The sequence below is a fragment of the Protopterus annectens genome, chromosome 16.part0 (assembly GCF_019279795.1).
Source record: "Protopterus annectens isolate FY-2018-M chromosome 16.part0, PAN1.0, whole genome shotgun sequence".
Classification (NCBI taxonomy): Eukaryota; Metazoa; Chordata; order Ceratodontiformes; family Protopteridae; genus Protopterus; species Protopterus annectens.
Window position 1 is genome coordinate 777198362 of NC_056750.1, and position 72089 is coordinate 777270450.

Consider the following 72089-nt stretch of genomic DNA (forward strand, 5'->3'; position numbering starts at 1 on the left):
CTCTGACTTTAGGGCAAGCTTTGGAGTCCTCAGATCCGATACTCCCAGTGCCTTTTAGCTCTGATCCAAAAATGTCCTGTTCCTTGGATCAGACTTTTCACTTGGAGCTCTTCAGCCTTTTCGGAGCCGGAGAGTTCCCGAAGCCATAGTGAACCTCGCAAACCTAGAGTGTGCTTGACTCTCAGATCTTCGGAGCAGTCTATGCACCTCGGGGCTTCAACGAAGGCGAGTCCATTCAGAACCAGTCAGCTTTTGGGGCCTTGGAGAGGTCTATACCTGCCACTACAACTAATGTCACCTGCCCCTTCGGATCCATTATCCCAGCAGGATACCCTGCATTCCTCCTCTTACTGCCATCTGGGTACCCCTGACTCTTCCGATACCTCCCCAGAAAACCCCACTGAGGAGGTCCCTAGGATGAGACTTTGCAAGAGAAAGTATTTGGATCCATGAATGAGTCAGCCATGGAAGGCACTGACCTCGAGGGAGAAGGATCTCCATGGTCATCTCCTGAAGTAGTTTCCTTTGGGGGCAGTTCTGAAAAAGACTGGTTGCTGGCAGTCCAGCAATCCTTCACATGAGGAGTCTGTGTACCTTGCTGCCTTTGGTTCCTGCCCATCTACTTCTTGGGGGATGCCGTCCATTGAGGAGCTCATAGGTTTGATCTCACGGCAGTGGTGGGAGACCCCGGACTCCATCGAGCCTGTTCCCTGGAGGCCCAATAAAATTATAACCACGCCCTCTGACAAGGCCTTCTTAACAAAGGTGTTGCAGTAGATTCCATGCTCATGGTGGCAGCGACAAAGAAGGAACTCTTCTAGTATAGTTCAACCATCCATCTTCCTAATAAGGATTTGAGGAAGATGGATAGATGTGGGAAGCGTGTATTCTCTTCAGTGACCTTTGCCTTATATTCACTGAATTATCTTTCGCATTTCACCAGGTTGCAAAAGGATCATCTGATCAAGGGGCTCTCAGATAGATACCCTTGAAGGAGCAGTAGCTGAAGGAGCTAAAGAGAAAGCTTCCCGGTTAGCCACCCTGCATTCAGTAGCCAACTCTTCCATGATGTTCATCACTCATGCAGCCCAAGGAATGAGCAGAGCAGTGAGTCCTGGCATTTCTGTGAGAAGGCATGCCTGGATGCTCCTTTGCAATTCTGGAGAACCTTTTAAGTCTTCTTTCGTCAGTGCTCTGTTTGACTGCACGTCACTTTTTGGTTCCAAAGTCCAAAGATATGCTATCCTGGTGTGAGAAGGAAGATAAGACCCTTTCTGCCATGGGGATATGTTTTTTGGCTCTTCAGAGACCTTATCCCAAGGGTCAGATAGGCAGTGGAAAAATGTGGTTCAGGAAGTCTCAAGAATCCTACCAAGATACACTTGGAAAGTTTTCCCTCAGAGGGGGAAACAATAATGGAAGATGTCACCCTTGCAGCAGAGGAGGTCCACAGAACCATGGTTCCCAAGAGTCTTTCTATGGGAAGCCCTTTCAGCGCTTCTGAAAGGACGCCTGATTGTCCACCTCTGGAGGCAATTGGGGGTCTACTATCCCTGCACTGGAGAGCCTGGCAAAAGATAACTTCCGATATGTAGGTGCAGAGGATAGTATCCAGGGGTTACCAAATTTCCTTTTCTCAACAACCCCCTCCCAACAAAAAAAAAACCCAGACGGTCCCACTCCATCAAAGGGATCAGGCAGTCACTCATATTCAAAAACTGCTGGAAAAAAGTCATCCAAGAGATCCCCCGAGATCAGAGAGGATTTGAAACTTACTCTGGGTTCTTTTTGGTTCCAAAGAAAAGGAACCGGAAACCAATCCTGAATCTCAGCAGATTGAATAAATCAGTTCAATGATGCAAGTTTCAAATGGTCACGGTACAGTCCATAATTCCTTTTTGGAACAGGATGATTGGATGTGCTCTGTAGATCTGGATGCATACTACCATATAAAAATGGAGAGATGCTGCAGAGGATATCTCTGCTTCTGGCTGCGAGCCAGTCATTACCAGTTCAGAGCACTGCCCTTTGGTCTCACTACCGCCCCCAAAGTGTTCAAATGAATGGCAGTGTTTGCGGATCACCTAAGACAAGGATTCCGGGTGTTTCCTTACTTAGAAGACTGGCTCAAATCTGCCCTGACCAGGCATTTAGTTATCTCCACCACAGACTCTGTTCTTCAAGTTAGTTCTGAGCTAGGCTCAACTATAAATTACCAAAAATCTCATCTGGAACCCACTCAAACACTATAGTTCATGGGGCACTGTTAGACCCCAATCAGATGATTGCGAAACTTCCTCCTTCCAGAGTATTAACAATCAGACTGCAACTTCAAAGTCAATCAGAAACAAGAAGGTAGCTGCCCACCATAGTCTACAGACTTTAGGATCTATGACCACGACAATTGTGTTGGTTCCATTGGCCAGGTTTCACATGCAAATTCTGCAATGGATTCTGGATTCTCATTGATCAATAGCTTGCAAACCGATGTTTCACCAAATTCTCATAATGAACATGTGCAAAAAGGATCTTTCATGGTGGATTTGCTCAGAACAGGTGACACAAGGTCGACCATTAATTCCCTCTCAACCATAGACTATGGTGACCACAGATGCTTCTCAGATAGGGTGGAGGGAGGCATTATCTGGGGAAGATGGTCCAAGGAAGCTGGTCTAAAGACTAGGCCAAGCGCCACATAAACATCCTGGAGATGAAGTCAGTGCTTCTTGCGTTGCAGGCATTTCAGACCCCTCTTCCTCTAGGGACAGTAGTGATTCAGTCAGACATGTCAGTGGTATGGTACTTAAACTTGCAAGGAGGAACCAGATCATGCCCTCTGTGTTGAGAAGCACTCAGTGTGTGGCAATGGGTGATCTCATCCAACTGTTTTCTTGTAGCAACGCACATTTCAGAAAGGTCCAAATTATAGCAAACAGGTTAAGCAGAGACATTTTCATGGTCCCTCAACCAGTAGGTAGTGGAGAAATTTTCTGCACATGGGGCCAGCTTTGCTTCAACCCATTTGCCTCCCCCCTTATCAACAAATGCAGCAGATACTTTGCCCTAATTCTTCCACTGTGGCAGTCCTCAAGGGATGCTCTAGTACATGATTGGCCTTCTGGACTATTGTATGGCTTTCCCTCCTATTCCATTGATTCCAAAATTCCTTCATAAAGCCAACAGGTTGAAGAGAGCAATAATTCTCATTTCCCCGTATTGGCCTACTTGGATCTGGTTTCCATTCCTCTGGCCTCATCTGCAGAGGGAGCCGTGGATTCTGGAACTCTTTCCAGACCTACTGTCATATCAGACAGGAATGCTTCATCCCAACCTTCACAACCTCGAGTTGACAGCTTGGTCTCCCCAGTTCTGTTGATTGGCAGACAATCTATGCTGTTCTCTCTGGTCATTTGTATTCTAATGTCCTCCCAAACGTCATCCACTCAAAAACTATATAGGAGTAAATGGAAGCAGTTTGTAATCTGGGCTCAACAGCACAATATGGATCCCCATCACAGCTCCCATTCACTTTATTCTGGAATTTTTAGCCATCTTTTCAGTAAAGGAGCTGCGGCTTCTACTATGAAGGTCCATTTAGCAGCCATTTCAAATTTTCAGACTGGGATAGATGACAGCTCTCATTTCCCACAGACTTTGCAAAGCCTTCTTAAGAGGGACCATGTTGTTAAGAACTCCCCACAAGGATCCTTCTCCCCCTTGGGATCTTAATTTCATTCTATATCTGATCGTTCAACCACCCTTTGAACCTGCAGCTTATTGTGATATTAAGTTCCTGTCTTGGAAAACTATCTTTTTGGTGGCTATCACATCTGCGAGACTGATATCCGAAGTTCAGGCACTATCTTTCAAACCCCCCGTATTTGATCTTTCATAAAGTCAGAGTCTCTTTGCATACCAACCCCTCTTTCTTGCCCAAAGTTGTTTCTCAAACAGATATTTATCAGACTATACATTTGCCTGTTTTCTTCCTTAATTTTAGTAGTATGGCCGAATATGTACTATATTTGTTGACGTTCATTGACAGTTAACGTTTCTATTTACATAGAACTAAAGAGTTTCGAAAAGCAAAGCAATCGTTTATTGCATTTGCAGGCCCTAGGAAAGGCAAACCAGTTGCCAAAGTTACTTTATCAAAATGACTTTCTAGTTGTATTTCCTTTATTTACACCTCGAAAAGGCATGAAACCTCTCAAATCAATTCGAGCACATTCTACCAGGGTGATGGCCACATCTGCAGTCTTCCAGTCAAGTGCTTCCTTGGATGATAATTGTGCAGTAGCTGCATGAGCAAACCATCATAACTTTATCACTCATTTGGTTCTAAGGAATATTCTCCCACGAGTCCACCTGGGGTAAAGTTAGTTGGGGGATTCAATCCCATGTGTGAGGATGAGATGAAAAATTGCCAATATCAGATGAAGTTGTGTACTCACCATAACGTTCAGTCTGTATTGTCGATTTTTCATCTCTCCTCACATCCCCACCCTCCAACCCCCTTCCTTGGGGTTCTTGGTTGAATGGGAAGAGATTCTCAAGGATTAGGTTGTTTTCCTTATACTCCAGAAATGGTCTCCTTTAAGATCCTTTTGGGTGTTAAACACTAACATCCCTTTTTCTACAGATATAATTTTAGCTAACGATCTGATGTAATCAGGAGAGTTGTGGATAAGGAGAGACATCCAAGAGCTTTTTGGTTGCCACAAGCTTAACGGCTGTGTCGGGATCTGGATTCATATGTGAAGAGAGATACAAAATCGACAATACAAATAGAATGTTATGGTGAGTACATAACTATTTTTTTCGTGTTCTTGGTCTGTTGATAATGTTACAGCCACCAGTTTCATTTTCTTCATCCATTACTTTGGTGACCTTTTAAAAAAAAAAAATCCACCAGGTTGAGTAAGCATGGCCTGACTTTGACTAATTCAAACTGAGACAGTTCCAGTGCTTGGAGATTCCCAATGTCCTGAGTGATTAGTTCCATGGTAAGTCTTTCCATGGCTTTGCATATGAGGGTAGTCAGTCTTATGGATCTGTAATTGCCTGGGGCTGTGGAAGGTCCTTTCTTATGCAGCTGTTCTGCATTCACGTGGTTCAAAATCTGTATAGATGTATCACAAAAGCTTACAGCTGGGTCTTTATTTTAAGGCCCCTTTCAGTGAACTCCAGCTGGGATTACCTTTGAGAGTCTACAGTCCTGTTTAAGATTTCTAAGTCTGAGGATTGTACATCTCCTGGCACTGCCACATTGTATTTAACTTTTTATCCTTGTAAAAACAGTAAGGTCTCTTGGCCATGGCACCCCTTTTCAGTGGAGGCCTGAGGAGAAAAGCTCCAAGCACATAATATGACAATAAAATCTCACATATAGTGGTAGATTACAGCTACCACAAAAGCTTACAACAGGGTTTTAAGTAATTACATTCAAAGTTTCAAATAGGTCGGATGGATTACACACTGCTCATTGTACATTATGAGGCTTTGTATGGACATCCTTTTAGGACATCGGCGTTGTAGAACTTCAGAACTGTGAAGAAATATTTGTCTATCAGTCTGTTATGGGAGTATGGTTAGAACACAGTGCCTTAGACTGTCTTTCTGGTTGAGGCACTAGATTGTGTTATTTGTAGCCTGGAGAAAATGAGATAATGGGTCGGTTCTAACCAGTTAGATGCATAAGGGCAGTACAGTGGTAAGTAAAATTTATTGGATGCAAACTTAAAATTGCTTCATTTTTTTTTGGAATATCCTGCAGGTTAGCGAAAATTGGAGAGGTATACAGAAGTGTTTGAAGTAAATTTGTGGAGGCAAAGGTAGTTCTACTTTCACTAGGAAATGATTTGGCTTGTATAAGGTTCCTAGTTTTTTTTTTTATATATATATATATGTAGGTCAAATTTCATATTATTGGTGACACCAAGTAATTTAGTACTTGGGGCTGCTTCAGTTATTGTATTACTTGCAGGGGTAAATTTGAAGTTGATTTTGTCGGTGGTGTATGTCTTAGGATTGAAAGGGAATAGTTTTCCCTGTTTTGCATTTGGACTGAGGTTGGAGCTTGCTGACGAGGTTTCGACAAGGTGAAATACTCATGGATGCGATGTTTGTGTGGATTCTCAATGGGCATGCTCAGCTCCAAATTTCCCAGTTCTTTCATGTTGCGTGAACAGTTTGGATTTCATACCTTAGTTCATAGGAATGTCACCATGCCTGATGCTGAATAAGCATTCATAGCCTTCTAAGTCAGTGAGCAGTCACAAGCCAAAGGCCCCACAGGAGCTGCTGCTTCTACTTGGGAAAGGAACAATAGCTATCTGTAGTGATAGATCTTCAAAACAGCCACTTATCGTAGGCATAGGGAAAAGTGGAAGACCTTTCTTAACAGCAGTAGGGTAGCTGCTATGCAGGAAAGCAAACACAGTGCTCAGCAGTAAGTTCCCATATGAAAACTCGCACAGGACTCTGTAGAGGGACTTGAGGCCAGGCAATGGCCAAAACCTCTTCCCACTTCCAAGTTAAATAACTGGTCTTCATGCAGTAGCTGAGGTCAGACGTGGACCTGAGAAGTTTACTGTTAGTTCCCTCATGGTCAGAGACTCAGTGGTAAGAGCAGTGTGGACTCCTGTAAGCCTTCCCATGCCCCTTTGGTCTTTGATCACATCCTCTCTGCTGGTCCTGCATGAATTATTTTTTGCTTAGAATATGACTAAGTGGGTAAGAGACCACTTTGTCAGGAAATCCTGCTGTCAGTACAGGGCAATGTAGCCCTAAACTATACAGCCTCCTATGTGCGAGTATCGACTACTTCTACTTCACACATTAGGGGTTGATCCCCTATTCCCAAATGCTCATCTGCTGTCCAGCATGCAGTTGTTGCATGATTTGGGTGCATTCCTACCTCCTGAGAGAACTTTTTCTATGAGAATCCATACTTCCATCACTGAAGCAAGGGAGTTGGAGGGGACCAAAATCTCTGAAATTTGGATTTGATAGGCCTGGAATCGGAGTCTGACCACTATACTAAATGAGTTTGTCAGAGTGGTCATTAATGCAAACTCTATCAGTGTGTTTTTATTATCCACAAAGTGTATAACTGGATTGAACTCTTAAAAGACATTCCATTTAATATGCAAATCACAGTAGCTAGAACATTAATACTTGGCCTTGAAAACTGTATGTCTCGTATATTAGATCTTCATTTTGTTCATAAGACATCCGTAATATATGTGTATGTATGTGTGTAAATGTGTGTGTATATATGTGTATGTATGTATGTATATATATATATATATATATATATAAAACAGGCCAGGTTCCAAAGCTTGAGGGCACCTTCCATGTGCCCTAACCTCTGAACAGCTTGACATGCCAAACCTTCAAAATTTTCTTGCGTCGAAGTGCATTGCACTGTGTGGATCTGAATGGATAGACTGTTAGCTAGCATGTCTTCAAGACTGTGCATTGAGTAATACTTTCCACTTTATTAATTTTTGTGAAGAAAAGTTTGTTCTGTAAGAGATTATTGCTAAGGGCTGAGTGGTGTTTTTTTTAGAGGTTATCACTAGAAAATTTACCTTAAAATTGCATTTTAACTCAGGATTCCCTGTGGGAAAATTCCTTTCAAATTAATATATTTGTGTGGAAGACTCTTACTCTTCTGTCAAAAATTATGGCTAGGGGAAAAGACTAGTGTTGGAGGTCATCATTAAAAAAATGTACCTCAAAATGTAAATTCCCCAGTCAGGTAGTGCACAGACTGTCCAAGGCTGCTCTCCCTGCTTGATAAGGCACCTTTTGTGGTAGAGACATAGACCAGGCTTTAGGCACTTTGGATGTTCTTCATCTCACATTGCTGCAGTCCTTACACTTGGGTAGTCCGCTGTCCTCGGTCGGCCCGAATATCAAAGTATAAGGCTGATGTCGGTCAAGGCGCATTAGACTGACATCAGGACGTCAGGGTACAAATGCGCATGACCGACGTCATATCCTGAGTCTTTTTTGCCGCATGGTCCGATGCAGAAGCAGCATTGCAAGTGCCGTTTGGCGTTCTGAAATTTTTCGAATTCGGAGTTTCAGACCGAGTCAAAGTTGGCTAAGTACCCCGTTGGGGAATATTTTAGTTTTTTCTTGCCTCAGTGGTTTACCGGATGTCAGAAAAAGTGAATAACTGTATTTCTTGTGGGAAACAGATACCACATAGAGATTATCATACTTTGTGTATTCCTTGTTTAGGGCCTGAGCACGACGTTGTTGGGTGTCGCTTTTGTGCTAGATTCAATAAGCGCACTATTAAGAGAAGGTTAGATTGTGTCAGGTTAGTCTTCGGGAAGCGGTGCAATTATAATATGCTGTCGGATGCTCCGACGTCCGCTTCTTCGAAGAAGCGCAAGGACAAAGCAGCTAAGCCCAGGCAAGAAGAGCCGTCCGTACCGGATGCCGGTTCTTTAGAGGTGTCGGTGGAGCCGGGGGTTCCGCCGGAGGTTTCTCTGGAGTCCCAGGGGGAGACTTTGTTATTGCAGGATGTGGCCTCTCAGGAGGCAGGTCAGGCTGAAGGGGCTTCTCAGGTTACTGTACTCCCCTCCCTTCCTAGGGTGGTTAGGCCCTCTCCTTCTGTTTCCAAGGCTTCTCCCAGAGGCAGGCCAGGTTTAGCTTCAGTTGGTGTCACTCCTAGTTCTTCAGGATCTGTGCCCAAGAAGCATATGCTTAAAATGGCAGAAGATTTGATTACTTTGATTAGAGGTTCTTTGCCCCCTCCTGATAAGAGACCTAGGGTGGAACCTGAGTTGGGGAGTTTTGAGCAGGCTTCGGATGTTTCAGAGTCTTCGGCTGAAGACTTGCAGGAGTATTCTCCTTATTCTGATTCTGATGTGGATGATTCTACTCCTTCTGCTTCTCCTCCTGAGGATTTTTCTTTTTCAGAGACTCTTCATTCCATGAGGGAGCATTTTAAGTGGGAAGGTCAGGGCTTCTCTGATTCCAGGAAAAGGCTTAGGGAATTTTTGTTTTTACCCCAGCATAGGCCTTTGGCTATACCTCCTGTTCTGGATGTTGTGGAAGATGTGTTTGCAGAGGCTTCTCTTAATCCTGATTCTTTGCCTCCTGCTCCTGTTAAACCGGATAGGTATTACAGGGTGCCTGAGGCTCATAAGTATCTTTTTAAGAGTCCTAGGGCAGACCCAGAAACTGTTAGTCAGGGGCCTAAGGGTGTTAAGGCTTCTGTTGTTAAAATTCCGGTTCCTCCAGATAAAGAGGCTAGAGCTTTGGATAGATGGGGAAAGAAAGTCTATACTTCTTCCACCCTAGCTATGAGGGCTTTGAATTGCCAGTTTCACATGTTGAAATACCAAAACTATCTACTTTCTCAATTGAAGGCTAAGGTAGATGCTCTGGCGGAAGGTATTGAGTGTAAAGAGTTACAAGATTTAGTACATGTTTCTGAACAGGTGGGTAAGCATTCTTTGCAATGTGGTTTTGATGCTGTACAGGCCTTGTCTAGGGTGGCTGCCACTGGGTCAGTTCTTCGCAGGCACACCTGGCTGAGGGATCAGAATTTATCTGACCATGTTAAGACAAGGATTTTAGATGCTCCTTTACAATCTGATGTGTTGTTTGGTTCACCTGTTGAGGCAGTCTTAAAGAAAATGGAAGACAAGGCTAAGTCTATGCAGACTGTTAAAGATTTTTTGCAGGTTCAGCCTCTGAAGTTTAGTAGAAATTGGCCTACCCAAGGGGTGGACGTATCCTTCTTATGATTCCCAGTCTAGGGGTAGATCTAGACATGGTAGGGGCAGAGCTCAGGGCTCTTTCAGGCCTAGAACAGAGAGTTCACCTGCACAGTCTTCGGGTGAGGGCAGGGGTCAGTCCTTTCGTAAACAGACCCAATGGACCTACCTTTTCAGCTGCCAGAGCCTTCTCGTCTGGCAGCACCTTTGGGAGGAAGGTTGGCACTTTTCAAGGAAAATTGGAGTTTAATTACCCAAGACAGATGGGTATTGGATATCATACACCAAGGTTACAGGTTTTATTTCCATACCTTGCCTCCTTTCAAAGGCATGCCAGACGTTCCTCCTCAGCAAAGAATAGAGGCTCACAAACAAATTTCTCTGTTACTTCAAATAGGGGCCATTCAGCCGGTCCCTATGCCAGAAATGGGCCTAGGATTTTATTCTCGCCTGTTCCTAGTACCAAAGAAGGGGAACACGTGGAGACCAATTTTGGATTTATCTATCCTCAACACTTATCTGGACATTCCCAAGTTCAAAATGTTGACGTTACAACAGCTTTTACCTCTGCTGGGCAAAGATCATTGGATGGTAACTTTGGATCTCAAGGAGGCTTACCTTCATGTTTCTATCAGACTGAGTTGCAGGAAGTATGTGCGTTTTCAGGCTGGGACTTCTCATTATCAGTTCTCTGTATTGCCCTTTGGCTTATCTACTGCGCCCAGAGTGTTCACGAAAGTTCTGGCTCCAGTGATAGCTTTCTTCAGGCTAAAAGGAATACAGATCTATTCTTATTTGGACGATTGCCTGATTCTGGCTCAAGGAAGGGACGAGCTTCTTCATCATTTGGAATATGTGATAGCAGTGCTAAGATGCCTGGGGTATTCTGTGAACGAAATAAAGTCCAGTCTAGTACCCTCTCAGGACATGTGCTTTCTGGGTGTAAGACTGAATACAGCATCCCAGATGGCCTTTTTGACCCCGGACAAACAAAAGAATCTTTCCCTTTACTTTCATCAATTGTCTCATCAGTCCAGGCTGACTGCAAGGACAGTCCTTCAAGCCTTGGGGTTCATGGCATCTTGTATTCTGGTGCTTCCCAATGCCAAACTGCATATGAGGAAGCTACAATGGTATCTCAAAAATGTATGGACACAGCACTGCCAGGATCTGGACACTGTCATTCAGATAATACCTTGCATTCAAAAGGAATTTTTGTGGTGGGCTCAGGAATGTCACCTAAACAAGGGACTCTCTGTGACCCGGCCAGAGGCGAGTCAGATTCTAACGACAGATGCCTCAGACAAAGCTTGGGGAGCTCATCTAAATGGAAAGTGGATACAAGACAAGTGGCCTGCCAGACTACAACATCTACATATCAACTTGAAGGAGATGTTAGCAGTCCAGTTTGCATTAATAGCTTTCAGGGATTTACTTCTTCCAGGGCAGGTGTTGATTCTAACAGACAACACAACTGTCATGTGGTACATCAACAAGCAAGGGGGAACACATTCTTATCCTCTATGCAGGCAAGCAATGATTTTGTGGGAGACTGCCCTCAGTTTACAGCTAAATCTTCAGGCAAGGTTTCTGCCGGGAGCACAGAACTCCTTAGCAGATGTGTTGAGCAGACGAATTATGGATCCCCACGAGTGGAAATTGGATCCTCATGTATTTCAGAAATTGACAGTGTCATGGGGAACTCCAGACATAGATCTGTTCGCTTCTCCACTAAACCACCAGCTGCCAAAGTTTTGCACGAAAAGGTTTCATCCCACAGCTTGGAAAGTGGATGCTCTTTCTTTCAATTGGAGCAATCTTCATGTGTATGCCTTTCCACCTCTGCCTCTCCTCCCAAAGGTACTTCTAAAGGTCAGACAGGACAAGCCAAAGATGATTTTAATAGCTCCAGATTGGCCTCGACAGTACTGGTACCCATTACTGAGAAGTCTGGTACGGGAGCCTCCATGGCCTTTGCCTTCGATTCCACACCTGTTGTCTCAGGAGGACAGTCATTTACTCAATGTCAAGCTTCACTCTCTTCACCTAACAGCCTGGCATATTCTGTTTTGAACCATAGAGGGTCTCAACTTCCACAGCAAGTTTTGAATGTTATTTTGGAAGCTAGAAGGCCTAGTACAAGGAAAGTGTACGCAGATAAATGGAAGAGATTTTTATTTTGGAGTGCAGCAAAGGATTTTGATGTTTCTGAGCCTAATTTAAGTGTGGCTCTTCAATATCTTACTGAGTTACTGGACAAAGGTTTGTCCTTCTCTTCTATTAAGGTTCATGCTGCAGCAATTTCGGCTCACTATGACTGTGACCCACCATTGTTTTCTCATCCTTTGTTCAAGCAATTTCTTAGAGGGGCAAAGAATATAAGACCCCCACATAGAGCTCCTACTCCTGCTTGGGATCTCAATTTTGTGTTGGAGAAACTCACTCTACAACCTTTTGAGCCTGCAGCTACTACCGAGTTGAAATATTTATCATGGAAGACTGCTTTTTTGTTGGCTATTACCTCTGCAAGAAGGGTTTCTGAATTGCAGGCCCTTATGGCGGTTGAGCCTTTCTTAATTTTCCATAAGGATAGGGTATCTTTGTACTAATCCTTCCTTTATGCCTAAAGTGGTTTCTAGTGTGGCTTTAAACCAAACTATTCATTTGCCTACTTTTTATGCAAATCCCCAAAATAAAGGGGAAAAGATTTTGCACACTTTAGATGTACACAGGCAGTTGCGATATTATTTGAGCAGAACTAAAGGGTTCAGGCAGTCTCAGCAGTTATTTGTTTCTTTTGCTTTGAGTTCTCAGGGCAAGCCTGTGTCAAAACAAACTATTTCTAAGTGGATTGGGTTTTGCATTGCTTTCTGTTATTCCCATCATGGCAAGGAGATTCCAGCTGGGATTAGGCCTCATTCCACTAGGGCTACTGCCACTTGACAGCTTTTTAAGGGGTGGCAACTAAAGATATTTTGGAGGCAGCTACTTGGAGTTCAGTGCATACTTTCTCTAAGCATTATCACCTTCCACTTTATTCTAAATCTAGGGCTGGTTTTGCCACTGCTATTTTACAGGGCATTTTGGCAGCTCCTGCTTCTTTATAGTTTTGCCATCCTCCCTTACCTCTGCTTTGGGATTCTACCCAAGTGTAAGGACTGCAGCAATGTGAGATGAAGAACATAGTACAGTTTTGTACCTACCATAAATGTAGATGTTCAAGATCCACATTGCTGCAGTCCAATTCCTCCCTCCTTCCCTCTGTAGTTAGAGGCGGTTGTGTGGGTTGGGTTGTAAATATTGTGTATATTGTATATATTGTACATATTATTAGTGCAAGGGTGGTTGGTTGGTTGTTTGCTGTCTTTTGGTTTTGACCTTTCTTTTTAGGGTCTTCTGACATCTGGGGCAAGAAAAGACTGAGGATATGACGTCGGTCATGCGCATTTGTACCCTGATGTCCTGATGTCAGTCTAATGCGCCTTGACCGACGTCAGCCTTATACTTTGATATTCGGGCCGACCGAGGACAGCGGACTACCCAAGTGTAAGGACTGCAGCAATGTGGATCTTCGAACATCTACATTTATGGTAGGTACAAAACTGTACTTTCTTCCTTCCACAATCCATACTAAAAAAAAGTTGTGCGTGAGTCTTTACTCTTGAAGCTGGCTTCCTCTTTGCCATGGCCACCAATGAGTCTGTAATGAGGCCATTTCATGATATAATATCTTAAGTGAGAAAGTTATTGATGTCATTAGATATTATTGGGCCCTATTTAATTAATATGGAAGGGGTAAAAAACTCTGTGTAGAACTGTAAATATTTCTTTTAAGAGAAGTAGAAATATTAAAGGCATGGTGGTACACAATGAATTTGTTTCACCTGGTGAAAAATTAAACCTACAGGTTGTGGAATGTGGCACCTTCCCTTGTGGAAGGTGTTTGGTTTGTCCCAACATTACCAAATGTTTTGAAAAAATGGTGTAAAATTCTGTTCCACTTCTGCTTTTTTGTGTATAACTAAATCAGTGGTATATGCTTTGTCTTGCCCCTGTAACTTGTTTTATATAGGGGAGACTAAAAGAATATTCAAGCTACGGTTGCAAGAACATATTAGAGACCTAAAAAACAATAATGCTATGAGCCCTATAGCTTTGCATTTTTTTGCCTGTCATAGTAGTGACTTTTCATTGTTAAAAGCTTGTATTTTGGAACATATTTCAGAAACAGATGGTGTTAATGAAAAAAAAAATATTGTACAAAGAAACTTTATATATTTTAAAATTTAATACCAGCAGGTCTAAATAGAGAATGTAACTGGAGAGTGTTTCTTTAAAATGTATGTATGACTATTTTAATTGATTAATTAGATGATTATTTAATTGTATTTAAGTGAATATGTGTGTGTGTGTATATATATATATATATATATATATATATATGGTGTGGCATATTTGTAACTCCAGGAAGGCTGTACCGAGGTGCCAGAGTATTATTCAGTGTGAATAAACTATTTAATACAAGATTTTTGGCATCTTTTTCGCTGGCTTTGTATTCTGGTATGCTTCAACACTTGCTTGGTGGTTTTTTTTTATTTAATGACTTATAATTAATATATTTGGTTTTGTGTTTTGTCTTAAGAGCTTGACTGGTGAGACACTGGTGCGTGAGCTGTTATGTGTATTGTTTGTAGAGAAAGTATTGTGTGTAGTTTACTTGTGTTCATGTTTGGGAGGTTTCTGGTGAGGACCTCCGCATATGTAGGTATGTGTGATGTGTTTTGGTGGCGTAGGAGGTGAGGTGTGCATACTGACAACCCACTCATTGTCCTGTATACTGACCAGTGTGCGAGAGAGCATGGATTCGTGGTTCTTAATATAGTTGCATGTCTCGCATGTTGAGTTTGTGTGGACTAAGAGTAGAGGGTTGTCTGTGAGCACAAGGCAGTTGCTACACTGCCTCAGGATGCCCATGTCGACCAAGCCAGCTGGAGAAACTGTGGGAAATTGTCCATCCATAGTGTTAGGTAAATTAATATGGTCAGGAAAAAAGGTCACACACAGGGATGACTAGTAGGTGAAACGTGTGTTGGTACCTCTGTGGCTAGGCTTAGTGTTCCACCTGACAGTAGAAGCAGGGCCACGTAAAATCTCTGGAGGACCACAAGCAAAGTGCTAAGGGGAAAATTTAACAAGCAAAATGGTTGCATCTATACAGTAATTACCACTGTATGGCAGTGTACAATGCTGCGGTACAGGCAATAAAAGTGCAAACGCGGGGCTTAAATAAAGCAAGAAATAACCCTTGAACTTGTAGTCCTTCTTTGTCTGGAAAAATATCCTTAGAGCCTCATAGGTGAATGTTTAAACAGAGGGATGTCAAGACAGAACCATCCTATGTGTGACAGGATATGGGAAGTACATATGGGAAAGGGTGTTTCAGAGGTAAATATATTATATTATAAATAATAAATAATATCAATTCAGCAAGTGTGCTTAGCAGTTTTAAGTGCCTGCATCCTCCCATTTATGCATATTTTTATTTATTTGTTTGTACATTGTTGACTGATTTAGTCCCACTAGGCCACTTGCCCCTTTTCAGGGGAGAACCAAGGTGGTCTTCATACTGACTAGGGTATGTTTGGCCCGAACAATTTCCCTTTTTTTTTTTTTTTTTTTTACTAAGTGCCATATGATATTTTACATCCACTTGAGTTGCCACTAAATCAGGCAGATGTTGCTTCAGTTTAACATCTTATCCAAAGGCTGGCACACCCATCGGTGCAACATCCTCCTTATGCTGCATTGCAGTGTCAGTATTGGAAATTAATCCAACTACCTGGAATTAAACACCAAGCAGAAATATACCAAGGGCATCCAAAGGTAAGTTTGCTTCCTGTTCAGCTACTGAGACTGCTGTGTTATCACATCTCTTCCTCCTCCAGTGTTTCCTTGTATTTCACCAAATGTTTGATGTCACCTCATATGAGAGTGAGGATTTCTTTTTCATCCCTTTTGATTTGCATATTTACATCATTCCTGCTGCTTTTATGACAGCAGTTTTGAAGTATCTCCTTTGTTCACCACCATCTGCATTCTCATTCATTTGGTAGAATTTTCCTTAGGCATTCTCTCGTTTGCCAGATTCAAACCTTCTGAAGTTCCAATTCTTGTCAGACTCATTACTTTACCTGTGGATCACAGTGATGGCTTGTACTCAAATGACAGCCAACTTCTAAAATTGAGAATTACTTTCTCTCTCCCTTTTTGATGACAGAGTCCCAGACTACACTTTCTCAACCATGGTCTAGTGTAGTGACAGTGAGCGTGACAGACCTTTAACTGATGTCCACTACATTGATTCTGACTGAACAGACGTTGCATTGAAGTGATATTTAAATAAAGCTGATGTTAAAGGCACGTAGTGAAAATGAGCTGTCTGTGGAAGTGCACTGTAGTGTTGCCAAGTCTTTGGTGGGTGTACAAGCATGGCGATACGCAAGTAAGGACGTGTGGGTGTGTAATGCTGCCCACTTGGGTTGCAAGGGAATTATAAATGTCCTGTCAATACTGTTTGGTGATAGCAGGCGTTTGCTTTTTACTAGTTTTGCAGCATATTTTAATGCATGATTGTGTATTTGTTGGTGGAAGTGCACTTCATATTGAGTTTTTTTTTTCACATGCCATGCACTTGAGTTGATTTTATTCTACTTGCAAACATACATACAAATATTTCAAGCATGGGCATTAATGCCCTTCTAGCTTGCCAATATACCAAAACACTTGTTCCCATAATGTGTCCATGCTGTTCTTAAAAATATCTAAACTAGTACTGGCTTTAATGTAATTTGGTAGTCTGTTCCATGCATCGGCTACTCTATCAGAGAACCAATTAGTACGCTTCTCATTCCTTTAGAATGTTCTCCATAGGTTGTCTGATGATTCTCTAGTACTTTTTGATAACCCCAAACATTCCCAGAGGCAGTCCTCTCTAAATGCCCTAAATACTTGAATAAGATCTCCTCTTACATAACTGAGACACTGTACAAGTTCAGATATTTTAGTCTTTCATAGTAACTTAAATTTTGCCCTAAATACTTGAATAAGATCTCCTCTTGGATATCTATAAGAGACACTGTACAAGTTCAGATATTTTAGTCTTTCATAGTAACTTAAATTTTGCCCTAAATACTTGAATAAGATCTCCTCTTGGATATCTATAAGAGACACTGTACAAGTTCAGATATTTTAGTCTTTCATAGTAACTTAAATTTTGCCCTAAATACTTGAATAAGATCTCCTCTTGGATATCTATAAGAGACACTGTACAAGTTCAGATATTTTAGTCTTTCATAGTAACTTAAATTTTCACATCCATGGATGCCCTTGGTATATTTCTGCTGTACTCTTTCCAGTTTACTCATGCTTGGTTTCTTATAGGGTTTCCATATTGTTATTCCATACTCAAGGTTTTGTCTATTGTGACTAACAAACGACGACTTACTTTTGATTTCCTAGACTTTATAAATCTTTTTATACAGCCTATAGTTTTGTAAGTATCATTAACCAATTAGTTGACATGATTAGAAAAACTCATAGCTGAATCTACCCATATACCCATAAACATAATGTATATTTTAAATGCTATGTTTTTTACATGTATAATGTAAGTAATACTTAATGTGGAACTTTTCTTCACGGGCCTCTGCTGAAAACGGACCTGTGTCCAGTTGGACTCTCCCAGTCAACAAATGTAAATAAAATAATAAAATAAATACCCAGGTCCTTAAATGAGTCTACAGTTTCAATCACTGTGTGCTGTATTAAATATTCACCTTTCAATTTAGGTCTCCCACATTTCATATGCTTAGTTTTTGATGTATTTATCAGCATATTATTCTCCTGTGCCCAAATGGTCAATTTAGTCAAGTTATTTTGCAGACATGCCTTATTTGTAACGCATATAATCAGTTTACCCAATTTCAGGTTGTCTGCATATAGGCTGTAAAACACCTCAGATGAAAAAGTTAAGTCTGCAAGATGCAATCTAAACAAGTAAGGGCCTAGGACAGAGCCTTGTGGGACACCCTCACTGTAATCAAGGATTTCAGCTGTCCAGTTGCTTGCTTTTTTTAATTTCTCTAAGTCTTTTGGGTTTCTAATACCATGATCGGAATGGGCCCCATTCCTAAGTCAAAGTATGATTAAAGTTCCTGAAATTAGTATTGTTTCAATCTTTGTCAGCCAGTAGTGCTCTTTGCAGCACCCGCAATGTCCCCAGTAATGACTCCTCCTGCAGTTCTCATGGAATTACATGTATTGGTAACATATCTAAATACAACTGTAAATTATTTTTTATAAGACTCATTGCTCCTGCTACTATTGGAACTGTCTGGTTCTCTTTCTTCCACATTGCTGTCGTTTCTGCCTGTAGATCCTGATATTTTATGACTTTGTGTCTCTCTGTACGCAAGACAACTGTAGTCACTGGGTGTGGCAATTTCAGTGATCAATGCTACTTTTATCTTCTTTTCTTGCACCACTATATCCAGTTTGCTAGCATCTGTCTTTTGAACTGATGGCAGTGGGTGATCCCATGTGATATAAACTTAATTATTTTCTTTGATGCTTTATGGTTCGTGTTTCCAGTATTTATCAGCCACTTTGATACCATAATGTCTGCACAATCCCCAGTGCAACAGTCTTGCCTCATTATTATGCCTTTCAGTATATAGTCCTTCTGCCATTAGTGTGTCGCAACCTGCAACAAGTTGTGTGACTGTTTCCAATTCGGTTTTACAAAACCTACATTTGTCTGTTTCTCCCACATGTTCAATGGACTTTGTAAACCAGTGTGTACATAGCCCACTATCTTGGGCTGCCAATATCAACCTTTCATTTCTTGGTTTGAGTTCGCCTCTCCTTAACCATTCCTGCGTTCATTCCTGATCAACATGAGGCTCTTCCAGAAGTTTTCTATACTTGCAACTATATTTGTTTTTTCCACATTTCCTGTCTTCTCATCTGGTCCTTCACTTTATATTCTTTTGTTTTTTTGGCACATTCAGTTGCTGCCTGGTTTTTATCTAGTTCTGGTTTGATTTTCATTCCTGCTTGATGTCAATATGCTTCTGCTAAATTAAGCAGAGAAGTCATCTTAGATTTATTCTCCTCATGTTTCAAAACTTTCACTACATTTGGATCTTGTGAGGTCAGTAGATGTGTGGAGTCCCACAATTGCAAATCTATACGTGTAATCCGTTTCAAGGAGGCCCATCCGTCCTCCAGAATGGGGAATATATAATGTTGGTATACACTGATTTTTATAAATCATTTCGTGAGCATGAAGCATCCTTGTTTTAATATCTAATCATTTCGTGAGCATGAAGCATCCTTGTTTTAATATCTAATCATTTCGTGAGCATGAAGCATCCTTGTTTTAATATCTAATCTGTCCTAACACTTTTTTGGGCCAGTCAATCACTCCAAAACTGTACGTTAGGACAGGAAGAGCAAATTGGTTTATAGCTTGGATTTTATTCCTAGATGGCAGTGCTGTTCTCAGGATTAATTTAAGTCTTCTAAAGTATTCCTTACTGAGTTTTATTCGCATTTGTTCATGTTTTATTGCTGATCCTTCATAATTTCCCAAGTATTTATACACTCCCTCTTGCTCAAGTCATTTTATATCACATTATTGTCCCAAACTGATGTTTTCCTAGTGCTGCAGTTTTCCTGCTTTAAAGGTTGCTTTTGCACATTTATCAAGACATAATGACATTCTAATATCAACTGAAAAAGTTTTGACAGCCTGCAGCTGTTCTCATCTGATGAACTATACAGTTTTACATTATTGACAAAGAGAAAATAAGTCCTTAGACTTTGTTGTTTTTTAGGAGCCAAATTGTAGCCATGGCCTAAGCTGTTAAGTAAACAGTTTAATGGATTAATGGCAAGGCAGAATAGCAACGGTGACAGAGTCACCATGGAATTATCCCCCTTTGAATTTTTATCCCTCGGATAATCTGTCCTTTATCATGGCTTAATTGCAAAGTGGTCTACCATTGTTTCATGGTTACTGTAATGTAGTCAATCAGTGTAGGGTGTATCTTGTACATTTTTAAGCACTCTTTTATCCATGAATGTGGGATACTATCAAATGCTTTTTTTGTTGTCAGTCCATGCCATACTTAGATTCTTCCCCTTTTTAGAGTTCTCCACTATAACTTTAAAAAGAAATGATCCTTTGTTCTATATGACCTTCTTTTATTGCCCTTTTGTTCTACTGCCACAATTGAGTTTTCTTCTAAATAATTATAAACTCTTTCGACGTCAATTCCCATGTATAGTTTATACGTCGTCGGAAGGCAAGTTATTGGTCTATAATTTTTAGGGTAGCTTGCAGGTTCACTCTTAAGAGCATTGTTTTGTCTGTTGTTAGCCAGTGTGGGGTCTCTTTGGGATGCGCATATAAATAGTTCTTATTCATGACTAAATCCTTGTGCAAAGATGTTAATAGTTTTAACCAAAAGTTAAGAAAGCCTCCAACTTGAAAACCCCAGGTCCAGATGCAGTACCAGTTAATGTGTGATGCTTGCCATGTCCTATTTGTAAGCCATGCAGCTATCCATCTTATCAAGAGTACATCATTACCTACTTACGCTGATTTATTGATCAGTGTTTTGTGTATGACCCTGTCAAATGCTGAAGTTAAATCTATATAAATTACACCATAATTTTTCATTCATAGCTGCTGTTATATTGTTATAGAACATCATGTTACAGGTGGTAATGGATCCGTTTTCAACATATGCATGCTGATATGATTTGAAGTCCCACCCTATCCAGTTCTGACAATAACTTTCCCAATATTACCTTCTCCATTATTTTTCCACAACATGAAAGTAGACTTAACGGTCTGGATGACTTTGGGTTTGTCCTGCTCCCCTTTCCCTTAAAGACAGGCTTAATAAGCGCATGTCTCCAATCTTGAGGAATCTTCCCATATTTATATGACCTAGTGAATAATAGATATAATGGTACTGTAAGTTCTTGCTGAAGTGTTCTCCGGTTATTATTACTAATTCCATCTTCTCCCTGTGCTTTGTTTGGATCCAGTTTGCGCAGTGCCTTTTCAATGTAATCTAATTTGATTCCAGTATCTGGAGTTACCTAGATGTCCCTTGGACAACTTATCACCCCTTTTGTGGAGCCAAACTGTTTTGCATAAGATTTTGTAAATATATCTATAATCTGTTGTGTCTGAGAATAAATTTTAGAATTTGCACGCAGTTTATCAATTTGTGTGTCGTCTACTTTCACATTTTGTTTATCTATAAAAAGGTTACCTATTATGCTCAATCTTTATATAAATTTTCTTCAAATTTGTCTTGATCTTGTCTCATACTATGCTTAATCTGTTTGTCATAGGAAATTACTAGGCTATTGGCCCTGAGGCCTTTACAAGTGTAGCCAAGAATTCAGCCAATGTTCCAACAAGTCAGCACCCTATGCCACTGTCCAGCAGGGACACAGTTGGAATTCCAGGGGTGTATTTTCTGTTTCCCATCCAGTTATCCAGGTTGCACTTAAAAAGGGTTAATGAGGTACTGAGATTTATTTTATTTACAATGCGTTTTACTTGTATTCCGCTTTTAACTGCATACTTAAACTAGAAAAATAACAGCTGTTTCTCTTGCGAGTTAAACAGAAATTGATTTCTCCATTCTCCCACCCTGGTGCTGTTGCGTTTTTAAACTAAATTGTCTTTCTGACTGCCTGTCCCTTATGTTAATTTGATAACATATCTCCTTCCCTCTCCTCTTTCATTGTCTATTGTGAGTAAGCACAAAATTATCATTTTGTGAAATCTCACTACCTTTTAGCTATTTAAATTTATCGGCCATTGCACTGTATTCCATAGAACCAGAATACAAAGCACCACCTTCTAATCTATCTTGCTCTTTTAAAATTAGTGGCTTAAGTTACTCCCTCTTTCATATCTAACTGCTTAGTGCACCCTGCAGTTCTTAGGATATTAACCCAGCTTGTTTGTTGCACTTTTTAAAGTTGTAGTTTGACCTCTCTTCCATTTCTTATATTTTTTGTCTATCACCTCAGTCAGATATCTTGTTCTTATGGAAATATATCCCCCTGATGTATGCCCAGATCCTGATGTTAAACATTTTTTTTATTTTTTTGCACTCAGTTTCTCTTTCAAAACTTTCCACATTCCATCTGTAGCTTTTCCACTGAACACCTCACTCCATTTAGTTTTACATAGTGACTATTTTGCTTCCATATAATCTGTAATTAACCTTCTGTGCATTGGCTTAGATTTCAGTTTGGCAGAATTATCTAGCAACAAATTAACCTTTATAACCCCATGATCACTGTACATCAGTGGTGATAAAACTTGACTTGAAGTTACAGTAATTTCTTTGGGAACACAATGTCTAGTATGTTCCGTCCCCTGGTAGGTTTTTTTTTACAATCTTATTGTTCCTGAATATACGCTGTGAATAATTTCCTTACTAACATTGTTGAATCAATACTATTCAAGTCTATTTCTGGTAAATTTAAGTCCCCAGCTAATATTCTTCCCTCCTGTGTTTTATGCAAGAATTATATGAATTCCTCTATCTGCACTTGACTTTGGTGGTTTATACACTCCAACAATTGTTATTTTCCAGGGATGTCTTTATTGTTACAGATACACAGTCTATAGTAGTGGTGTTATCACTGAACCATGTAATAATTAATGGTCTCATAGCTATCTTTAATCCCTACCATTTAACACCTCCATCTGATTTTTTGTTAGAATGTCTGTTACAGTAAAAACATTTATACCCTGACAGAACTGGTTTCCAGTCATTGTTCTTTAACCATCCTTTACAAACAATTACCACATCAATCTTGTGGGAGCATAGCAAATTTTCTCCACGGGCGCTTCTTCCAGCATTAGGACAGCCCCCCAAGCTAATAACACTCCGCGGGCTCCCCAACATACTGCCGCCGACCTGAGAAGACCACTCCAAGTGCGAATGCACTACAAAGATTTAACCATCTGTGATTGACTGTAAAACAAAACACCTAATAGTTGCTCAAGACAGCCCCCCAAGCTAATAACACTCCGCGGGCTCCCCAACATACCGCCGCCGACCTGAGAAGACCACTCCAAGTGCGAATGCACTACAAAGATTTAACCATCTGTGATTGACTGTAAAACAAAACACCTAATAGTTGCTCAAGGTAATGAACCGCCCAACCTAAAAGTGTTTTATACACTTACTTTCTACGAAACAGAACTTACTTTATATTAAAATCATAAATAAAGTATATATAAACCATACGGTCACCTTAAGACCTAAGGAAATCCCTGTGGTGTAATCCCCGCGAGGTTTCATTACACCCTTGTGGTATTTCCGCCTCTACGGTTGCTTAAGGGAAAAGTATTGGGCTAGACCAGTATGCTCCACGGGCGCTTCTTCCAGCATTAGGGTAGGTTGTAAACCAATTCCTACCTTGCTGCATCTCCCATTTTAAACGGAGAAACTAAGAGTATTTGTTTGCATTTTACATTGTACTCATTTAGAGCTCGCTTTGTAGAGCACGCAACTTTACTGTAACTGAGTACTACACTGTATTGATGTCTACTTGAGCTTTTTATTTCTGCTTAAGAACGCTGCTAAACGCGAGCGTGTTGATTGTAGTGCATGCTCATCCTAAGCTGTACACTGCTGCATTTATAACCTTGTTGTTACTGTGATTTTGAACTGCTGCATTTATAACCTTGCTGTTACTGAGATGTTGGACTGAACAAATGTTAAATTGGGCATAGTACTCTGCTTAGTGTACTGCTTAAAGCGTGCGTGTTGTTAACTGAGCACGCTCAACCTAAGTTTGAACCCTGCTGCATCTTTGTTGATAGCCATTACTCTTATGTTGAAAGCCATTACTTTTATCTGAGTACCACTATCTTTTGTTGTAAGTTGAATTAACAGATCTTACAGTTTGTAATTGGCTTGGGAGCACGCTCTCCCTGATAGACTGGCTGCTTTGTAGCGTTGATTTGTACAGCTGCTTTTGCCTTGTAGCGTTTATTTGTACACGTGCTTTTCACTAATGTTAAAGCAGTTTGAAACGTGCAATTTGATGTTTATGCCTTCCTATGTCTCTTACCAAAACTAAGACTATTTTAAACTAACGACAATAACCTTCTTTCATTATCTCTACTTTAGACAGCCCCCCAAGCTAATAACACTCCGCGGGCTCCCCAACATACCGCGACCTGAGAAGACCACTCCAAGTGCGAATGCACTACAAAGATTTAACCATCTGTGATTGACTGTAAAACAAAACACCTAATAGTTGCTCAAGGTAATGAACCGCCCAACCTAAAAGTGTTTTATACACTTACTTTCTACGAAACAGAACTTACTTTATATTAAAATCATAAATAAAGTATATATAAACCATACGGTCACCTTAAGACCTAAGGAAATCCCTGTGGTGTAATCCCCGCTCCGCTTCGCCCTCGCTACGCTTGGGCTCGCTCCGCGCTCCTCCCTGCCCCCTATTCCCACCCGCCCCCACTACCTCTACATTTATTGGTCGTTAAGCCCATCCCCCTTACCACCATCCAATTACAACTGTCCCTCACCCTGTACCACTCCCTTCCACTTCTCCACCAGTCTTCACTACAAAGTCTACTCCTCCAGTCCGCCCACCCCTTTTTCCCCTCCCACTGTCACTCCCTCCTCCCTCCTCCTTGCTCTGTTACACACCAATTTGCAGCAAGGTAGTTCCCCCAGCTAATACCACTTACCAATCCCCCCCCTCACCATGGATAAAAACGCTCTTAGTACCTTCCCCCTCACAATATTACTACTTATCTTATCCTATCTGGTAACTAGGTACCAAACCCTAGACCCAGCAGGCGCCTACTTCCCTAATGGTCAGACCTCCCTGCACTCCCATGACACCTCCAATGTCATTCAACCCTCTCATCACCCTGCTATTAATGCGTGCTCCAACAGTATCCACCCTACTCTCTGGTACCCGAAAATATCCTCAACAAGGGAACATCTTAAACTACTAATGAAACTCCAAAGAATACTTGATTATTTAAAAAAATCCATAACAAAAGATGGTGATATCCACCCTAACCCAGGCCCCACCATTAACATTGACCCAAACCCCCTGAATGCTGCTAGTAGCCTAGCAGGCTCCCTACGTATGCTTCACCTTAACCTAAGAAGTATTAATAACAAAGTACACAACTTGCATGCTCTGCTTGCAACCCACCCTGACATCATGTGTCTCTCAGAAACTTGGCTCAAACCCAGCACTAAGGATGAGGAAGTCATCCCACCTGGGTATAATATCCTCAGAGCCGACAGAACTACTAGAAAGGGTGGTGGAATAGCTGTCATGTTCAAGAACTCCTTGAATATCACTAGGAATCCACCCCAACCTCCAAAAGTCCATAACCAGGAATTGCTTGCTCTAAAGCTATCCCTAAACAACCAAAAAAGTATTAATCTCATAGTCATCTATTTCCCTCCAGGCAACAATGCTGAATACTTAGAACAAACTCTTAGTTGGCTTTCCGCCTTCTATCCCCGGGAAACGATTATTTTAGGAGATGTTAACATCGACTGGTCTCTCCACTCCTCCCAACTAAATCCACTCCCCATTAACTTACATGGATTTTCCCAACTTATTCTTTCCCCCACTAGAATTGGACATGCCCAACAAAAGGAGAGCATCATAGATTGGATCCTTACTAACAAGGATCCTTCAAACTATACCTCAGGGACCCTCCCCAACGACCTTAGCGACCACCTTATCACTTTTATTATTAAACACAAATGCTCAACTACAAACCCCCCCCTCACCAGACTAGTTAGGAACAACAAGAATTTTGTCCCAGATCAATTTCTTGAAGACCTCTATGCATGTAACTGGTCCATCCTAAAAACTCTACCCTTAGATCAGAGCGTGTCATACTTTAATGACACCTTCCTCAAAATACTTGACTCTCACGCTCCTAAGCGACTTATTAGAACTAAGGAACGTATCGCACCTTGGCTATCTAAAGATACTAAAACTAAAATTAAACTCAGAGATCAGGCCTGGAACAAATGGAGAACCACAAAAACCCCTCTAGATCGCATCAAGTTTCTTCAGCTTAGAAACTCAACCAAAGCAGCCGTTATGTCTGACAAAAAACAATATTTCTGTCACCTACAAGACAAACATCAAAATAATCCCAAAAAATTCTGGGCAGGTTTCAATCACCTCCTCCATCCAGGCAAATCCACTACCCCCACCCGAAACACTCATGGATAAAGATCCAAGTGAAATAGCTAACTCTTTTAATTCCTTTTTTACTGAGTCCATCCAGTCCCTCGCTAGTCAGCTTACTTCATCCCCGTGGCTCCAACCCCAACCAACTACCCCACTCAAACTGCCTTCAATTTACAACCCACCTCCACCTACTACATTCGTACCCTCCTGAAGAAACTTAAACCAACCACCCTAGCGGCTGACCTACTCCCAGCCAAATACTTACAAATAGCTTCTGATGCCATAGCCTACCCTGTATCAATCTTAATTAACGGTCAATCGCTTGAGCCTCTATTCCCTCAATCTGGAAAATCTCGTATATCATTCCTCTCCACAAAGGAGGGTCCTCCACTGACACAACAAACTACAGACCCATAGCCATACTCTCCCCCCTATCTAAAATTTTGGAACGCTGCATTCACAAGCAACTCATTACCCACCTCATACAAAACAACCTCCTGTCCAACACCCAACACGGCTTCCGCCCCCATCATAGCACAACCACGGCTCTCCTCTCCTTTGTTGATTCAATTAACCTCAACCGGAATAACAAATCAATCTCCTCCGCGCTTTTTCTAGACCTATCGAAAGCCTTCGATATGGTCAACCACAATCAGCTGCTCCATACACTGGAAACCTTTAATCTTAGCAAAACTACCATAAATTGGTTTAACGATACCTCTCCGGCAGAAAACAGGCGGTACAGTGGCAAAACAGGATTTCAGACCTACTCCCCACTAACATCGGTGTTCCCCAAGGATCTATTCTTGGTCCCCTTCTTTTCTCCCTCTTTATTAATGGTCTACACTCTATCCTCCCTAGAGCCACCTGCATTCAATACGCGGATGACTCCACCCTAATCTGCTCAGACGACTCTCTCACCAAACTCCAAGTCACAACCCAAAACTGCTTTTCTATTGTCGAAAAATGGTTCTCAGATCTAAAACTCCTACTTAATCCAACCAAAACCAAATTGCTTCTATTCTACCCCACCCCAGCGACTTCATACGGAACGGATCCTCCCTATACCCCCACCTCAACCTTCGCTGTGTCCTCTAATAATGGTACCAAAATCTATCCTGTCACCCACACCAAACTACTTGGAGTGACAATAGACCACAAACTGAGATTTGACATCCATGTAAACCAGACCATTAAATCACTTAAGAAACTTGGGTCCATGTATAAAATAAAGAAATTCTTAACCCCCCACACCAAACTAACCATTGCCCGTACCCACCTCCTATCCACACTCCTCTATGCCTCCCCAATATTCTCCTTCCTTCACAAGAAAGAGCTTAATAAACTATCCACTACCTATAACCACATAGCCAGATTCATTACCGGGCTGCCCTACCGCACCCATCACTGCCTAAATCTAAAAACACTGGGATGGCTAGAATTGCCCAACATCCTCAAACTCAACCAACTTACAGAGGCATTCAAAATTATAAAACATCCTGAAAAACTCCCTCACTGAACAATATACTTACCCCTACTCCAATCTAACATCCCTTAGGTCATCCAAAAGTATTCAAGTGTTAACCATTAAATCTACTAACTCGGTGGTGAAGCTCTGTATGCCAATTCCATTGGCAAACCCTGGAATGCCCTCCCAAGCAACCTTAGACTTATACCCACTCTCCACCAATTCAAAAGTCAACTCCGAGCTCTATTAAAATCACAATGGCTATGTCCATGCTCTAATCCAGACTAATAGCTCAGGCTCCCAGCTCAACCTGGCCTACCTAGGCCTCCACCCAGCCCTTAACTTTAAGGGTCCACTATGTAGCCCTAATTATCCATCTTTACTAACTGATATCACTAATTGAATTTTTTATACTATTACCTACTGTTATATTTTGTATTTTAATGTTACCTGTCTCAATTACCTAAGTTATGTCACTATATTTGTTTATGTACCTCTGTTCTTTGGAGCTTTTCTCCCCGGGTCTCCACTGAAAATGGACATGTATCCAGTTGGACCAACCCGGTCAACAAATGTAAAATAAATAAATAAAATAAAAAAAACTTTTTATATTAATGCTCCTAGCATTAACAACCATCAGAGATGCATCAAATTTTGCTATCTGTGAACTGTTAAATTTTCGACCTGGCAAAAATCCTGCCTAGTGTTTGCCAAATACTGCAAAATATCTGCTGCAAAATTTCTGTTCCCTGATCTCGACAAATGTACAACATCCTATCTGAACATGTATGCCCAAAACTAGGCATGAATGCTCTATGCATTTCTATTTTTAAAACAGGACATTTTTTCCATGTAGGTATTTACCCAAAAAATCTTTTCATTCACAGTGAGCTTGACTATCCTTTCTTAGATGATTTGTGAAAAATGCATCCCAACACCAGTGCAAGCTATACTATCTAACCTCCATTCCCTACTAACAGAGAATCCTTTTAGGTGATGTCATTTGTACTAACATGAATAAAAACAGATCCATACTACTTTACATTAAGGCATTCCAAGGCTTGTCTCACATCTTCTATTTTTGCTCCTGGCAAGCATAGCACTATTCAGTATTCATTGTCATCCCTGCAACTGTAAGTATCCGTTCCTGTAATAATTGAATCTGCAATTACAAGAATATTTTTGCTGGCCAGCTCTGAAAAATCTTCAGCTTCTAATATAATAATATCTGCTCTATCTAGCTTGTATTGTAAATCCACAGCTTGAGCCATGTAGTCAGCATCTGTCTCTTTTTTCTTACAATAATGTTTTTCAATCCTTACACGTTCAATTTTGATTTATTCCTTTTCACCTGCCCTTTGCCTCTTTTTTTCCACCTTCTCTGTTGGAAAAATGATGCCTTTTTCTGTAGACTGAAGGTTTTCTGATATAAAAATATCATCATTGCCTGTAACCTGTGTGTTACATATCAAAGCAGTGTCCTTTTCACTACGTACTCTTTCCTTTACAGTCATTAATGAGTTTATTTTCCTTCCTTGTTATTTGTTATGAACTTCTTCCTTTCTTTCTTGTTTCCTTCTAAACAAACTGGATCCACAGATTGCTGAATACTTGCCTCCAGGATTCCAAAGTTGTCAGAGGCATCGTGTTTCATAGGGATTGAATGATCTTTGCAGAAAATAGATGCATCATTTCCTAAATGTGTTTATTTGTTCTATGCCTAACATTATTTAGTTCAGCAGTCCAGTCAATATATAAAACAGCTCTCCAAGCCATGCCAAATGCACAAGTGCAATCAAGTCTAGATTTACTTCTAACAATGGTAAGCAAATCATCCAACTTTTGACACGAGGAACACCGATCACTAGTGTTATCAGATGTTACCTTTAAATATGCATGGTACTGGTGAATAGATTTGTCTTTAAGTTACATGAGTATGACTGAAGTATTGCCACCTGAGTCCTGCCTCTTGTTTGGCATTAAGAATTATCCTAGTCTTAGATGTGGATGATACCAGGAATCATTCAATGTCAGATATATTAAATTTTCCATCCGTAATGCTCGCCTTCTTTTATATGTAGGGCACTAACTTTCTTGTATTTTTCTGTGTCTTGAGGAGAGATTCTTCATATTATTCATATGAAGAATGGATTATGCCATTTCTATTTGTAAGTACCTCCTTTTCTCCTTGTGTACTCATTTTACCTGGTACTTTGAAACTCATCCTTAACATATAGGAGTAAATCCACATTTTTTGTTCCATCTTTCATTTGTATATATGGCACGCATCCTAGTATATTTTCAACATAGCCATTGGCCTCATTTTACTATGTTGTAGTCATATTACCATGTATTAGCATGTGTTATTCTTCCAGTAATCTGACAGCTTTTTGCCTTGACTGTGGACATCAGTGGTCATTTATTTTCATTTTCTACATTGTCTTCGCCATTTTTGGCATCTGCACTAATATTGTACAGGACTTCCCAATTCACTGTATTTGCTACTAATCCTTATTTTGTTCTCACTAGTAGAGTTTACATCACTAAACACACTTAGGATTTGAGGAAACATGCCATGATTTTCATAGTGCCTTTCTATTCCTTCCATTGTTTTGGTTCAGTGCCTACTAAAGGAACAGGTATTTCTGTCTCTCCTGGAGATTACTGTACTAATAGCAAAGCAGGCTTCAGGTGCACGTAGAACTGCACTTCTTTCAGAGAAGGATGGAAATATCAAATCTGACAAAAAAACAGCATCCAAAAGGCCTAAAAACTGATTTATTAAAACCTCTAGTGCCTCAGTAAAAATGCCTTCAGAGGAGTTAAAATCACACACACACAAAATCCTTCTATACATCATTCCTAAATACATAATTGTGCTTCATTAAAGAATTATTCAATTAAATTGTATTAAAACCTTCCAATTAGTCAACATTCATACCAGCAGGGGTCAGGGTACCATACTTAAGGATAAAAGTGGTCTCCTTATATATAAGCTTTTTTCTTTTATGTAATGCCCATTATATTCGAATAATGGAAATTACAGGGTGGAACAGCAACAGCAAATGTACAAAAGAACTAATTTTATGACTGTAGAGACTGTTGCTAATATTACTGCCACTCTTAATGATTGTCTGCCAAATTGTGTAAATGATGAATGTGTAAATTTATCAGGATATGCTCTGAGTGACTGCGAAACAGCAGTACTTGTGGCTTAACGTTTATTCCCACAGTCATGCCTAGATTACATATGGTTAAGAGAGACATGTTTTGTTTAATTAGGAAGTCACAGCTTTTATTTATGTTATTGACATTTGTTGACCAGAAAAGTCCACTGGGCCCAGATGACCCATTTTTAGTGGAGGCCCGGGGAGAAAAGCTCCATGCAGTCACAGAAGCATTGAATATAACCTAAAGTTAAAAACTGGTAGGATAAGTTTGTTACATAGTGCATATTAAAGTGGAAATACAAAAACAAATACAGTATATTGAGGTATACAATACAATATATTAAACCTGGAGAATTAAAATTTGAGTAATTTTGTTTCTATATTCTCAAGTAAGAAAAAGCAGTTCTGTTTATTAGGTCACAGAAATAAAGAAAGAGAGATTGGATACAAAGACAGTGCAGATTGCAGCTATATTCAGTTAATAAAAGTATGTTTTAAGTAGTGGCCCAAAATATTTAAGGTGGTTTGATTATGTTATTAAGATAGTGTTCTTTTAGTGCAAGTTTAAATCTTGTGATTGAGTCTAGTTGGGTAATAGAGAGAGGGTGTGTGTTCCGAAGTTTGGCACCGGCATGTGAATAGATTGTCCAGCTCTTCTGTTGGGTTTAGTTATGGTTAGAAGTTATTTATTTGTGGACCTAAGCTGCTGAGTAGAGATGTGTGTTTGTATTAAAGTTTGAAGGGATGGGCAATAGTTTGGATTATTTAATAGTTTGTGGGTCAGAGTAAGTTGGGAGTAATATAGATAGTGAGGGAACTCAAACCAGTTTATAGATTTAATGGCCAGGCTGTGATGTGTGCGAGTTGGCATGTTGGAGACAAACTTAGCTATTTTGTAGTGGCATGACTGTATCTTGTTCAGGAGAGATGTGTGTGTAGGTCAGTAAAAATGGGGCTACCAGAGAGGAGGGAGGGTAGAAGTAGACTATTAGCTAGTTTAAGCTTGGTAGACTTCTCCATGTAGAGTTTATGCCTATAGAGTTTGCCCAGCTTAAAGTGGGTATTTTTGATTGAGTGTATGATTTTCAAAGGTTAGTTTGTCATCAGTAGTGATGCCAAGTAGTTAGCTGTTTTTACGATTTCAATTTCTGTATTATTTTGAGAGAATATTTTAAAGTCTGGAATTAGAGGTTTGGTAGTGAAGAGCAATAGCTTTGATTTTATTTTTTGGGGGGGGGATTAAGTAGCAGTTGAGCTTTGTTATGCTAGGATTCAATGGAAGTAAAAGCATTCTGTGTTAACATTAGGAGATCTGAGACATTGTTAGAGGATGTAATTATTGTTGAATTGTCTGCATATTGAATGAGTGTACTCTGCAGGGATGCTTTATGGAGATTATTAATAAATATGTTAAAAAGCAAGGGTCCAAGAATAGATCCTTGGGGGAATGCCTGTTCTATTGACTAGGTAGTTGAATTGCTTGCTTTGCCATCTAACAGACCGTTTTCTGTTATGTAGATAGTTGTGGAACTAGGTTAGTGTGTGGGAGGAGCAGTTTATGGTCTCAAGTTGGAAAAGTAATTTTGAGTGGGACACTGTATCAGAAGCTTTTGATAGGTCTAGTGGGATTACTGGTGTTAGTAGGCCAGCATCAAGACCTTTGTATACAGTGTTGGTAAATGACAGGCAGCTGTTGTGCTGTGTGCTGGCCGAAAACCTTGTTGGGTGGGTGCAAGTAGGTTATTGTCTGAGATATTTTAGTAGTTGATAATTAATACACTTTTCCAGAATTTTTGATAAAGGTGAAATTATGGAGATGGACTGGTAGTTAGGTCACTGGTGTTACCAACTTTGTGAAGGGACCTTATAATTGAGTTTTTCTATAGTTGTGGGACATACAGATTTGGAGCTCGATTGGTTAATAAGAATACTAACTGAAAGAGCTGTAGAGTCTGACGCAAGTTTTCGGTATTCAGCTAAGAGGCCATTGGAAGAGGAGGGGAGCATGGTTTTAGCTTTGAGAGCAGTTTGCGAACTAGAGAGGTGGATACTAGTTGTAATGTAAATAGTGGCATGGATGGGCTGTTGAAGTTACAATTGTTGAGGGAGGAGTGGTTTGAAGGTGTATCATTTATGTTGCAAGTTGTACTTTTGTCTGTGCAGAGAAATCATTAACAAGTTTGTGGATAGTTTCAATAAAATGAGAGTTGAAAGCTTGGGCAATTTCTTGAAGGTCTTTTTCTGTTGCTGGGGAAGGGTTGTGTTGGGTACCAGGATTTAGGAGAGAGGAAATGGAGTTCCAGAACATTTTTTTTTTTTGCGTTACAAGTTTAATTTCATCATTAATGACTTGTTTTTTGGCCTTGTTACGGAGTTGTTTATATTTGAGTTCAAGTTGTGGGCTTCTGTTTTTATGCCATTCCTTCCAAGCTTTATTCCTGGAGGTAAGTAGTTGTTTAGTTAGCCATGGGGTGTGGTTAGGGTTTATTCTTTTGGTACGTGTGGGGGAAAGACTGTCTAGAATATCTAGAAAGACTTTATTGAAGTAGTTGATAGCTTCATCTAGTAGGAGAAATTTGGTAGGGGACCATTTTATGGCTTTTTAGAGTCTCTAATAATAGTTGTTCATTGAAGTGGGTAAGATTTCTAGTAGTTCTCAGAGTGTGGAGTTTGTCTATTTGAGTTTTGGTTTTGAGTATATGCGGGAAGATGGTCACTAAAAGTATTGGGTAGGGTCCCTGCCTTGGTGAATTTTTGAGGGTGTGAGACGAGTACCCAGTCTAGGGTTGATTCTGTTTTTTTTACCATACAAGTAAGGTCAGAGATGACTTGAGTAAACCTGTGCAAGTTGATACTATTTACTGCGGTGTCAGAGGTGAGAGTTTGCCAGTTTATATTTGTGTCTCCAAGAATGATGGTTTCATTTGATATGTTGATGGTGGACCAGGATAATAGATCTTCCAGAGAAGTTACATTTTGTCCTGGGAGAATATAAAGTACAGCAATACACATTTGTTTTCTGTTGTTGATGTGAAGGTTAGTTAATAATAATTCCATATTTCCAAATGTTGGTATAGATTTGTTATATGGAGGGATATCTAAAGTCTCACTGTAGATTAAAGTGACACCTCCACCTTTTTTATCCACCTGGTCATTTCTATATATGTTATATCCTGGAGAGATTGTCAGTGTTTGTAATATGTGGTTTTAGCCAGGTCTCTGTGAGTGCTGCAATATGTGGGGAGTAGTGAGAGAGCAAGGCATGGAATTCTGTGGTTTTGTTAGATACTATGTGCATTAATTGTCATAAATCAGAGATTCTTGGCACTAGGAGAAAGGTTTTGGGCAAAATGATTGTTAGGTCTGGGGTTAGGGCGAATGTCACCACATTAGAGAGAGAGGGCCTGGTAAAGATATGAAATTATGGAGGGAAGTAGAGTCATAAAGAGAGGCCTGTGTTGGGGGGTTGTAGGTTAATTTTAGTTTAATTATAATGGCAAAGGATTTAATCTTTGTAAGGTGGCAAGTATTGAAGTTGAATAAAGAGGGCAAGATGTCAGAGAAGCTATTGGTATTATTATAGGGTGCAATCGGTGATGTGGAAAAGGTTGTAGTTTGGGATTGGAATATATTAAGTTGGGAGGTGTTGTGGGACAGTAAAAGCAGAAAAGAGGTAAGGGTGATTAAGGCAAAGCTGAGTTTTAGAGTATAGTACATGTTAGGGAATGATGGTGGTACTATAGTTGAGGAAGCTAGATGGTAACAAGGTAGATGGGTAGGGTGGCGTGAGTGGGAGGATAGTAGTTTAGGTAAGTGGGCTTTGGGGTACTGACAGGAAAGGGAGGGGCTTAAGAAAGTATAAAAGTAATTGGTATGAGGGTGAGTGAGAATGGGGGTAGGGTAAGGGAGCGGAGTGAGCCTGAGCATAGCGAGGGCGAACGGAGTGGGTAGAAACACGGTCCAACTGATTTGTAGAAGAAAACCAATCAATCAGCTAAAGTCAGTAGTTTGAAACCTAGTTTAATAATGGTGTAAAAAAACGTTGAATTAAGCAGGCTGGGACTGATGGTAGTGTGGGTTAATATTTTATTGGTGTTTCAGAGTTTACAATATATATTGCACTCAAAAATCAGGGAGAACTATGGCTGTTAGTATACCATACACTATTAGGGGAAAGGGTAGCAGTAGAAAGTAGCAGAAAAATGTAAAGGAGTGGGGAAGGACTGAGCTACCCAAGGCCCAACCAGTGTGTACACCATTGACGGACTAGTTTTAGGGAGAAACAAGAAAAATTGGACATACACTGCACTAAATTTAATTTAAAATTCTGTTGCAGTTGGTAACTTGTTGGTGGGACTGACCAGTAGTTTCTCCAGATTGTGGGGACATACAACGGTATTCCTGCAGGATATTTAGCTGTAGATGGCTGGAAAGAGAGAAAAGGAGTTATTACAGCAGGAAGGGATGAGAATCCATTGGAGTTGAAGCACAGGGTTGAAACAGAAGAGGGATAGCGTTGAAACAGACAATAGTTTAAGCAAAACTGATTTTTTTTTAACAAGAGTGATAGTTTAAATGTTTCAAATTATCTGTGTTTAAATGAGTCAGATGAAACAAAAGAAAGTTTCTATATGTTTCTGACATAGATGAGGATGGAGTTTTGAATGTTTGCCAGCTTGACACTAGTAGTGTGTCATATAAAAAACAGTTTATTCCACAGTTTGTACTTGATGGGGTGCAGCAGTTTTCGTCTATGCTGAATTTCAGTTGAGTCCATGTTTGTTTTGTGATTTTATAAAAAAATAAAGATACAACAGAATATAATTTAACTAAACAAGAATGGAAAGCCCTTCAAGACCTGACAAATGAGGAAACAGTATTCAAGCCTGCTGCTAAAGGAAATAAAATTGTAGTATTACATTTTAAACAGTATTTAAAGATGTGTTATGAACACTTGGAGAATACCACAGTTTGAGAAGTAATATGGAACAGTATAAGGAAGCAATATTGAAATATCAAGAATTGTTAAAAAAAAAAAAAAAAAAAAAAAAAAAGTTGGAGATTAGTTTATTTTTCAGGGGATGATTTTAATAGAAAATTTAACATAAAGGCAGGTGAGATGGCCACCTTTTACTGCCTCCCCAAAGTACATAAAAATATTCATGACACCCCCCACCCCACACACCAATATTGTTAGCATGTAACTATTTTCTTAATAAAATTGGAATATTTTTGCATAACTATTCATTGCCAATAGTAAAAAGGCAACCAACCATTTATACTGTCATCCCAAAAGTCAGCTGTATCCAATATGCTGATGACTCTACTCTGATTTGCTCAGCCACATCTCCAGTAGAGTTATGGTCAGCTACCCAGACCACCTTTAATACAATAGAAAACTGGCTTTCTGAACATCGTCTGATCCTAAATCCCCAAAAAACTAAAATGCTGTTATTTTCACCAACACGTAGGTCTACCACTTTCACCTTTACCATAAAATCAAATGATGGCACAATAATCTCCCCTGACCCATCTACAAAACTATTAGGTGTCATCATAGACAATCTCAAAGTTGACCTACATGTTAACCAAACTATCAAAACCATCAATAAAAAACTAGGGTCACTTTACAGAATAAAAGCCTTCCTAACCCCTCCAGCTAAAATTGCCATAGCTCGCTCTCACCTTCTTTCAACCCTTCTGTATGCATCCCCTCTACTCTTGAATTTGAACAAGACTGTCCTTAACAAACTCTCAGTTTGCTACAACCACATTGCCAGGTTTGCCACTGGGCTGCCTTTTAGGACACATCATTGCATCAATCTAAATCAGCTTGGTTGTCTTGAACTACCTAGCCTAATCCAGTATAACCAACTGATTATGGCCTATAAAATCCTCTATAATCCGGACAATATTCTTGCACTTAAAAATATTATCACCCCCTATAACAATCCTAGACCGCTTCGATCCTCTAACAAACTACTAATTCAGACTAGCAAAATTAATAACACAGCCGGTGATTCTCTCTTTGCAAACTCTGGAAGTAGATCCTGGAACTCACTTCTAGCTGATATTACCTTACTTTCCACCTTAGGTCAATTTAAAACTAGACTCAAACAACATTTGTCACTTAACTGGCTATGTCAATGTATCAAGCCTGGCTAACTCGAATGTGTAAAAATCTGTTAACCAGTTTACTGTGTAATTTAATTTAATCCTGACTTGTGCTCAGGACTAACTTTAACCTGTGGAACTTGTTTAACTTGCTTACTTATGTAATCTCTGTAAATAATCTGTTTGTAATATGTAATGCTGGTATTATGTAATGCTGTATCTGCTTACCCTTGGAGCTTTTCTCCCCGGGCCTCCGCTGAAAATGGACATGCATCCAGTCAGACTATCCCGGTCAACAAATGTAAAATAAAAATAAAAATCATACGTGAGAGATACCTTTGACTTTTTGAATAAGGTAGTGGATTTAGAATGGAAGGAAGATGTATTTTATTTATTTTATTTGACATTTGTTTACCGGAGTGGTCTGACTTGGTCTGCAGAACCCATTTTCAGCAGAGACCCGGGGAGAAAAGCTCCACATACAGTACAATACAAATACAGTATAATCCAATACAATAAAGATTACATTAGAAATGCTATACAAAAAAATAAGTTGAAAGAACAAACTATGTTACAAGATGTTGCAGTGTATTACTACACGTTTAGACAATTCTATAGAGTTAAAACATTACAGGCAATAATAGTCACTCTCACCATACATTATGTAGATAGTGTCCCAAAAAAACATAGCTTTTCTTTATATGTTGCTGTATATGGGGGTCCAACGAAAGTTTGTCAATGATAACACCTAGAAGTTTGGTTTTCTGCACTATTTTTGTGACAGTGTTGTCAAACGCAAGGATGTTGAAATGATCAGTGAACAGGGGAGGTGTTTTTGGGATGAGAGTACTAGTTTTGTCGTCTTTGGATTAAGAAAGAGTTGGGCATTTATTAGCCAGGATTTGACTGCAGTAAAGGACTGTTGAGTTTTTGAAAGTAGTTCTTTTACTGATTGAGCAGTGCAGATTATGGTGGAATCAGCGTATTGAATGAGGGTCCTAGGGGGAGAGGCAGTGTGAAGGTTGTTTGTGAAAATGTTAGAGTAGGGGTCCTAGGATGGAGCCTTGAGGGACTCCAGTAGGGTTATGGAGAAAGGGTGAGAGTTCATTGGACCATTTCACTGCTTGTTTACGATCCTTGAGATAGCTCTGAAACCCTTTTACTGTGTTATGTGAGAAGCCTAAGTTAGACAGTGTGTTCAAAAGTAAGGGGTGAGACGGTGTCAAAGGCCTTGGAGAGATCTAGGAATACTGAGGCTGTATGGCATCTTGCATCTCTGGCCTTGTTTACAATGTCTGTAAAAGATAATAGGGCTGTAGCTGCGCTGTGGCTAGGTTGGAAGCCATGTTGGGTTTTTGTTAAGATTGTTTTGCAATAGATATTGCATTACCTGCTGATGGCTACCCCTCTCGAGGATTTTGGATACTGGTGACAAGATGGATATAGGACAGAAGTTGGATGGATCACAAGAGTTGCCTCCTTTGTGGATGGGGGATGCGAGATTGTTTCCATATGGTAGGTATGTCTGATTCAGATAAAGGCCTATTTATAAGGATACTGATTGGGTAGGCAACTGAGTTAGCAGCCAGTTTTAGGTCGTATGGTGGGAGACTGTCAGCTGAGGTAGAGCAGAGTTTTAGTTTTTGTAGCAGTTTCTTAATGGTGTCAGTGGGTATGGGCTGAAATGAGAATGGGGTTTGTATGACCTTTTATTGAGTGGGGGGGTTAATGGCAGGGTTAGAAGTAGTTGATAGTCTGGGGTTGGCGTCTGAATAGGTTGAAGGGTGGGAGGGTGTCCAGCATTAGAGGTGTTATTTAGTAGGTCCAAAACTGATTTTATGAAGTGCTTGTTAAAGTTTTTGGCTATTTGCGATGGAGGGATATCATGTGGTAGGGTGTGCTCTCCATTTCTTTGAGGGTTAAGTAGAGAAGATATGGAGTGCCAAAATTTACTGGGGTTGATTTTATTCTGTAGTTGAAGCTGGGAATATGACTTCTTATCTCTGTTGATTAGTTTTGTCACTTTATTCCGTAGCGTTTTGAAATTAACATGATTTTGTTCATTTTTGTTTTGTTTCCAGGTTGACCTGGCAAGGTCCCTTTGCTTCATCAGGTGTTTACATTCCTTAGAGAGCCATGGTGCAGAGTTCTTTTTGATTCTTTTCATATGAATGGGAGCTAGTGTATTAAGTATGTGAAGGAAGTTGGTGTTAAAAGTGTAGTACAGCATCATTAAGGGGTAGTTGTTTAAGGGGTGTCCAGTCTACTTCCTGTAGGAGATTGTTGAATTTATGCTGACAAAAATTAGTTGAGTTCCTAACTGATTTTGTAGTGTGTACTCTTAGTTGTTGGGAGTTTGATCTAAGGGAGTAAGCTGGTAGATAATCGCTCAGTGACCTAGACAGTGTACTGGAAGAGGGGTGATTGGCAGGGTGGGATACTAGGATCCAGTTTAGGGTGGATTGCCAGGTAAGATCTTTGCTGTGTCTTGTTGGAGTATTGATAGGCTGAGAAGAAACGTACAGATTTATACTGTTTGTGGGGGAGTTGGAAGCTATAGTTTGCCAATCTATATTTACATTTCCTAAGATTATTGTTTCAAGGTTTATTGTTTGGGATGTCCAGGATAAAATATCTTCCAACAGTGGTATATTGTTACCTGGTGGGATATATACTATTATGCAAATTCTTGTTAATATGTTGAGGTTCAAAAAAGAGATTAGTACTTCAGCATTGGAGAAGATGGGTATATTACTGGTGTGTTGGGTGTGATGTTGAGAGTAGAGGGATATAGAAGTGGTACCCCCCCACCTTTTTTTTAGATCTCTCTCTTCTGGTTATTGCAAAGTTTGGAGGAATTATTTTGGAGTCTTTTTCATTGGGGTGTAGCCATGTTTCATAGCTTAGTACCAACTTATGAACCTATAACCTATCGACCCTAGGGCCTATATAAGCCTAGCCATAGCAATTCCCTGGCTATTTCTTCCCAGAATATCTACTTCTCTAGTCCCTTGTCTAGCATGGTGACTGGCATGATCCCCGGGGTGAATTTCCTATCTCCCATCCAATCGTCAAGGTTCCTTTTGAAGAGGACCAAAGAGGCACTCAGTTTGATATGTATGGGCAGTCTATTCCAGAGTATGGGAAGTCTCTGCATCAGGAACCTATCCCTCCAGCATGTTTTGTTCATTGTGATGACCAGGTTTAGATCCCTGGAGCATGTGGCTCTGAGAGATTGGGATTTCTTTAAGTGTAGCATGTCCAACAGCACTGGGTTTGACATGGTCTTGTATGTTAAGCAAAGATCACCTCTGAGTAGGCGATATGCAACAGAGTATAGCTGGAGTTTTTTTTTTTTTTAGACGGTCAGCATAGGGCATCTGTTTTAGGCCTGTGATTCTTTTACTGAGGTATTTCTGTGGCCTTTCCAGTTGTTGCAGATGTCTTGTGAGGTACATACGAAATGGGGCGATGTACTCTATAATGGGTCTAATGAAGGATGAGTACAGTGGGACAATGACCTCCTTTTTTCTGGATGAAAAGCCCTTAGTGATGAGGTGTGCCACATAGAAATTCCTGACTGTTGTGGCTATGTGGTTATCGAAGGTGAGACCACTGTCCACCTGTGTCCCTAAGTCCCTTATCACACTTTCAGTGTTTAGTGTACTGCCACTTATTGGTAATTCATGGGTACATGGTTTTTCCCAAAGGGAATAACTATACATTTCTTGGCATTGAGCTAGAGCCCATGGCTCTGGCACCAAACATCTGTTTCTATAAGGCCCTTTTGTAGAATATCCACATCATTTGAAGATTCAATAATGGCTCCCATTTGCAGTCATCTGTGAACTTTGTTAGCCAGAGTCCCTTAGTGCTGGCCTGTACTTCAGAGAAGTAGATGCGAAACAAGAGCAGTCCCAGGACTGAACCCTGAGGTACTCTGCTTGTCACTTGTCTGGAGCTGGATTCTGAGTCAGCTACTTTTACAGTGTGGGTTCTGTCAGTAAGCCAGTTGGCAACCCATCGAGTGATGTAAGGATTAATGCCCAGCTTAGTAAGTTTATGTATGATTCCAGAGTGGGGGATGGTATTGAAGACCTTGGCGAGGTCCAGATAGGCTGTGTGGACCGTGTTACCCTCATCCACGGCTCTGGAGACTGATACGAAGAAGTCAGTCAGGTTGAGGAGACAAGATCAGCCCTTTACGAAACCAAACTGAGTGGGGTCCACTGTTTGAAGGTTGCCAATGTCTTTGTTTACAAGTTCCACGATAATGTGTTCCATGGCTTTGCAGATCAGGCTCATCAGACTGATGGGACAATAGTTCCCGGGATCCAAAATGGATCCCCCCTTGTGCAGTGGGATAACTGTAGCTGTGCACCACTCATTGGGCAAAAGCTTGAGGTGAGGCTATGATTAAACATGACACTTAGGTGAGTTGCCAGTTCATTTTGTAGTTCATGTAGTACACAGCCCGGGATGTCGTCTGGTCCCATGGATGCTGTATTCTTAGCTTTGGAGAGTGCATTTTCTACCTGTGTGGCCATGATTACCGGAATCTGGCAATCTTTTGGTATTGAGATGGGCCCTTTAGGGTGTGTGGGGGGGGTGAAGTTGGCACTGAATCGATCTGTAAGGATATTGGCAATATATTTGGGATCAGTATATTTAATGCCATTCTGTTGTAGCTCAGAGCAGATCTGAACATTGCCATTTAGATTCTTGACACAACTATAGAATGCCTTGTGGTTGTCCTTAGAATCTTTGGCAAGAGCTAGTATGTCAGGTTTATTATGATCAATCCAGGCATGCAGTGAGGCTATTTTATTACATATACTTCTAAAGTTTAGAGTAAGTATGTTTAAATCTTTGGGGTTACTCTTGCGGTTAGGAGTAAATAGGTAATGAGAGAGTGCGTACCATGGGAAGTATTTTTTATTCCTAGATGATGGTACTGGTGTCGAGTGTGGTTTTATAGGAGGTGAGGAGGCCAGTTTGTGGCTTGAATAAAATGAGAGCATATAGGGGAAAAGCTGGGAGGAGATGCATGAGAAGCTGTGTTTATTGGGGAGAGGGTTGGAGGAGGTTGTTGTGTATTGGTGTTTGGGGGTATGGGAAGATATAGCTGATATATTGACTCGTAGTAGATGTTAAAAATCTATATACTAGCAGAAAACATAGATTTGGAATTGAAGCTGTAGAATGTGCCTTCGGGAGTAGTCCAGTTGCTTATTATATAATTAAACTAATAGATTTTAGTTTGAGGCATAATTATTTTGAGTTTAACAGAGAATTATATTGTCAGTTGCAGGGGAACAGCCATGAAAGCACCTTTTGCCCCCATTTATGCAAATATTATGATTGGCTTGTTTGAAACAGAATATTTATATAGTCATGATTTTGTTAAAAGACGTATTATGAAGTATTATCGATATATATAGATGATTTACTTTTTATATGTAGGGGTGGTCATGATAGAGTTGAACAATTTTATTCAGGGCTTGCACAAAAATAGGTTAAATTTACAATTTGATGAACCTCTATATGTCCCTAATTTTTTTGGATGTTTGTATAGAGGGGGTTAGTAAATGGGATTAGCAGTAGGATACATACAAAATTTCAGGATGGTACTCATTTCTTGGATGGCCGTAGTTGCCATCCACCTCATTTGATAAAATCATTGCCATATGGCGAACTGTTACAGGTCAAAAGGTTATGTAGTGATAATGAGGAATTGGAAAGAAAATTGGTAAAAACTGTGATGATGTTTATTGGTAGGGGATATAATAAAGAAACAGTAGTGGCCTCTCTGCGAAGAGTAAAAGAAAGTGATGTTAGATTAGATAAATATAATAATGAATATAGGGGTAAAGGAAGGAAGAAAGTAAGATTTAGAAAGAACAGAAAATGTATGTACTCACTACGTATGACCTGTTGAGTGAGCAGGTTGTAAAAGCTATAAAGTATCGTTGGGGTTTTCTTTTTAAGTTTAAGAAATGTGTTAATTTACATAGGACCACTGTGTTCTTCAGTAGAGGAAGGAATATAACAGATGGAATAATTCATAGTAAATTTTCATCCCCTGTTAATAAAATAAGTAAAGCCTTTATACAGATGGGCACATTTCCTTGTGGTAAATGCATTATTTGTAAGTTTATAGTCAAGGTTTTTGATGGAATTAATTGACAATATTTTACAGTGAATGGCAGATTTTGTTGTGATACAGAATGTATTGTGTATACTTTAAAATGCCCTTGTAAAATATTTTATATAGGGAGAGCAAGAGGGCTTTCAAGTTGAGGTTACAAGAGCAAGTGAGAGATAAAAAATGGCGAACTTGAAAGCCCTCTTGCAAAAGCATTTTATACAGGAACATAATGGAAATCCAGAGGGAATTCAGGTTACAATTTTGGAAAAAAATGTTCAAAGAGATCCATCTACAGAAGTGAAGAAAAAGCTTTTATATAAGGAGACTATTGTTCTCAAGTATGGTACCCTGACCCTGTAAATGGAAGGTTTTAATATAATTTATTTGAATAATTGTTTAATGAAGTATAATTATGTATTTAGGAATGGTATATAAAAGGATTGTGCGTTCCTTTGAAGGCATTTTTGCCGAGGCGCTAGAGGTGTTTTAATCTGTTTTTAGTCCTTTTGGGTGCTGATTTTTGTCGTATTTGTTTTTTTGTTTTGCCTTAAGGATGGAAATATCCTTTGGGATCAACCTGAGGCTGCCATTTAGTGGTGTCAGGAAGCACAGACCAGCTTCTTGTTTGAAGCAGAGTCCTGCAAAATTTGGATTTTATAGACTTGGCTGCCTTTCCATTATGCTGTCAACAGTTCTTCCTGCTGCCTGTTGACATTGTTTCTTATGACAATTTATTTTATATGTCCAGCCAAGTTCATGATGCTGGATGCTTTCCCAAAATTTAGACCACATGTATAATAGCAAGCATGGATACTACTACATAAGGTCAAAAAAATTTACTGTGAGGGACTTTGGAAATTTAATTGTTCTAAAATTGGCAGAAGAACCTGATAGATGACAAGTTTGATACATTAACAGCACTACAAACACATTCATTATATTATTTTATTATATATAGTAATAAAATAGCATGCAGTATATAGCATCCCCTAGCATCTACTGTTTGGCTTGTGGAGCTGCACTCCTAGGGCATGGTACACATGCTGCAAATAGAGAATACCACAAGTCCTTTCTTATAAAAAAGGGAGGGCCAGAAACAGGGAAACTGAAATATTTGATTCTCAGTCATTTGCCCAGGAGTAAGACTCATTTCTGGAAAATAGCAGCCAGAAAGTTGACTTGGAAAAAACAATGAAGTAACAGGAAACTGTGTGGAATTACTTGGACTACTAGAACTTTGCTTTAGGAATGTTTGGAACCGTTGGTAGATCTTGCTGTGTTTGGTGAAGTACCAGGGAGCAAGAACTTATTTGAGAATTTTTTTGCAACATAGTTATGTGACTTTGTTTTTTAAGTTGTCACCTGACTATAAATAAGAATGTACTGTCTGCTATGAATATAACAGTACTGAGAGTTTTTTGGTGGGCATGGTTTGGTCAAAATACTTGACTACAATGTATTAACTTTTTTGGTTGCCATGGTTTGATCAAAAATTTACTGAACTACAATGTCTTATGTTTCTGCATTACTACTTACAAATGGCCAAACTGCTGGTTTCTCTATGTTAACACGCAAACCCACAGAGAAAATGGAGTGTGTGCTTGTTTGAAATTCAGACTGCTACTATTTTTTTTTTTTTTTTTTTGCAAACTGTGATTTCTGCTGTGAGTAACCTCACTGATAAGATATGAAAATTATTTCTGAGATGATACGAGTCTAACAAAAGTAAAGTTCACAGTGGTATATTCTAAAGAAGTGTATTGAAATGGGGGTGGGGAGACCCCTCCCAAAAAGATACTGTTGAATGTATTTTTATTTGAATATTAAAAGTGTCAAATGCTTCTTACTTTGCCACACTCAAACTTAGATGCAGAGACACAGGGACAAAATCTTGACTGAGTAAAGAAACTAAAACAACTCTTGAGCTAGGTTTTAAAAAAATCCAGGGCATATAAAACAGTGGCAGAATGACAAATATTGGTCTATATTTTACCAAAGTGAGTGTGCTGAAAGGTTGCTTATGAAAAAGAAGTGCATAGCAAATTGCTAAACAGCTCCTTAACAAAGATGTGCATAAAGGTTTTAAGTTGCTGAAATAAATGTATTGGGACCTTGCTCTTGCAGTATGAAGCATATGCTTAAGAATAAATGTGAAAGTAATTGCTGAAGCAAGTAGTGAGTTTGATAAAACTGTGTATTATTGTCAGATTGCAAAACGAGTAGCTTACTACGTTTTAATTGAACTGTGAGATACTGTTTACAGTTACTTATGACTTGGGTAAAGCTACAGAGATTCCTCAAATATAAGACCGTCTTACTAGTAAATTTAAGGTATGGATAAGTGGTGCGTTTAAAAAGCAAAGAAGTAATTGAAAAGTGTTTGAAAACAAGTCTGCATTCATAAAATAATTAGTGTACTGAAGAAAATGTTAAGTTGGCTTTCTGAGAAAGTAAGGCAATTTAGTGTGTACACTGGGATGTACTGAGAAAAAGCATTACAGTGGCTTTTTTGAGAAAACAAGTTAGGTATTTCTGAAGTGCCTGCATTAAAAAAAAGGTGAGCACACTGCAGGTTTTTAGCAAGGTATAAAATACTAATATATCCAGATGTTCAATGGTGTGGTGTGTTTGAAACAGTTCAGACATGCTGATGCATAAAAATAAATCCAGTAACATTTCCACATTGTGCTCTTTGCCCTGTGATTACAGATGAAATTTGGTTGGGGAAGTTTTATGATACATAAATGTTAAAAACATTAGCAGTCATTTTGCAATGATATCAGTCAGTTATTGAAAAGAAGGAACACAAGTAAGACTGCATATACATGAATGCATTGGGGACTGGTAGAGCTTTGCATGAAAAGAAAAAAAAATCAAATTATTTGTTGGATAAAACTCCCATGGATTTGTAATGTTAAAAGTAAATTTTAGAAATCATCTGAAACAATTCAGACTGTTGTATGTTGCAACAGTGGAAACATATACCGCTTACGTGAACCAGGCATTTCTTGCATTTGTGACTTGTTCTGTGTTTAAAGCAAGATAAACATAACTGTCTATTAATGTTTTATGGAGAGTACTGAATTGCTTCTGAACTGCACTGTTTTGGTAGCTCTATAAGTCCTGGTTATTGAGAAGTAAAAGCAAAGAAGTGTGAGAAAAGCACAGCCAAATGGCGCTTTATACAGCACTTACTCATTTTATGTGCTGTTTGTGCTAAAATGTATAATATTATACAGCACTGGCTCTGCCTATATTTCGTCTGTAGCAAAGTGTATACCACTGACTTATTAGGTGCTGTTTGTGGCAAAAAGTGTAAGTTTATACAATGAACTGTATTAGCTGCTAACACTTGATGAACTGGTGCACCTACATGAAATTGACAAGTGCCTTTATAGTGACTTGCTGCAGCAGTGAAAATGATCTTCGTGGCAGTTGAATAGTTGATTTAAAAACTTATTTGTTGGTGTTTGAGTGATAAAAATGCTTCAACCAACTTATGGTGGCATTTTGTGACACTAAAGGTTGAATTAAGATACGGATTCTAAAGGAAACCTTGCAGTCAGGGAAACAGGATTAAGAAAAAAAGATATTGCATTTAAAAAGATAAACATCCAGTCGGAAAAAAGAGCTGTACATTGCTGTGTAAAGCAAGAAAGAGGGTTGATTGTAAAAGTACAGCTTCTGGCAGGGAAGGGGAGTTCACAGCTGTGTAAAATAAAACAAAATTGTCTACAAATCTGGTGAATCATTTGTGAACTGAGGGGGTGGAGCTAGGAACTACCCCTTCTATTTAAGGGGTAAAATAAAACATTTCAGAGCTTTACTAGAAAGGCTCACCCAGACTCTGCTACACTTTGCTGTGAAGGAAAGGTTAGTTTGCTTTTTATTTGTTGTATTTTGTATTACTTTATTGCTTTTTATATTTTAAATACTGTGATTTGTTTTCTTTACCTTGTGTTTTACATGTATTCTGCTTTTAACTGCATATTAAAACTTCAAAAGAGACCACCACTCTGTCTCTCTCGTGAGTCAGGCAGAAATGCTTTCCCCACCATCCCACCCACTTACTGTTGTGTTCTTAAATACCACTGTCTTTTTAGTTGCCTGCCTCTTATGTTAATTTGACCATATATCTCATTTCCTCTGTTTTCACTGGCTTGTATGTGTAAGCACAAAATTATCATTTTGTGAAATCACTCCCGTTCAACTATTTAAATTTATTGGCCATCCTACTGTATTCCATAGTACCAGAATGCAAAAGTGACCACCTCCTTTCAATCTATCTTGCTGTTTTAAAAATAGTGACTGTCTACTAAAACTTAACTTTTTAGACAGGTAAAACTTAAGCTGCCTACTTTCACATCTAACTTATCTAATGGACACTGCAGTGTTTAGGATAAACCATTTTTTTTCATCTTGCCTTTAAGCATCCCTGTGACTAGCACTTGCTCTAATACCTGCTGGAAAGCACTAGGACGCCTTAAACTGATACAAGCACTCAACTCTCATTGTTAATAAGGATAAATTAATTGTAGGCACTAAGCCTATAATTGCTAGAAGTCTAAACCTCAAAATGCACTTTCTCGAGATGCTCCTAAAAATGGAGAACATTGATATCTGTGCAGTAACTGAGACCTGGTTCAAGGCTCCAAAGAGCACCCCTACAATACCAGGCTACAACTCCTACCACACTTTTCGGCCACCAAACCAGGACCAAAACACTAAAGATGGAGGAGTGTCCATATTCACCAAGGATATTCACACCACCAGGCTAGTTGTCCAACACAATGCATATGAAATTCTCCAGGTGCAACTAACACTAGGTAAGACTGCAGTACAAATTGTAGCTTGCTACAGATCCCCCACCATGCCCCAAGATTCTCACTACACCTTTCTAAACATATTGGAAAATATTAAGATACAACCAAACACCCTAATACTGGGTGATTTCAACTACCCTGCCATTAACTGGGAAAACTACTTGTGTACCAATACCTTTGCCCAATTGTTCTTGGAATTCATAAATTCCAATGCCCTGGATCAACTAATCCATAGTCCCACCAGGGGCTCCAATATCCTAGATCTGATCATTACCAACATGGGAAATCGATGCTCCACAACTATGGTCACCCCTCGTTAGTCATGTCTGACCATAAGCTAATCACCCTTAACATCCACATCCCACCCCCACAGTAAGGAAACCTTCATAAAAAAAAAACTTCTCCAAAGCCAACTTCATGCTACTCAAGTCAGAAGTGACAAACTTCCTGACACCCATGCAGATGGGAACTGAAAGTTTGACTGCTGAATCCTACACTAAGACACTGTGCGAGCACATCCACTCATGCATGAATCATGCCATCCCAAATAGAACCAAGATGCTCTCCTCCAAAAAAAAGGAAGCCAATCTGGTGGTCCCCTGCCATAAACAAACTTTACAACAAAAGGAAGAAACTGTTGCAGAAGAGAGGAAAACCCAGGATGCAAAAAACTCCTTTACCAGCCTCAGTAAGAAGCTGAGATCCCTCATAAAATCCTCCAAATTTAGTTACGAAAATAAAATTCCCAAAGATTCCAAAGACAACCACAAGGCATTCTATACCTATGTCAAGAATCTAAATGGCAATGCTCAGATCTGCTCTGAGGTAGAACAGAATGACATTAAATATACTGATCCCAAGGATATTGCCAACATCCTGGCAGATCAATTCAGTGCCAACTTCACCCTCTAAACTGCCCATCTCAATACAGGAAGATTGCCAAATTCCGGTAAAAAAACGCACTCTCCAAAGCTAAGAATACAGCATCCATGGGACCAGATGACATCCTGGGCTGTGTACAACATGAACTGGCACCTCACCTAAGTGTCATGTTTAATCATAGCCTCACCTTAGGCTTTGTGCCCACTGAGTAGCACACAGCTACAGTTGTCCCACTCCACAAGGGGGGATCCACCTTGGATCCCTGGAACTATTGTTCCATCAGTCTGACAAGCCTGATCTGCAAGGCCATAGAACGTATCATCATGGAACTTATAAACAAAGACATTGGCAACTTTCAAACACTGGACTCCACCAAGTTTGGGTTTGTGAAGGGCCGAACTTGTCTCTTGAACCTGATTGACTTCTTCAAATCAGTCTCCAGAGCTGTGTATGAGGGTAAGGCGGTCCACACAGCCTATCTGGACCTCTCCAAGGCCTTTGGCAGCATCCCCCCACTCTGGAATCATATATAGACTTACTAAGCTGGGCATTAATTCCTACATCACTCGATGGGTTGCCAACTGGCTTACTGACAGAACCCACACTGTAAAAGTAGCCAACTCCAAATCCAGCTCCAGACAAGTGGAGTACCTCAGGGTTCAGTACTGGGACCACTCTTGTTTGGCATCTACTTCTCTGAAGTACAGGCCAGCACTAAGGGACTCTGGCTAACAAAGTTCACAGATGACTGCAAACTGGGAGCCATTATTGAACCCCCAAATGATGTGGATACTCTACAGAAGGGCCTTACAGAAACAGATGCTTGGTGCCAGAGCCATGGGCTCAGGCTCAGTGCCAAGAAATATATAGATGTTCTTCGTGTTTCACTGTTGCAGTCATTACATTTGGGTTATCTGCCTGCATGTAGCCCTCAGCTGGCCTGAATATCAAAGTATTGGATTCCTGCATCGGATGCTGTCTCTTCTTCCATGACGTCAGGTCATCAGGGGTATAAAACATGCAGCCAACCCCATTACACCAATCTTTCTTGCCACGCGGTGCCTGAAGCAGAAGCAGTTGGCAAGTGCCGGTCAGCCAACTCCTGAAATTTTCGTTTTCGAGTTTCAGAACTGAAGTCTTCAAAAAAGCTAAGTACCACGTAGGGATCCTTTTTCTTGCTCTTAACCAATGTCAGTAAGAGTTAACAATTGTATTATCTGTGGAAAGCAAATACCTCATAAAGATTTTCATTCGTATTCCATTCCTTGCTTAGGCCCAGACCACAGCATCCCTTGCTGTCGGTTTTGTGCCTTATTCAAACCCCAGACTATTTGTCGTTGGTTTCTTTTTGCAGCAAATTATTTTGGTACTCTGTTTAACTATCCAGAAATGGCTTCAGTAAGCCATCTGACTACCGACATTCCAAAAAAAATGTTAAGATAAAGACAGACCACATAGGTCCAAAGCTGCCGATGATGCTTCCATTAAGCTAGTTGCCAGTTCGCCGGTACTCAGTGAGGCACTTTCGCAGCCCCTGATACCTGCTACTTCAGATTCGCAGTCCGGTATGCCGCGAGATGCTTCTACTATAGAACCTGTGGATGTCTCTACCTTGGATGGGTCTGGAGCCGCTGTGCAGGCACCGGCTTCTGAGGGTGTATTCATGCGTACTGACTTGTATTTAAATAAACAATGCCATCTTCTTCTTCAAGGCCTAAAACTCTACCCACGCCTAGAAAACCGATGTCCAAACTGCATGGTCAGGCCTATATGCCTAAAAAACAAATAAGAATGGCTGAAGACCTTATTACTTTAATTAGGGGAAGCCAGCCTTCACTCTCTAAGGCCTAGAACTGATTTTCCTTCTGATTCTTCTGATCAGAATTCTGAAATTTCAGTTTCTTCTGATTGCCCTTATCTACCTATGAGGATTCTGATGCAGAGGATTCCATTCCTTCTGCTTCCCCTCCAGAAAATTTTTCTTTTGGTGAAACCTTGCACACTGTTAGGGAGCATTTCCATTGGGAAAGCCAGGATTACTCTGACTCCAAAAAGAGGCTTAGGGAATTCTTACTCCTCCCTCAACACAGGCCTTTAGCTATCCCTCCTGTCCTGGATATTGTAGATGCCTTCTTGGAATCTAGCCTAGCCCCAGAAACTTTACCTCCAGCTCCCAGGAAGCCTGACAGGTATTAGAGTACCTGACTCTCACAAGTTCCTCTTCAAGAATCCTACTGCGGACCCAGAGACCATTTCCCAAGGACCTAAAGGCGTTAAGGCTACTACTGCCAAAAACCCTACCCCCTCTGATAGAGATTACAGGGCCTTGGACAGATGGGGTAACAAAGTATACACTTCTGCTACTTTGGTCATTAGGGCCTTAAACTGCCAGTTTCATATGTTGAAGTATCAGCAGCATATTATGGGACTACTTAAACAGAAAATGATGTTGATTCCTGACTGTGCTGAAAGTAAAGAATTGCAGGATTTAATACATTTTGCTGAACAAGTTGGCAAACATACCTTGCAATGTGGTTTTAACTCTTTAGAAGCATCTTGCAGGGCTGCTGTCACTGGGTCTGTACTTAGAAGGCATGCTTGGCTTAAGGAGGAAATTTGCCAGATCATGTTAAAGCTAAATTACTGGATACTCCCCTAAACCAAGACTGCCTCTTTGACAACAAAGCAGTAGTCCTTAAAAAGATGGAAGAAAAAGCTAAATCTATGCAAACTGTTAAAGGTTTCCTGCAAGTACAGCCTCTTAGATTTAGCAGGCATTGGCCTTCTAAGAATTGGTCCTTTCCTGTCTCTTCCAGGCCTTCTCAGTCCAAACTCAGGAACAGCAGACCACCTAGGCTACAGTCTCAAGGTACTCAAAGGCCTAAGCAGTGGGGGGGCTCCCACTACCAAAGCTGGAAGTAGTAAGAGACCCCCCCTATGGAAAAATGTCACAATGACTTAACCTTAACCCTTACAAGCCGTGCTCAACTGCCTGCTCCCTTAGGGGGAAAAATCGCCCTGCCTGCAAAAAAACTGGGAACTCATTACCCAGGACAAATGGGTTTTAAATATAGTTTTCCAAGGATACAGATTCCACTTTCACACCTCACCAACCCCAAAAGGTTGGCCAGACCTACCCCCAAATCAGTGGGCAGAGGCTCAACAGCAGGTTCTCTCTTCTAAGTATCAGGGCTATTCAGCCTGTCCCAGAAAAAGAAAGGGGACAAGGTTTTTACTCAAGACTTTTCCTGGTACCCAGAAAAGACAGCTTCTGGCATCCTATCCTTGACCTCTCTATTCTAAGTACCTTTTTGGTAATCCCAAAATTCAAAATGCTAACACTTCAACATCTGCTTCCTATGCTAGGCAAAGAGGCCTGGTTGGCAACCTTAGACTTAAAGGAAGCTTACCTGCACATTCCAATAAGGGAATCTTGCAGGAAATACCTACGCTTCAGAGCAGGCTCCATGCACTATCAGTTCTCTGCACTTCCCTTTGGCTTATCTTTTGCGCCCAGGGTATTCACAAAGTGTCTAGCTCCAGTCATTGCATTTTGCAGGCAAAAAAATATTCAAATATATCCATACCTGGACGATTGTCTAATTCAGGCAGAAAGTCAGGGCATGCTACTAAAACATCTGGCATTTGTAAAGAAACTTCTAACCTCACTGGGGTACACCATAAACGAAAAGAAATCTCATCTAGTACCCCTACCAACAAATTGTATTCCTGAGAGCAAGCTTGAACACAACTTCCCAGATGGCTTACCTCAAGCCAGAGAAACAAATTTGTTTGACAGCCTATTTCAAACTACTGGCCACAAAGACCCAGCTTATCTGCAAGGATAATCCTGCAAGCCCTGGGGTTCATGGCCTCTTGCATTCTACTAATTCCATATGCAAGACTGCATATGAGGAAACTACAATGATATCTAAAAAGCCTATGGTGTCAACATTCTGAGGACCTGGAATCAATGATTCCTATCATTCCTTGCATAAAGACAGAGTTCCTTTGGTGGGCAGCGGCCTGCTACCACAACACAGGGCGCCCATTCACTCTATCCCCTGCCTCCCAAACCCTAACAACAGACTCATCAGACTATGCATGGGGGGGATCACTTGGCAGGGCAGTGCATTCAGGCAAATGGAACCCAAGTCAGATGCACCTGCATATCAATCAAAAAGAAATGTTAGCTGTACAGAATTCCCTGACAGCCTTCAAGGACCACATTGTTCCAGGACAATTATTGGTAAAGACAGATAAACACCACTGTTATGTGGTACGTAAACAAGCAGGGGGGAACCCACTCATACCCTCTCTGCAGACTAGCCATGGCTCTGTGGAACACAGCCTTGAGCTACCAAGTGCACCTACAAGCTCAATTCCTACCAGGCAAGCTAAATTCTCTGGCAGACTACCTAAGCAGAAATCTCATGGACTCACATGAGTGGAAACTGGAGCCAAAGATATTTAACCTTTTGAGAAACAAATGGGGGAATACAGGCAAGCTAAATTCACTGGCAGACTACCTAAGCAGAAATCTCATGGACTCACATGAGTGGAAACTGGAACCAAAGATATTTAACCTTTTGAGAAACAAATGGGGGAATACAGAGATGGACCTGTTTGCCCTCCCCTCAGAACTACCGGTTGGACAAAGTTTGCACAAGGACTTCCCCACTGTCAAGCTTGGAAATTGAATGCCATGTCCTTCACCTGGGAAACTCAATAAATAATGAACGAACACCAACCAAATAAAAATCTGGACGCCGACACTGAAGAATCACTGCTCGTCCTGGTGATGAAATATGTTAGTTTATTGTAACTCCACACGATACAAAAGACAGGGTTTAGCGCTTTCAACTGCTGTACACAGTCTTCATCAGAACAACATACTGCTAGTATTCTACTGCTTAAATACTCTACTTTTTTGAACTTAATTGAATGATTGCTCTAGTTGCCGCCAAAAACTTTAAAGACATACTAGTCACAATAGTTGATCAAGGATATCTACAATTTACCCTTTACTATGTATAGGTAACACATACATTGACTACTAATACAAAATAACATAGGTTGTAAATTACCTACTCTAATACATCCTGCCGTTTATCATAGATCTCATAATATACATACTATTTAATAAAATAAAATAATCCCCCTACTATGTTTAATATATAAGCCCATCTAAAACTATCAAACTATTGCATATATATATATATATTGAATACTAAAATACTATTGTAAAAATCATAAAGTAAAAGTTGATATTAAAATATCATATACAGTTACTAAACATAAAAGCAAAATGTTTCACTACCACCTTATACATATCCTCAACATTGTATTAGTAGTCAATGTATGTGTTACCTATACATAGTAAAGGGTAAATTGTAGATATCCTTGATCAACTATTGTGACTAGTATGTCTTTAAAGTTTTTGGCGGCAACTAGAGCAATCATTCAATTAAGTTCAAAAAAGTAGAGTATTTAAGCAGTAGAATACTAGCAGTATGTTGTTCTGATGAAGACTGTGTACAACAGTTGAAAGCGCTAAACCCTGTCTTTTGTATCGTGTGGAGTTACAATAAACTAACATATTTCATCACCAGGACGAGCAGTGATTCTTCAGTGTCGGCTTCACCTGGGAAAGCCTTTCAGTTTATGCCTTTCCCCCTCTGCCTCTCCTCTCGAAAGTTCTGCTAAAGATCAAACAGGGCAAACCAAAGACAATACTGATTGCACCAGACTGGCCACGCCAACACTGGTACCCCCTCTTGTGCAGTATTTCACTGCTAAAATCATGGCACCTGCCTTAGACCCCTTCCCTGCTGTCCCAGCAGGAGGGTCAGATTCTGCACCCTCAACTTCAAATCCTGAACCTTGCAACCTGGCTAATTCCTTGAGCTCTCATAACATCCCTCAGTAAGCAGGTGCTAAATGTCATTCTGGAGGCAAGGAGGCCTAGTACTAGAAAATCCTATGCTGAAAAGTGGAAAAGATACTGTTCCTGGAGCCAGACTCAGTGAATGGGCACAACAGTGCCCAGCTTACCCCATATTCTTCAGTACTTAACAGAGATGCTCCACAAGGGCCTTTCCTTCTCGTCAATTAAAATTCATGCCTCTGCCATTTCAGCTCATTATAATACTGAACCACCCCTCTTCTCTCACCCCCTGCTAAAGCAATTCCTCAGAGGGGCCAAAAATTTAAGACCACCCAGAAGAGCCCCTACTCCAGCCTGGGACCTTAACTTTATATTGGAAAAGCTCAATCTACCTCCTTTTGAGCCAGCTTCAGAGTTGAAATTCCTTTCTTGGAAAACAGCCTTCCTTCTAGCCATCACGTCAGTAAGAAGAGTGTCTGAATTAAAGACCCTCATGGCAGTGGAGCCATTCATCATCTTCCATACAGACAGGGTGTCCCTCAGGACCAATCCTTCCTTTATGCCCAAGGTGGTGTCTAGTGTGGCCCTTAATCAGTCCATTCATTTGCCTACTTGTTTCCCAAATCCACAAAACAAAGGAGAACCAATACTGCACTCTTTGGATGTGCACAGACAACTTAGATTTTATTTGGACAGGACTAAGCCTTTCAGAAAATCTGAACAGCTGCTAGTTGGCTTTGCTGCAGGGGCAGAGGGAAGGCCATTTCAAAGCAAACCATTTCTAAGTGGGTAGCCCATTGCATTCATTTCTGTTATAAGCACCATGGAAAACCTACCCCACAGGGGATAAGATCACATTCCACCAGGGCTGCATCTACCTCTACAGCCTTTCTCAGAGGTGTCCCTATCAGGGACATCCTAGAAGCTGCTACCTGGAGCTCTGTACATACCTTCACCAAGCATTACCACATGCCTATTTTTGCTAAATCCAGAGCTGGTTTTGCCACTGCAGTTTTGCAGAGCTTAATAGCTGGTATTAATGCTCTCTAACTTCCTCCTTCCTTAGCTTTGGGAATCAACCCAAATGTAATGACTGCAACAGTGAAATATGACGAACATAGTACAGTTGTGTACACTTACCATAGATGTAGATGTTCTGGTATATTCACTGTTACAGTCCTGGTTACCCTCCCTCTAGCCCCCTGACTTCTCTTGGCTATATTTTTTCTTTTGGTTTAGTGTATTTCAGCTTTCTGGTGTATTTGCTTTTCGTTGGAGGTGTATCCTAACATATAATTGCTTTCCATTATGGGGCCACCTGACATCTGGGGCAAGAAAAACTGATGTAATGGTATCAGCTGCATGTTTTATACCCCTGACGACCTGACATCATGGAAGAAGAGACAGCATCCGACACAGGAATCCAAGACTTTGATATTCAGGCCGGCTGAGGGCTACCTGCAGTCAAATAACCCAAATGTATTGACTGCAACAGTGAATACACTCGAACATCTACATTTATGGTAAGTGTACACAGCTGTACTTTATCCCTTTTGGGAAAAAACATGTACCCGTGAATTACCACATAGGTGGCAGTACACTAAATACCGAAAGTGTGATAAGAGACTTAGGGACACAGGTGGACAGTGGTCTCACGTTTGATAACCACATCGCCACAACATTCAGGAAATCCTGTGGCACACCTCATCACTAAGGACTTTTCATCCAGAAAAAAGGAGGTCATTGTCCCACTGTACTCATCCTTCATTAGACCCATTATAGAATACGAAGTCCCGTTTGGTATGTACCTCTCAAAACATCTGAAACAACTGGAAAGCCTGCAGAAATACCTCACTAAAAGAATCACAGGCCTAAAGCAGATGCCCTACGCTGACCACCTTAAAAAACTCCAGCTATACTCTTGTCACATATCGTCTACTCAGAGGCGATCTCTGCTTAACATACAAGGCCATGTCAAACCCAGAGATGTTGGACATGCTACACTTAAAGAAATCCTAATCCCTCAGCGCTACACGCTCCAGGGATCTAAACCTTGTCATCACAATAAACAAAACATGCTGGAGGGATAGGTTCCTGACCCAGAGACTCCCCAGTCTCTGGAATAGACTGCCCATACATGTCAAGCAGCGCGCCTCTTTGGCCCTCTTCAAAAGGAGCCTTGACGATTGGATGGGAGAAAGGAAATTCACCCCGGGCATCACGTCAGTCGCCCTGCTAGACAGGGGTCCAGGGAAATATAGTATGGGAAGAAAGTCAGGGCGTTGTTATGGCTAGGCTTATATAGGCCCTAGGGCAAATAGCCTAGTACCAAACTATGAACCTGATAGTATATATATTGGGAAATGAGAGATGAAAGGGGTAATAGAAATATACTGCAGCTGGCATCATGGCAGATGAAAAGATATTTATTTATTTTATTTATTGACATTTGTTAACCGAGTTAGTCCAACTGAGCCTGGGGCCCATTTTCAGATGAGACCCAAGGAGAAAAGCTCCAGATACAAGTAACAATATCACAGAAGTACCCCCCCCCCATAAAAATCACAAAATAGCTATGTTTACAATTATATAATTTCAAGTAGCTATACATTGGAGACACATTATTACGCAGATTTTTTTTTTTAAGATGCAGAAGAAGAAGATATGATAAAATCAGTACATAACATCAGATAAGTTCAATATGCCAGAATATCTACAGGTAACAGCTGGAAACTCCAGGTTTAGCAGTATTTACAAGAAGCAGGGGGGCATGATGAAGAAAGTACAGGGAAGTACTAGAGAGACAAGTAGAAAGCAATAAGATATATGCTTAGAGTGAGGAATTGGAAAGAGCATTAGAATATCAGGTAGGAGTTTGACATTGACAGAACCAGGTGTTTAGTAGGTAGTTTTTAAGCTTGTGTTTAAATTTGGCTTTATGAGGGATGCTTCTTATATTAAGGGGAAGGGTATTCCAGGAATAGGCGACAGGGAATTTATAGAGAGACTTTCCAATATTTTTAGCAGGTTTGTAGATGTATAAAAGATGTTTGTCAGATGTGCAGGGTTGTAGGGTGAGATATTAGAAGTGGAGGGACAGGAAGTGAGATTATAGAGTATGGAGTGTGTAATGTATAGTTGTGGCATAATAAGTTGTTTTTGAAATTCAGGCCGTAATAAAGACGTGCGTGAGACAGTGGTGGGATTTATATGGTAGATTGGAGGTGAATCTAGCTATTTTGTGGTAGGTTTGTTCCTATTTAGAGAGGAGAGATGACTGAAGGTTTGTAAGGATTGGGGCTGCATATAGAAGATAGGGTAAGAGAAGTGATGTAGCAAGAGCGGATTTAGTGGAGGGAGAGAGACGTTTGTGATTACAGTACAGAAGTCCAAGTTTTTGGTTTTTTTTTTTTTAATGCACTGGTTGATGTGGGTGTCAAATTTTAGTTCATCATCAATAGTTACACCAAGTAATTTAGTGAAGTGTTCAGGTATGATGATAGTATTGTTGAGAGAGGTAATTGAGAGGGAGAGTTTAAGGTGTAACATTGTTTTAGGCAGGAAAAGTAAAAGCTTAGTTTTTTTAGATTTAATATTAGTTGGTTTTCAGTGAGCCAGGTTTCGACAGAGGTGAAGATATCTTGGGTATGGGCAAGGACTTCTGGAAAGTTGTGGGTGGTGGTGATAAGGGTTGAATCATCAGCGTATTGTAAGAGAGTAGCGAGCTTAGTAGCAGAGTGTAGTCTATTTGTAAAGATATTGAACAAGAGAGGACCCAAGATAGAGCCTTGGGGAACGGCTGTGTTGACCACCAGAAATGAGGAGGTGATAGATTGCCAGTGTATAGATTGTTGTCAGTTAGATAAGTAACTAGAGAACCAGTTTATAGTGGTGGTACAGAGATGGAGATCAGAAAGTTTAGATATCATTTTGGTGTAAGACTGTTTCGAAAGCCTTGGAGAGATCAAGGAATAGGCAGGAAACTAGGTGGTTGTTATCACGGGCTTCTGCTACAGTTTGGGTGAATGAGAGTAGTGTGGTAGATGTGCTGTGGTGGGGTCTAAATCCATGCTGGGTGGGAGTAACAAGATTGTTGTCCTGCAAGTGTTAAGTAGTTGGGTGTGGACACATTTTTCAAGAATTTTGGATAGCGGGGAGAATATTGCAATGGGACGGTAGTTGGATGGGTTGGTGGAGTTACCACCTTTGTGGGGAGGGATTGTGAAGAAGGCTTTCTAAATGTCTGGGACAAGGGCTTCTGTAATAGAGCAATTTATAAGGATAGAGACTAGGTAAGCAGAGGAATTGGCAGCAATTTTGAGGAAGTGAGGGGATAATTTATCAAGAGGGAAGAGCAAGGTTTGAGCTTACTTAGTTGTGACCTGATGAAAGCAGTAGGAGCTAGTTGAAAGGAAAATGAAATGGGGGAGGGATTGGGGGGTATGGGTAATGTAGAGGCAATGGGACTTGGTTGAGTTAGCTTTTGAATTGTATCTATGAAGTGTTTAAAAGTGTAGCAGTCTCAGTGGCAGTATTGAGAGGTTTGGCAGGATAGAGAATTTTAACTGTAGACCAAAATCTTTTTTGTTTTTTGTGTGGGCTGTCATGGTTGGAGTTAGTTTTTTTGTCTTTTATGACTAGTTTCTTACACAAGTTTCTAAGTTCCTTGTACTGTTGGAGTAAGGGAGGAGTTTGATTTTTGATCCAAATTTTCCAGGCAGCTTCCCTCTGCTGCATATTAGAGCAAGTTTGATTAGTGAGCCAGGGGGGACAGTTAGATTTTACTCTTATTTTCCTAGTTTGGGCTATGGAATTCAGAATGTCTAGGAATATTTTGTTGAAAGTGATTACTGCAACATTAAGAGGGAAGGTTGTGGAGGAATTGTCCAGTTGATGTTGGACAGTATAGAGTTGAATTTATCAGTGTCAAATTGAGTTAAATTGCGACATTCTCTGTAGTGGTGTTCTTTGGGAGAATGTTTGAAATTTTTATGAATGTACGTAGAGGAATGGTCACTAAGTGAGTTGGGAAGAATGCCAGGGCTATGATCGAGACTGGGACTGGAAGTAAGGATCCAATCAATTATAGAACTTGTATTAGAGTTTCTGTTGGTTCTGGTTGGGGAGGATATATGTTGGTGTAATCTATAGATTGAGGCTGCGAATTGGAGATGAGGAGAGTGAAATCCGGTCAATGTTGACGTCACCAAATATAATAGTGTCATGGAATATGCTGGGTGAGCCAGGGAGAAAGCTTTCTAGACTAGGGATGTGGTCCTTGGGGGCTATATATGGATACAATAGCAATTTTTTTGTAAGGGTTAAGATGACAGTTTACAGTTAAGATTTCTGCAGGAGCAAAGGTGGGTATGGGAGTTGAGAGAGGGGCGAGAGTAAGTTGGTCAGAGTAGAGGATGGCTACTCCTTCCCCTCTTCTGTTTGCTGTATCAGCACGATAGATGTTATAACCTGGGGGTAGGATTTCGGAGTTGGAAATGTGTGGTTTTAACCAGGTTTATGACAGTGTAAGGGTGTTAGGTGAGTTTACATGGATCCATGCGTGTAATGCTTTAATTTTGTTGACAATGCTTTGGAAATTTAGTGAGAAAATAGAGATTTCAAGAGGAGAAGGAGATTGGGGTAGAGTTAGAGGATGATGGGTTGGGGGTGTTTGCTTGAAGGAAGTGGAGGAAGAAGCTCTGATGCAATATAGAATCATGGATTAACAAAAGGAAGTGTTGTTGGTCAGCTAAGTCTGGTCACAATGCTGTGATACAGGAAAACAAGAAATTTTGTATCAAAATATCTCTGGTAGTCCGAGACAAATGTATGTATTGCAGCCTAACATTGCAAGTACACAAACTGAAACCTTAGTTGAAAGTAATGATTGTGGCTCCAAAGGTTCTAAGAGAGCTGGTAATAGTACAGTAGATCAGAAAAAGAGTGGATATCATTTCAAGAAATCTACTTATGGGAAAAGGAGTTAAGGGAAAATAAATGAGCTAACTTGTTCAATACTGTTTAGTCCCAAAGAAAATGTCAAGGCATTTTCTGTGAATGTAAACATGTTAAAGCAGTCGGTGGATGCTGTATTTAAACAAGGAGCATTCATAGCACTTTTGAAATGTATGTTTTTTGAAAATAACAAAGAAAGTTTTATAATGCTGTACACTGACTTTGGCCAACAAAAGACGTGACAAACTAAAATGAACAGAGAAATGGTTCCCTTTTCCAAAAGAGTCTGTGAATACTTGCTGTATAAATGGAAACAGAAGTGGTAAAATACAGAAGTAAACTTGAGTGTTAATCAACTGATATCACAAACCAAAACCATAAGGAAAAAGGTAAAATAACCAGGTGTTGGAGCTTGACAGAAAAAAAAATGGAAGTCTCTTTGAGAACCCCCCCGGGACGTGTGTTTACAGTGTGTAAAAGAATTGTGGTAGGAGATGCAAAAGGTTGATGGTGCCTTGCTTAAACTGAAGATAAAATATTAAAATGCATAAGCTGAAATGTTACTAAAGGCACATCTTCAAGAGACTAACTGTACACAAACTATAGTGCTCATTCAACAAAAGAAACCTGAAAGTAGAAATTGACACTGATCAGTGAGAAGCTCAAAAAAGCTATGTGGAGGGATATAGAATGGCAACAGCGACAACTGCAATTAATTGAATCATCCAGGTATTGAACAAAATGTCAGAAGAAAGATAAGCTGTAGGAAGAAAAAAAGAAGGCTATCTTCAAAGTGAATGAACAGTATGATTTACTATGTTTGAAAACGTGGATGTTGAAACTGGAGTTCAAAGCAAAGCCCTGAGAGACACAGACAGCAATGTAAAAACGATGTGCATCAGCCTTTGCTTCTCATATTGAACTGGTGCTTGAAAGGCATACTACTGTAATAAAACTACAAAAGGAAAATAATTTCCTCAAGCAAAAGAAAAACACACTAACATTCTAAAGCTCAGATAGGAGAACTTTACTGAGAAAAGCAAAAACACTTAGACTGATGGCGGTAAGAACCACTAAACAGAGATGTACCGAAAGCCAGACTAGCATATGTATTGATATCACAGAACAAGCCATTGCAGAATCTGAAGCTGTGGAAGCAAACATAAATCAAACCGGGAGTGTAAAAAGCACTTTAGATTTACTTTTTGTGGAATACAACCCAGTTCTGGAGTCTGAAAAACAAGTCACCCAGCAACTAACATACAGCTTGTAGTGCAAATAACAAGAGAGTAATCCTTTTGCTATGGGAACAGGAAATGCATCATAAGATAACCCCTTTTGGTATAGTGCAGATAAAGAATAGTAGTAGTACTGCAGTTTGGGGTGCCTCAGAAAAGATGTACTTAGGAAATTCAGTGTGTTGTATCCACATGGGAGATGGTGTGAAAGGTCAAGGTCTCTCCATGAACTTTTTTGTTGCTGTGAAAGACATTGTCAACAAAAGCAGTACTGAAACCAGTGTTCTGACATTGCTAGCAAACACTAAGCAATATGACATCCAGTATGTCTGTGAAGGCAAGAACTGGGTTTGGCATTAGGCCGTTCAGATACTCTATTTTAAAGAGCTGGTACATTGCTAGACAGTGTCCAAGTTGATGGATAAGTGCTGTGTCAAACCCAGAGCTGTTGGACATGCTCCACTTAAAGAAATCCCAATCCCTCCGAGCTACACACTAAACCTGGTCACCACAATAAACAACATGCCGGAGGGATAGATTCCTTTCCCAGAGACTTTCCATACTCTGGAACAGACTACCTATCTATGTCAGAGCTCCTCATTAGCACTCTTCAAGAAGAATCTTGATGATTGGATGGGAAATAGGAAATTCACCCCGGGGATCACTTCTGTGGCTCTGCTCATCAGGGGCACAGGAAAATAATTTTCTTGGGTGGCAAAAGCCAGGGTACCTTTTTGGCTAGGCTTATACAAGCCCTAGGGCTAATAGCCTAGAACCTGCCTATGAACCCTTTGGCTACAGCTTCATGGGCCAGTCAGGGTGGGTTATGGCTGGCAGATGTGGTCCATCCCCACAGATTTGAGCTGGAGAAGCCATGTGGTATTGTGACCACTGTGGGGTTTGCAGAGCTGTACTGTATGGGGTAGTGGCATGCTATAAGAGGAAGAACACACATATTCTAAGTGGGGGAAGCCACACCCCTTCCTATAGAAAAGTAGGACCACAAACAGGAAGACAGAGATGTTTGTAAGTGAAAGGGAGTTATTTAACCAAGAGCAGAAACTCTTAGAGGAGAGCAGACAAAGGTGACTGGAAGGGACTGTAGAGTAGCCCTTCTGGTTATATGCACTAGCTCATGAGATTGTGTACTGGCAGGGAATAAACAATCTTTAGACTTGTCTTATAATTCGTACGAGTCTGTTAACTACACATGCATGATTAAACCAAAACATTACTAGGATGATGAATATAAAGAAATGAAAAGATAACAGCACAGTAGTGCCTCCTGTCGTAAACTTAATCTGCATCATAATTTTGTACATAACGAGATTATTACAATGCAAACAATAATGCCCAATAGAGTTGGCATTATTGGGGAACTAATTGTGAAGCCTGACAGTGCTAGTGGTGGGCTTCCCCACCACTACAAGGACTTCTGTTACTCCCCTGTAGCAGTCACCCTGGAGGCATTATTATGCTTGTTTTGCATTTGATTTATTATTCACATTTTTAAAATATTTTTGATGTAAAGTAGTATTTCCACCTAATTTTGAAAGCAGTGTAAGATTTGTAATTGTTGGGAGAAGTATTTTGCATTGAAAATGTAAAATTCAGGTAAGTATTGAATAAAGTCTACACAAAATAAACTGACGGGCGCATGCATGCACACACATACAAACAGACTGAAAATGGGAGACTGTTAGTCTATCAGCAACCATTTCTTTGACTACCAATAGTCTGAAGGAAAAATTAAACAACTTTTGACGCTATTGGAGTTTTCTTTTTTCCACGTGTGCGACCTCAGAGTAGGTGTATATAAGTCTTGAGGCTAGAGGTATTCCCTAACATGGGGGTACTGGAGGGCTTGCCATCTTGCAAAAAAATAGCTTTCAGTGAATCTCAAAAGTATTTATTTTGACACAATTTTGTTTTCTCCAGATTCACTTTCAGTTATGATGAATTTGACTGATTGACATGATTCCACTCACACAAACTCAGAGACACTCATATACATATGCATACACAGGTGAGACATACAGACTCTCACACATTTACACTCAGAGATGCGCACACAGACTCCTTCACACATGCACATACTAGCAAAGACACAAACTCAGAGGTGGATGTAGAAGCATACGCGTGCACACACAAACACACACACTGTCAGACTTAAGTTAGTGTTGTGCCCTGGTTCTACTAAAAATGTCTACAATAAGGAAAACTTTGTTCAACCAGAATTAGGCTTTTATTAAGAGGGATTCTGATTCATGCTGTCACTGAGAGGTGTATTAATCAGAATCTTGAGTTAAGACATCTCATTTTTCCATCCCCTGTGGTTTACATTGGGTGGCAAAATATGTAAGATGCTTAATAAAAATTATTTGATAACTAACTCTGTGATGCAGTATATAAGTTGTTTAATATAAGATCCGATGTCTGTTCCATCTGGATTCAACCTGTGGGACTTTGGGTCTGACAGCCAATTCAGAAGTCTTTATCCAGGTTTGGCTCTGCCTCCCTTATCCACTAGTCCCTGCTCCTCCATTAAATGCCCAGATATAGTTTGCTGCAATTTGTGTCTGCAACTCTATCTTTGCTCCAGTTGACTTTTTCAGTTTCAAAGAGCAAGTATAATATTGCTGAGATTGTTTCTTCCCTTACCCTTGTAAAGTCATTTATACATGTTTGGTAGTTTTAGGTAGCTGGTGTAGTTTGTTCCCCTTTACACTTCCCATCCTTTTTCCTGGTTTTTGTTACTCTTGTTTTTCTCTTAGTGTTAGTGTGCTGTAGTGATGGTGTTAAATGGGCAAAAGTTGTAAAAAATGTGTTTCCTGTGGGCACAGGTTGCCCTTCCAAGATGTGCTTCTAAAATGCATGTATTGTTTGATTCCATGGCATCTGAATTCAGGCTGCTTCTTTTGTGAGAGCTTTGGGTTGCATGCTGTCAATGAGTTTAGGGCCAAGCTTGTTTTGAAAGGGCTTTTTCTCTCTGGCTCATCTGCTTCTGTTGCTTCCACTTCTTCTAGAGTGGCTTCTCCCCCCCCCCCCCCACCGGCTGCCAAGACTGGGTCTGAGAACTCATGGCTGTGAGACTCCAAAATGACCAAACAAGAGTGTAAGCGATCTTCTGACTCCACCTCTGGAACTGCTCCCTTAGATTCGCAGGGTCCAAAGATCCCCTGACTTTCAACTCCCCTGGCAGCATCGGCTTCGATGTCTCTGAGCCAGTCACCTTTAACACCTAAATCAGGAAAGATAGTGTTTCTGTTTCCGAGTGTGCCAAGCCCCCCTACCTGATCAAAGGAGCATCTTCAGGTAAGGTGTCTCTTCCTTTTCTTGCACTCCTCCTCTTCAGTTGCCAGAATCTTGCCCATCTCCATCCCAGTTCAGGGCCTCTCTGGCTTGGATCCAGCATGCAGGATCCTCTTCCCATAGACCCTCCAAGCCATCCACAGTGGCTTCTTCCATACAGTCACCAAGGTCAGTGGACAGCATCAAAACTATTGATCTGAAGCAACTGCTGAGTTCCTTTTTGTAGGCACAGATGGAATTAGGCTTTAATCCCTTTGGTCCTGCACCAGGACCCTCTGCTCCATCCTTTTCAGTTTCCTTCCATGGCCCCTTCGGATCTGAGGTCTTCTGGGCTGGCTGAGTATCCCCCCTCCAGATCGGATCCGACTACTTGGCCATTTTTAGCTTTACCCTGTTCCTTGGTAGCCTCAGCCCTGAACTGTTTGGGGCTGTCTGGACCTTGGAACTGTGGCATCAAAGCTGGAGTTTCTGGGTTGGGATTGATGGTCCCTGCTTCAGGATTGTCACTGCCTCTCAGAGCTCCAGCTTTATGTAGCTCGTCTCCAATCTCACTATCAGGCCTAGGCATGACTCCCTTGGATTCAGGTCTGTCTTTATTATGCTCAGTTTCTTGATATCCTTGGACCCAAGAGGCTTGAGTCCAGCTCAGCCTTTGGCATTGTTGAGAGGATGTTCCCTTCTCAAGAAAAGGGTGGGATTTCTCTAGGTGGCACCCCATCCCTTCTATTCCTCTGGCCAGTCATCAGTCTGCTCTGGGACACCCTATGTCAGGCAGCCTCCAGTATGCCCCCTTGGTGGGGCTTCCCGACTCCTCCCCATGTTCATCAGAGTGGGTCATTTCAGGGAAGACAAAGTGCAAAAGGAAGCTCTTGGTTTCCGTGGAGGAGTCTCTTACTGAGCATAATGACCTCGAGGAAGGAGTGGGTTCCCCCAAGTCCCCGTGCGATGATGCCTCTTTTGGCAATTTGTTGAAGCTACTTTGCCACTGTGACGGCTGGACCACTAAAGCCTCCTCTCTGTAGGAGTCGCTTTCTTCAGACCTTTGGCATAGACCCATCCATGACTTGGAATCAAAACCAAAATGGCAAAAAGGCATGAAAACTGAAAACAGAAACCACAAAAAGAAAGCCAGTAAACTATAGATTCACTGGAGGCAAGATGCAAAAAACACAGTACACTGCAATTAAGTTAAGTGCTTATGTTCATTTATTCTCATGAACTTCTTCAGAGCTTCAGTGCAAAGTAAAAAAAAAAAAACTCCTTTTATACAAAAATGAAGTCATGTGGCTTTAAACAATCAAATTTTAATTCTTAAAGAAATACTAACAAATACAATCCTGTACAAGACGTATACAACCTGTAATATTTGTGAATACTTAAAATAGTCAATAATGCTTGAATTATCATAAAAAATGCCACTTAAAAATTAAAATAACAAATATCACATTTTTAAAAGGCATTTAATATTGATTGCATCATTTAAATCTAGCACCTTGTAAAAAATCTGCCTATTCAGTTTTTACAGCTAAAAGATTTTTGAAATCTCCACTAAAGGGACCGAGTCACAAAATCCAATACAAAAAATAAAAACTTTCTAAAGTTAATGCAAATTAATGAATGCTTGTCTAGAGCAGTTGTAGCATCCTTATTTTTAATAGCTAGCAGATGCTCAAAAATGCATGTGCACAGTTTCCTAATAGTTGTTCCTATGTAAAAACATTGACAGGAATCACATGTAGCCAAATACACCACAGATGTTGGTTAGCATACAAACCTCCTTTTAGCCCATAACTGCAAACCGGTATGCCTTAGAGCAACATTAGATCCTTCATAAATAAATCTAGACTGTTTACATCCATTGTAAAGGAACATGCCCCTTTTACTAACATTATCATTAACAGAGACAGTCTGAAATAACTTTTTGAGACCAAACTCTTATAACTCAATTTTGGTGCCCCAACAAGTATATCACTAAGATCTTTATTACCCAAAATAACTTTCCAGTTTGAGCTCAAAATGGCCCTAATGCTGTGCTACAGGCATCAGACAAAATGGGTACAAAAGACTATGTCGACATCAGACCTGTTCAACACCTTCTTAACACTGTCGAGTTGAGGTATTAGAATGGAAAAAAAAACACACTAAGCAAAATGGGATGGTGTCGCATACCCCTAAGACTGTTGACCTTCCCAATAATGTTCCCCAAAAATGGGTTAATATAACCTCTATCTAGAAATAATTGCTCAAGAAACAAAGTTTTACACTCAGATTTAATGTCCATACTAATGAGACCACATATTCTAATAAACTGACCCCTAACAACATTTTTTTTCATACATTCAGGGTGCTGACTGCTAGAATCAAGATAATTATTGACAAAGGTTGCTTTTCTGAAAATATTACTATGAAAAATGCCTCAAACCAACTCTATATCAACATGGGTGATGGGTGCTCAATGCCCGAGATCAACTCTTCGCTTGTTAAATCAGACCATATACTAATCACCCTAGATGTCGACATCCTGACCCCACCCCCACAAAAGGAAACCATCGTAAAAATTTCTGCAAAGCGAACTTCACACTACTCAAAACTGAGGTGGCTAACTTTGCGACGCCCCTACAAATGGACAACACAGTCAATACAGTCATGACTGCTGAATCCTACACAAATGCACTCTACAAGCACCTGCATGAGTGCATGGATCGTGTTATCCCCAACAAAACCAAGACGGTATCCTTCAAACAAGGAAGCCAATCTGGTGGTTCCCCTGCCATTAACAAACTCTACAACAGAAGGAAGAAACTGTTGCAAAAAAAGAGTAAAAACCCAGGAATGGGGGAACTCACTGACGGGCCTCAGCAAGAAACTGAGATCTCTCATAAAATCCTCCAAAGCCAATTTTGAAAGAAAAATTGCCATGGATTCCAAAGACAACCACAAGGCATTATTTAGCTATGTCAAGACTCTCCATGGCAGCACCTAGATCTGCACCAAGCTACAACAGAACAGCGCAAAATATACAGAGCCACCTGATATTGCCAACATCTTGGCAGATAGGTTCAGTGCAAACTTTACTCCCCCCTCACCCCCCAAAGGGCCTATAACTGTACCAGATGAATGTAGAGCCCCATCAATCACAAATATGCAGGTAAAAATGGCCCGATCTAAAGCCAAAAACACAGCATCCATGGGGACCGGACAGCATCCCAGGCTGTGTCTTACACAAACTCCAAAATGAACTAGCACCCCACCTAAACTCCATGTTCAATCACAGCCTCACCACAGGCTATGTGCCCACCAAATGGCGCACAGCAACAGTTATCCCACTCCACAAAGGAGGAGCCACCACAGACCCTGGGAACTATTGACCTATTAGCCTGACAAGCCTGGTCTGCAAGGCCATGGGGCATATCATCATGGAACTCATAAACAAAGACATTGGTAACCTCCAAACTTTGGATGCTACCCAATCTGGATTTGTGAAGGGTAGATCATGTCTCCTAAACCTAGTAGACTCTTTCAAAACAGTTACCAAGGCCATAGAGGGCAAGGTGGTCCACACAGCCTACCTGGACCTCGCTAAAGCCTTTGACACTATCCCCCATTCAGGAATCATATATTAACTCATCAACCTTAACATAAACCCTAACGTCACAAGATGGGTGGCCAACTGGCTCACTGACAAATCCGGCTCAAAACTAACAAGTGGAGTGCCCCAGGGATCAGTCTTGGGACCTCTCCTGTTCGGTATATACTTCTCCAAAGTGCAAGCGAACACCGATGGTCTATGGCTAACCAAGTTCACAGATGACTGCAAACTGGGTGTCATTATTGATTCCCCTGCCGACGTAGACATCCTGCAAAAGGGCCTCACCGAGACAGACACCTGGTGCCAAAATCATGGCTTCAAGCTAAATGCTAAAAAGTGCATTGTTATCCCCTTTGGTAAAAACACTGTACCCATAAATTACCAAATAGGGGGAAGTTCACTTAACACAGAAAGTGTGATAGGAGACCTTGAGACCCAAGTGGATAGTAACCTCTCCTTTGATAACCACATTGCCACAGTGGTCAGAAAATCTTTCTATGTGGCCCACCTAATCACAAAAGGGTTCGCATCTAGAAAAAAGGAAGTTATCATCCCCCCTTAATAATCACTTATCAGACCCCTTATTGAATACAATGCCCCCTTTGGGATGTACCTCACAAGACACCTACAACAACTGGAGAGGCCCCAAAAGCACCTCACCAAGAGGATTGCTGGCCTCAAGCAGTTGACCTATGCTGACCGGCTGAAGAAACTCCAACTCTACTCGATTGCATACCGCTTACTCCAAGGACACCTCTGTCTGACATACAAAGCTATGTCAAACCTGGAATTGATGGACATGCTGGACAAAGAAATCACAATCTCCCTGAGCTACACACTCTAGGGATCTAAACTTCACCACAACAATAAGTAGGAGATGCTGGAGGGATAGATTCTTGTCCCAGAGACTTCCTGTGCTCTGGAACAAAATTCCCATCTACCTCAAGCAGAGCTCATCATTAGCACTCTTCAAGAAAAACCTTGATATGTGGATGGGTGATAGGAAATTCACCCCTGGGATCACGTCTGGGGGCTCTGCTCGATAGAGGGGCAGGAATTTAACACTACAAGGGTGGCAGAAGCCAATACACTGTTGGCTGGGCTTACTTTGGCCCTCGGGCTAATAGCCTAGTACCTACCTATGAACCTATAGTAATTAGAAAATGAACCACAGTCCCTATGCACCTCTTAGTAAAATTCAAAAAAGATGTAATAGCACTGAGGTCACAAATGAAAGCATCAACTACTACTAACTCGCCTTCCCAAATAAAAACAAATCTGTATAGCTCTTGTAAAAGGCTACCTTATAAAATAAATCATGTGCATAAATTTATGCTCATACCAACTCTAAATTAGCATAGGGAGTGCCATCCTTGCACCCATTGCCACGCCTTTTTTCTGTTTAAAAAATACCCATTAAATACACAAAAAATTATCTAAAACAAGCTTCATAAGAGTGCACAAAGTACTAACAAAAGTACCATCCAAATCTGTGAAATTTAAGTACTTCCTAAAAAAAATCTAATCCAGCAGAGTGCAAGAATACAATGAAGTTACATCCAAAGTGAACAGGAATTTCTCACATCTAGAAAAAATATATTGGCATAATAAAATTAGCAATGCCCGTGGATCTCTTAAAATCATCACTGAACCAGAGGGATTAGTAACTGAATCCAAAAAAATAGAAATAAATTCTTAGTTCCACCTGCAGCTTTAAGCTGAGTTCTTACAGGCGGAATTTCCTAAGTTGGTTCTGGTTTTCTGTATTCCAAAACCCACAAAGCTATTGTTGAAGGTGATTTTCCTTCTTTTAGACACATTATTTCTGTAGGTGGAACTAAGACAGCATTTTGTCATATTTTAAATGGCAAAACAATGGAAGAACATCCCATAATCTGCCAGATATGGTCACCAGACTTTCATCTGATAAGGTTCATGTGCAATATGCTAACCAAGTGCGTTGACTGTATTTAGTAGATTATGATGCATTTTTTCAGTTTTAGCAAATTTTAGCATGGGCTTCATTTCTTGTTATTGGTTGTTTTTTTTTTTTTTTTTATATTTTTAATTGCATCTTTTCTTCCTAAGCTGCCTAGTCAGATGCCTGCCTTATAAACCCAGCTGAAGCTTATTGTATCTCTCGCTCATTTTAGACAGTGATAGGGTAACAAATGGTCCCAGTCTTTAAAGGAAAACTCCACCTTAGAGCTCAAAAAACATATTTTTTTCATTGTATCTTTGTTTTTGAACTATTTTAATGCCTCAAAATCACTCCAAGTACTACTTTTACAATTTTGTGTTTCTCCCAAAATGGTGGATGATGGGGCCTGCCTTGGTAACGTGATCTTATTTTCTTGCTTTCCTTCCTCCTTCCCAGAATACGTTTTAAAGGGACAATCCCAGTGTTTGTTTACATTCTGCAGTGTTTACCTTGAGCAGTGTGTAATTCTGAGCATGCTCAAGATATGTCTGTGTAGGGTAGGGGGAGGGTTACATACAGGAACTTTCAGCCTTTTAATCACAGTTGTTTTTTTCCTGATCTACTCACAACACCTTTTAGGTTGAACCATTCATTACTTTAGCTTATGGCTTGTTATTTTCAAAGGAAGGTATGTCCTAAATGTTTTTAATGACCTGCCTTCTAGTTTCTGTGGAAAGGAAACAGAGTTATTCAGTCTTTTTTGAGATGTTAATTAGCTTAGCCAGTAGCTTTTGCCTTTGCCAAACAATAGTACTTTGTTCATAGGTTGATACTAGGCTATCTGCCCTAGGGCATTTATAAGCCTAGCCAGAGTGTGTTTGGCTTTCACCACCCTTTTACATTAGTTGACTGTGCCTCTGTATAGTAGGTCACAGAAGGTAGCCCTTTTAAGGTCAGTTTACTGTACCTGTGTCAAGCAGGGACACAGAAGAGATCCCGGGGTAAAGTTACGATCTCCCTTCCACTCGTCAAGATTTCTCTTGAAGAGGGTCAGTGAGGGGCTCTGCCTAACATGGATTGGGATTTTGTTCCAGAGTGAGGGGAGCCTCTGGGATATGAATCTGTCCCTCCAGCATGTCCTATTTATTTCTGTGCTGAGGTTCAAGTCCCTGGAGCATGTAGCTCTAAGGGATTTGGATTTCCTGAGGTGAAGCATGTCCATTAATTCTGGGTTGGACATGGCTTTATACGTCAGACACAGATAGCCTCTGAGTAGGTGGTACGCAACTGAGTAGAGCTGGAGTTTCTTTAGCCGAACTGCATAGGGCATCTGTTTGAGCCCCTTGATCCTCTTGGTGAGATACTTTTGGGGTCTTTCCAGTTGCTGCAGGTGTCGGGTAAGGTACATACCAAATGGGGCATTGTATTCAATTATGGGCCTGATAAGTGATGAGTAGAGGGGCACAATGACCTCTCTTGATCTAGATGTGAACCCTTTCGTGATAAGGTGGGCTATATAGAAGGTCTT